This window comes from Rana temporaria, chromosome 4 (genome assembly GCF_905171775.1).
Source record: "Rana temporaria chromosome 4, aRanTem1.1, whole genome shotgun sequence".
Classification (NCBI taxonomy): domain Eukaryota; kingdom Metazoa; phylum Chordata; class Amphibia; order Anura; family Ranidae; genus Rana; species Rana temporaria.
The window spans coordinates 10,691,367-10,759,458 of NC_053492.1; the positions used below are offsets into that span (position 1 = coordinate 10,691,367).

The 68,092-nt window shown below is 46.8% G+C and overlaps 3 protein-coding genes across 3 annotated transcripts; all 3 read right to left on the bottom strand.

Moving 5' to 3' along the window:
• Positions 1–1,136: 1,136 nt before the first annotated feature.
• LOC120935875 (gastrula zinc finger protein XlCGF17.1-like) lies at positions 1,137–4,054 on the bottom strand. The gene is made up of 2 exons (XM_040347911.1): positions 3,949–4,054; positions 1,137–2,297 (listed from the first exon to the last, which is right to left on the bottom strand). Exons 1-2 carry the CDS (start codon positions 4,010–4,012, stop codon positions 1,396–1,398), a joined length of 966 nt encoding a protein of 321 aa, XP_040203845.1. The 5' UTR covers positions 4,013–4,054; the 3' UTR covers positions 1,137–1,395.
• A 23,739-nt stretch (positions 4,055–27,793) lies between these two features.
• Positions 27,794–32,264, bottom strand: LOC120935874 (zinc finger protein OZF-like). Its single transcript, XM_040347910.1, has 3 exons — positions 32,230–32,264; positions 30,912–31,047; positions 27,794–29,295 (listed from the first exon to the last, which is right to left on the bottom strand). Exons 2-3 carry the CDS (start codon positions 31,033–31,035, stop codon positions 28,046–28,048), a joined length of 1,374 nt encoding a protein of 457 aa, XP_040203844.1. The 5' UTR covers positions 31,036–31,047; positions 32,230–32,264; the 3' UTR covers positions 27,794–28,045.
• Positions 32,265–35,058: 2,794 nt separating this feature from the next.
• On the bottom strand, positions 35,059–60,476 carry LOC120935510 (zinc finger protein 205-like). Its single transcript, XM_040347560.1, has 5 exons — positions 60,443–60,476; positions 60,131–60,228; positions 59,851–59,983; positions 51,008–51,606; positions 35,059–35,241 (listed from the first exon to the last, which is right to left on the bottom strand). The coding sequence occupies exons 1-5, from the start codon at positions 60,474–60,476 to the stop codon at positions 35,059–35,061; spliced, it is 1,047 nt and encodes a 348-aa protein (XP_040203494.1).
• Positions 60,477–68,092: the final 7,616 nt, after the last annotated feature.

Genomic DNA, 68,092 nt, shown 5'->3' on the forward strand with positions numbered 1-68,092 from the left:
TAGCTGCATACACTGGAGAGATTCGGTCCGTGCTCAGCTCGTGTCTCCTCTACTCCGCCATTGCTAAGCCACTCCCCGGTAAGTGTGGATCCCGTCTCTCTCATCTTACCTCTCTCCTGACGTCAGTGGGAGTTCTCAGCCCCGCCCACCGACTGTAGCTATCAGGGCTGACGTCAGGAGAGGCGTTAGAGGAGAGAGGCAGGCCGAACCGGACAATCACATAAATGGCATATACAGTTATACACAGACTAAGAAATGCAGGTATCTTTTCTGTTAAGAAAAAGAAATGCAGGTATGAAGCTCCATATATTTTAAAAAGCACATACAGTTGTGGCCACTTAATGGATTATAACTGCATTTATTACAAAACAGGTATTTTAACAGACACGCTCGGTGTGCTCTCCCAGGAGAGGCGGGGCAAGTCTGGATAACGGCACCCGACATCGTTTTTTCGTGTCGCATGCCACGATGCAGCATCGTGAACACCCGAATCGCAATGCATCGATCCAGCAATTAAATTCTGCACCCCCATCATGTACTCAGGGGTATGAATACTCCTGATGAATTACACCTCCTCCTAGGGTCAACAGAAGCTGCTATTTTTTTGAACTGGAGTGATGATGTCACGATTATTGCATTATATTTTTCTCCTTTATTATCTTTATTTAAAAAATATATGCTAAAAGTTTATTGATTCACATAGTTCAGTGTACTGATGGTAGTTTTTAAATAGTATCCCAAAGTTCTTCTTGAAGCTTGGAACCAATTAATATCTTGGGCTTGGTTCATGCAGGTTGGTGTACATACTACAAATAAAAAGGCGCATCCTCACATTTATTAGAGGAACATTAACATGTTGTTGATGTGTTTAATACGACTCTTTCATTCCATCATTCAGGAGTGATAGCCTTAGTATAGAAAAAGATACCATGTCATATCCGACCTTATCCATATAATGGCAATGCAGTATATAAAACCCTCTATACACAACATTTCAAGTCTTATGCCACGTACACATGGTCGGAAATTCGACAGGAAAAACTTGTTTTTTTCTGACGGAATTTTGGCTCAAACTTGTGTTGCATACACACAGTCACACAAATGTTGTCGGAAATTCCGACCGTCAAGAACGCGGTCATGTACAACACTACGACGAGCCGAGAAAAATGAAATTCAATGTTTCCATGATGCGTCAAATTGATTCCCGAGCATGCGCAGGATTTTTGTGCGCCAGAATTGCATACAGACGATTGGACTTTTCATGTCGGAATTTCCGATCGTGTGTATGCGGCATTACACAGATCTCTCCTAAGCACAACGCAAACACAAAGACATCTATTCTTTTTTTCTATGCAGGGCTGACCACATGAGAAATACTGGATTTATAGGATTAGTCTATACTATAGTGAGAAGGAAATAATCTTCTTTATGGGTTCTTTGATGGTCACTTAGATAGGACTTCCGTGTAAAACATTTCCCACACTCAGGGCAGGAATATGGCCTCTCCTGTGAGTGACATGCCTGATGTCTAGTAAGACTAGACTTCTGTGAAAATGATTTTTCACACTCAGGACAGGAATACGGCTTCTCTCCTGTGTGGGTTCTTTGATGTGTAACAAGGTCTGATTTCCAGGGAAAACATTTCCCGCACTCAGGGCAGGAATACGGCTTCTCACCCGTATGCAATCTCTGATGCACAGCGAGGTCTGATTGCTGTAAAAAACTTTTCCCGCACTCACAGGGATATGGTTTCTCCACCGCATGAGACCTCTGATGTGTGGTAAGATGGGCTTTCTGTGTAAAACATTTCCCACACTCTTGACAGGAATATGGCTTCTCACCTGTGTGAGTTCTTTGATGTATAGCAAGGTCTGATTTCCGTGCATAACAGTTTCCGCACTCTGGACAAGAATACGGCTTCTCTCCAGTGTGAGATCTCTGATGTCTTATAAGTTCTGATTTCCGTGTAAAACATTTCCAGCATTCAGAGCAGGAATGAAGCTTTTCCCCCATGTGAGACCTCTGATGTATAGTAAGACTTAATTCAGAGCTAAAACTTTCCCCACATTCAGGACAGGAAAATTCCTCCTCCCCCTGAATTCCGGCACCATCCCTCACAGTATGAAGTTGCTCAGAGTCAGAGGGATTTGATGGTCTATCCACACTGTGAAGTCCTCCATCCATAGCTGAGCTCATTGTCTTTTCTCCTACACAATCTCTTGTGATGTCCTCATCTTCCATTTTACAACCTGGAGATAAAGTAAGATGACCCTTTGAAGGTTTCCCCATGGTGTGTCCTGGAAAAATATAAATACACGATCGATAGTAGTGCTAAAAAAAAAAAACAACACAATTTTTGACAATACCCTTAATTAAAAAAAATGTCCCACCAAGTACATCCATCACGTCGTCTAGCAATGTAGCCCAACAAGACATAAGCATAAAATAGACTCTTTGGGCCAGATTCACGTAGATCAGCGGATCTATAGATCCGCTCGATCTACCTGATTTAAGATCCGCTCCCGCAAGTTTGAGAGGCAAGTGGCTAATTCACAAAACACTTACCTCCAAACTTGCGGCGGCGGATCCTAAATCCCCCGGAGGAATTTAAATTCCGCGGCTAGGGGGAGTGTACTATTTAAATCAGGCGTGTTCCCGCGCCGATTTAAAAGCGCACGCGCCGTCCGGGGAATTTCCCGGCGTGCATTGCTCCCACTGACGTCGCTAGGACGTCAGTGGTTTCGACGCTTACGTAAACGACGTCCATCCGTATTCTAGAACGACTTACGCAAACGACATTAAAAAATTCAAATTCGACGCGGGAACGCCGGCTATACTTAACATTGGCTGCGCCTGATAAAAGCAGGGGTAAGTATACGACGGGAAAGCCGCTACGGAAACGTCGTAAGAAGACTGCGTCGGGTCCGCGTACGTTCGTGAATTTGCGTATCTCGCTGATTTACATATTATTCAAGGTAAATCAGCGGGAACACCCCCGGCGCCATTTTTAAATTGAAAAAAAGATCCGACAGTGTAACACAGTTACACCTGTCAGATCTAAGCCCTATCTATGCGTATCTGATTCTATGAATCAGGCGCATAGATAGGACCAGTGTAAGTCAGAGATACGATGGTGTATCTGTAGATGCACCGTCGTATCTCTTTGTGAATCTGGCCCATTATCAGTATGTTCCTGGCAGGGCTCTGTCACTGTCTTCCATCTCCCTATGCCCTGTGCCATCCAGCAGCTCAAGAGTGGGTAGGATAGCCCAGTAAAGATGGCTGCCGCCTTCTTTCTGGGACCACCGTGGAACGCGCATGCCAGAAGTGACATCAGAAAAGGGCGGTGACACTTTTTTGAGCATGCGTAGTAAGCTCCTTCTTCAAAACATAAAAGGGTTTTGAAGAAGGAGCATAGTACGCATACGCCGAAATGCGTCACCGCTCCCTTTCCTGACGTCACTTCTGGCACGTGCGTTACGCAGTGGTCCCAGAAGAGCGGTGGCCCTCTTGACTGCATTCAACACTTAGAGGCGCCTTCTCTGTCCTTTTCTCTTCATGCTAGAGTTGCTTCTACACTTTGAAGAGCTGCCCTAAGGCCATCCCCAGCTGTGAGAACATTCATCATCCTGACCAGCGCTTCCAAGACCTAGTAGGCCAATTCTTCCTTTATTTTGCTATTATTATAAGTCTGCTCAAAGAAGAGGGTGCAACCCAAGAAAGGAACAATCTGTGTTATCATATTTGTGATACTCTAACAATCCTAATACAGCCAGATGAACCCCAGGGGGTTTATCTGAAAGAAAGTATGTCTAATATGCAGGATGGGTATCAGGAAGAGGAGGAGACTATTATCAACCTCTGACATCACTAACCTCCCGCCCTACTCTGGACCAATCAGTGTGCAGTAACAGAGCAGAGATAACAGAAGAATATATTATGGCTCACCTGTGCTGATCTCTGTAGGAATGTCCTCCTCTTTGACTGTCCTCGTCATTCCAGCCTCCTCCATAGACTGCTGATCATCCCACTCATATGTCTCTTCTTCTTCTGCTTTAACCACAACTTTTATATCTATCAGATCTTCACCCTAAACCAAGAGAACAATGAAATACTGTATATACAACATTTTATATATATATATATATATATATATATATATATACACAAATAAACATGTACGTAAGTATACACACTGCAGTTTTAAAGCCAAATCATGCTCACCTTTGATCCGGCGATGTGCCATCATGGAGCTCCCTGCCCAGCCTCTGACATCTTTGGGCGACCAGCTTCTGGGTCCCAAATGCCATCCACTATGATTGGCTGGGTGGGGATGACATCACTCCCGCACATGCGCAGGAGATCAGTCAGATTGCACAGTGGGCTGCGCCTGCAATCACTACTTTATATATGAACCAACACCAGTGAAACAAGTTCCAATTTGTCCAAAATGAACAGACAACTAATATCCAAAGTGTTTCTTCATGCAACACCTCAATGTCTTTGTATTGTCTAAAAATCCCAGTTTAAATTGCCTATCTTTTTTGATGACGAAACGCGCCGGATTATGGCCTTGCAAACATCGGATGTCAGTCTGTGAGGAAAGAAGCCAGGGAAGTACACCGAGAAGCAGGGCAGCCGGCTTGAGCTCTTGCAGAAAGAGAGGCAATTTAAGTCGGTGAATGTCTGTCTATCAGAGTGGTGGAGGGTCATAGGATTTTATGATTATATAAAGATATTGAGGTGTTGAATAAAGAAGATATTAGTTGTCCGCTTTCGATTGACTTGAACTTTTTCACTGGTATTAGTTCATTCATAAAAATTTGATTGAAGAAATGTGGTTCATCTGCACAGTGTGGACACTTATTTACATAAAATAAATATTTTTTTCTTTTTTCATATACTGTATGTATTTATTTGAATGTATTTGTAGTTTTTGTATGATTTATCACCACAGTGCTGTATTGAAAAGCGATATCACATTTACTGATTTAATAACTGTAAAATATAAGCTTTCAAATTGTGATATCACATACAAAATCCACATAAAGTATTGTCTCTACTATGTTCAAGTTCTAGATGCTCCAACCCACCTACCTGATGATGGTAAGGGATGGTGTGACCTTCCTGTGTGGAATCCCGGGAATACAGAGGACGGGGACATCTCTCTGGTGGGTTCCCATTACTGGATCCATCTGTAGGAAACACACATACTGACTGAATACATTGGGGCAGATCCACATAGAAATAGTGAGATACGCTACGCCGCTGTAACTTACTTTTGTCCGGTTCGAATCCCCAAAGAATTTGCGCCGTAAGTTACGGCGGCGTAGTCCATCTCTGGCGGCAGAATTCAAATCGGCGATTAGGGGGCGTGTTTCATTTAAATGAAGCTCGTCCCCGTGCCGAATGAACTGCGCATGCTCCGTTTCTAAATTTCCCGCCGTGCATTGCGCTAAATGACGTCACAACGACGTCATTTTTTTTAACTTAGACGTGAATTACATCCATCCCGATTCACAGACGACTTACGCAAAAAAAAAATAAAAAAAAAATAAACGCGGGAACGATGGCCATACTTAACATGACAGGTCTAACTATACGCGACGAAATACCAGTTTTAACTATACGCCGGAAAAAGCCGACTAGAGACGCCGGAAAAAAATGCGCCGGCCGCTCGTACGTTCGTGGATCGTCGGAAATAGCTAATTTGCATACCCGACGCGGAAAACGACGTGAACGCCACCCAGCGGACGCTGAAGTATTGCATCTTAGATCCGAAGGCGTACGAGGATGTACACCTGTCGGATCTAACCCAGATGCCGTTGTATCTTGGTTTGAGGATTCAAACCAAAGATACGACGCGGGTAATTTGAAAGTACGCCGGCGTATCAGTAGATACGCCGGCGTACTCGCTCTGTGGATCTGCCCCATTGTTTCTATGTGTTTATCAGATGATGGGGGATCTAGGTGGAGCCTCCGTACTGCTCTCTCCTTTACAATAAAGTCTCCTCTTACCCGGTGATGTGAGGGGCGGCTGATTGTCCATCATGACATCCTTGTAGAGATCCTTGTGTCCTTCTAAATACTCCCACTCCTCCATGGAGAAATAGACAGTGACATCCTGACACCTTATAGGAACCTGACACACACAATGATACAGTCACCATCCAGACACATCCCTTGTCTGTTACTGGATAATGTCCCAGAATTCCCGGCACCGCTCACCTCTCCTGTCAGCAGCTCCATCATCTTCTTGGTGACTTCTAGAATCTTCTCCATGTTGTGTCTCTCAGGTTTTAGGGAGTCACATGGAGGCACTATGATGGTCATATGATCACCAGGCTTCAGAAGAGGAAATCTCTGTATTGAGGAACCAATAGGAATATCATGTTAGAATCCCAGAATCCTCCTCACCTCTCCGGTCAGGTCTGTGTTTTAATAATAGAGATAAGAGTGATGTCATGTGACCTCCCACAATCATCCTCACCTCTCCGGTCAGCAGGTAGATGATCTCCAGGGTGAAGTTTAATATCCTCTTAATCACAAAACTTTGGTGCTTGTCCATCCTCATTGATGTGGTCACATGCAAGTTTATCTGTAGACAGATAGTGGAGAATGCACTGCTTTACATCTAAACAGCTGATTTGTAATTGTACAAATATGAATGGTTGTCATTGGAAATCATGGGGAACGACTTCTCATGCTACTTTCCTTGTGCAGTGTCAATATAGAATAAGAAATACCGCTTCCCTAATGCAATAAATAAATATATTAAAAAAAGAAGAAACCGGCAGCAGTCAAAAACATGAGATATACACATCTAGAAATAACAAATAATATAAAAACTGCGCTAAAAAATTGATGATCGTGATAAAAAATAATAGAATACACCACTCAACCTGTGAAACAACAAATAAGTACAAAAACAGTCCTCAGGGGATCTAAAGGAATGATCCAATAATCCCATAAAAATAGAAAGTCTTTGTAATAAACACCACTGATGAGTAGATGTAAAAAGAGTGATGACACCACCAGCAATCGTGCACCTCCACAGCATAAGTTGTGCGCTTACCAAAAAGCCTGTTATATGGATCACTCCCAGTGGCGGTGCGTCCATAGGGACGCAGGAGCGCCGCCCCCTCTGGCTCGCTCACAGCCAGTAAAATATACAAATTCATACACTGTATGAATCTGTATATTTTCGCCGCTGCCGCCCACTATTCAGCTGACCGGACATTGAGCGCCGGCAGCTGGCTGACTGTGTGGAAGTCCCTGAGGCTGTAGTCGACTTCCTGAAGCTCATCCTCGGGATGTACCGGCCGTGCGTCCGAGGATAAGACTGACAGGCGTCTCAGTCAATCAGGTAACCTTATTGGCTGAAGCGTCATCGAGGGCGGGACGAGGGACATCGAGGGACGTAGAAGCCATAAAAGGTAAGTGCCGGGGGGGGGGGGGGGTACTGGGCACGGTGGCTAGTGGCTACAAGTGGGGGCACAGTGGTGACAATTGGGGGCACAGTGGTGACACAATTGGGGGCACGGTGGCTGTGTTTTGATGGCATGGCACAGTGGCTGCGTTTTGATGGCACAGTGGTTGCGTTTTGATGGCACAGTGGTTGCGTTTTAATGGTACAGTGACTGCATTTGATGGCATGGCACAGTGGTGACAATTGATAGGTACAGTGAGGCTGCAATTGTTTTTTTTGTTTTTTTTCGTTTGCGCCCCCCCCAAAAATTTTGAGCACCAGCCGCCACTGATCACTCCCCGGATCTATATCCAGTTGCAGCTCACAGGGGTAAGGTTGCAGGCAGACCAATAAGGCTCAGGTCTCCAGACAAGTTCAATTACTGAAACTTTTGCATAGAATCTATATGGTCTGTATTGATATGTCCCATCAGCCTGGAAAATCTGTGCTGGTATACTTGACGTGTTTCACGAGTTCAAAACCTTGCTTCCTCAGGAGAAGCACAGAGAATATCAGATATGGTGGATCCCTATTACAGAGATCAGACTTGCTGTGGGATATAACCACCTGTCTGCATATGACTCTCCTAGGTTTTTTCCCAACCAAACACCTCCAAAGATTGAACTCAGGCGGTCGTATCCCACAGCGATATCTGTAAGCTCCCTTTAACAATAAGGTGGCATGCAGATACTGCCCGACCATGTGAATAGTACAACTATTGACCATTGGAAGCTGTCATGTGTAATAGCGGAATGCCTAAACAGCCAATGTTCAGCCTGCACTTGTGTCTGGACCAAGCCTTGCACTCCATAACCTCTACAATGAAGAGAATGTTCCAGCCCTGTATCTGGGGAAATGTTCTGACCCTGAAGGGGTTAATCTAGGTTTCCACACTATATATGTGTGTATCATCATCTGCTGGAGATAAAAGACGTCACAGTGACTATGGAGGAAGAGGACGGACATGACGGGGGTTACTGGGTGTAAATAGAAAATAAGATCTTATTACCTCCTCTGCTGTCACTTCCAACAATGTCTCCTCTCTACTTCCTCCCGACTCACCTCTCACCTGGAACTTCCTGTTCATACCTAATATCACTTCCTGTCTGTACTTGACATCACCTTCTGTCTGTATTCCTTTTTTTTGTTTACAAACTTTTATTGCAAAAGATAAAGAGCGGTACATAGTTGGATATATATAAAAATACAGCATAATTATACAAGTTGCGGTAAGTTCATATCAGAAACAGAAAAATAATATGACACAGCAAAGCAATTGGGGTTAACAGGCTTTTTTTTTTTTTTAAAAGAGATGGGAAAAAACCGTGGGGAATCTTGAAAGAATATTGAGGGAGGCCATGTTAAAAGGAATGTGGTATAATAAAGGGATTAGTTTGTGTTAAAAAAGAGAGGTGAATATTCAGACCAGGGGGACCATTTATTGTTGAAAATGTGCATGGTGTTTTGTAGCGTATGTGAGATTTTTTCCATCAAATTTATCTCGTTAATCCTGTGTTTGAGTGGATTTAGGAGGATTATTTGAGATTTCCATTGAGAGGCAATCAGCCAGTGTATGGCTACACATATTGTATGGATGAGTCTCATATGGCATGTGGAAAGGTCTGTGATGGGGGAGAAAAGTAAACAGTTATGTATTGTAAGGGTGATTGGTTTATCTGAAATTTTGGAGGCGAAGCTTTCAAGCTGTGACCAAACATTCTTGACCTTATCGCAAGACCAGAAAATGTGGGGGAAAGAACCTGATTCATCACATCCTCTAAAGCATGAGGAGGAGATTGAGGGAAAAATGGCGTGGAGTTTGGTCGGGGTATAATACCATCTGATAAATACTTTTAGGGCTGTTTCCTTGATTGCAATAGATTTGGTGCATTTGTGTAAATTGGTTATACAGTTGTCCCAGTTTACTGGGGAGTACGTAAAGTTAAGGTCTTGTTCCCATTTTAGCATATATGATAATTTATTGGGCTCTGTGTTGTTAGACATGATGGAATAAAGTTCTGAGATGAAACCTTTCTTCCTGGGGGAATCGCGACAGAGTTTTTCAAAATGAGAGGGGGATTGGGTGTTTGTGGTTTTGAAGTGAGTTTCGAAAAATTGTTTAATAAGGATGAAATTGTCGAATTCCGAGTCCGGAATCTGATATTTAGCTTTCAGGGTGGAGAAGGGGATGAAGTTCGTACCTATAATAAATTTGTTAAGTGTAGTGAGGTTTTTAGTCTTCCACCATGAAAGGTCTATTGGAGAGTTTTGTTTGAATTTTGGGTCACCTATTCCAAGGAAGGAAGCGTCCTGTCTCAGTAGAAGTGAGATCACCACCTTTTTGGAACTCAGAGGAACAGCAGAAACATTAGTGTGAACAAAGCCTTGTGCTGTGTGTGGCCTAATTCTTATGAAATGTGAATTGTCTTATTCCTTGTTTATACTAACTGGTCCTTTTTCTCCTTGTGTATCTGAACAAAGCATGTAACAGGTCACAAACTACTACCGTCTTTGGGGACCAAAGATTTCAAGTGGGGGGAGTATGTAGCAAGGTGTCACTTTTGAACTACAGTTTGTGCCTAATAGGAACTCAACTCCCTCTGGTGTCAGTTTATGTTATATTTCTGCAATTTGTTTGATTCAGCTATGATGGAAACAATGCATGATGGACATTGTAGTACAGAGAGACAGAGACTCTATTATTGCAGGTGGGAAATAGACTACAATGCCCACAGTGCCACTGTGCTACCAAGGTGCATTGTGCCACGCAAAGCCTGCTGGGATATATAATTTAAGGCTAGGCGAGGCCTTGTTCCAGTCTCTTGGAACGCCATCTCTCAACAGGCAAGAGGCTTTCGGTGAGTGTGCTAGGGCGGAGAAGCCTGGGCCTAAAGTTGCAGAGACCGGATCGCCTGACTGAGGGATCCTTGCCACAGCTTGGCTGATCGGACCAGGTAGAGGAACCGACTTCCACTCCCACTCCACAGCATCCGCAGTCAACTATCCAACGGCACCTTGTGAGCGGCTGCGCGGAGGACCAGGGACCACGAGCTACGGAAAAACTGAGAACCAAGAGGGTCCAGACGGAGCATACCGACGAGGCGAGGCCTCATATGGTGAGAGGGCACCTGCCCACCAACATAACTAACTGTGCTGCAGGAAGGTGACTTCATAGTTTGACTTAAACTTTATGGAAGTTGCCGTGCCACAAATAGGGACACATTGCACCCGGGGGTGACATAGTGCTTTGGAAGGAGCAGCGCCTCTTTTGCCATTACATATTTGAAGTGTTTGTTCCTTTCCTCATATACCTTGTTGGATTACAAATACTCAAGTGCACCAACAAAAGCTAGCAGAAGATTACTTTGAACTTGAAGGAACAATCATTAATTTAGTTTGTTGCTTAAGCTGACGCAACGAGACACGTGTCAGTGGAACTGCCCACTGGAGGGAGCCAAAGAGCTTACAAACTCATATGTGTGATTTAACTGCTTGTATTCACTTGTATTGTCATTTTGCTATTTCAGTGAGCTGGGTGGGGCCTGGTGGAGAGGTACCCCATTACTGGCTTCATTGCATTGGGGGATTCCTCCACTGTGTACTTACTCAGGTCTGACCTCAGGTTGTGTTGACAAGGTTTTTTTGTACAGCCAAATTCTGAACCTGTTATATAACCATATACCATTGACTCTTACAGGGCACTGTTTGAAGTCAAATGTTGCTTGCGTAACTTCTGTTCTATTTTCTTCACCAAGTAAACATCTTTACCCTTGGTTAAACTACATCTTGTGTGGGACTCTGTCTGTTGCTGTTATGGGCAGGTGTCCAGCACCAAGGTAACAGTATTCAATTGCATATATATATATTTATATATATATATGAATATAGTACTGTATGGTATCATTGTGGTTGCCTACTGCCAGTGGGTTCCACAATCACATTATTGTCCAGTTGTGCCAAGAGAGGGTTCGAGCGAAACTTCTGAGGTTGATAGGCAGAGTGTAGGCCCAAAACTAAACCAGCAGCTCCTATGGGTGTAGTGCTACACTCATATTGCGAAACGCTCGTTAACCGCGTTACTCACAATCCGAGGTTCCACTGTACTATGAACACAGCCTTCTCATTTTTTTCCAAGTGTCTTAGATATTACAGGACAGTGAGTGCACAACTGCATCCTGCAGGTTCCAGGACACTGTGCAGAGTGGCAATGAGGTGCTGACTGCTAGAATATTCTGGAAAAGGAAATGCAGTATTGAGAAGTGTTTCTTACTGTGAATACAGTCTTGTATTGTGCATGTACTCTATACAGTATGCTCAAAGATTCATACTACACATGAGGTTCAGGTTCACCACTAGTTGAGCGAACCCGAACTGTAAAGTTCGGGTTCGGTACGGACTTTGGGTTTTTCCCGAATAATTGGAAAAAGTTTGGGTCCGGGTCCGGAGTTCGGGAAAAAAAAATGCGCGGAGGTCCCCGCAAATTCAATAACCAGACCCTTTAGGTCTGGTATGGATATTAAGGGGAACCCCGCCGCCAATTTAAAAAAAAAATGACGTGCGGTTCCCCCTAAATATCCATAACCAGACCCGTTATCCGAGCACGTTGACCTGGCCGGCCGCAGAAAAGAGGGGGGGACAGAGGGCGGGCCTCTCCTGAACCGCACCAGGCCACATGCCCTCAACATTGGGAGGGTGCTTTGGGGTGCCCCCCAAAGCACCTTGTCCCCATGTTGATGGGGACAAGGGTCTCATCCCCACAACCCTTGCCCGGTGGTTGTGGGGGTATGCGGGCGGGAGGCTTATCAGAATCTGGAAGACCCCTTTAACAAAGGGGACCCCCAGATCCTGCCCCCCCCCCCCTGTCTGAAATGGTAATGGGGTACACTGTACCCCTACCATTTCACGAAGGATGTGTAAATTCTTGTAAAAAAAAAACACACACACACCGTAGAATAAAGTCCTTTATTAATAAAAAAAATAAAAATAAAAAAACTCCAGCGGTGATAATCCACTTGTTCCCGGCTTCCTGCTCCAACGTTGTCCTGATACTGCGCGTCACAGGTTGCCGACAGAACACGAACGTCGGTGCGCAGGCGCCGTATAGAGCCGCACCGACGTTCGGGTTTTTTGATGTAACATTTTTTATTGAGGGTGAACCTCCACTTTAATATCCATACCAGACCTGAAGGGTCTGGTTATGGATATTTAGGGGGAACCGCACGTCATTTTTTTTTAAATTGAGGGCGGGGTTCTCCTTAATATCCATACCAGACCTAAAGGGTCTGGTTATTGAATTTGCGGGGACCTCCGCGCATTTTTTTTTTCTAAAAGTCCGTGTCCCATTGACTACAATGGTGTTCAGGGTTCGGGTTCGGGTTCCTGAACCCGAACTTTTTTTTTTAAATTCGGGTTCGGACCCGAACCCGAACATCCAGGTGTCCGCTCAGCTCTATTTGTAACAAAACAAATTGCAAATGTCTAGCATCTATCGCAGCTTACCCTGGCTCAATTGGCTTACCTCTTGCATTTATTATTGTCTTTGCAGGGGCCAATGATGACCAAACTCTTGGTGACTCTGGTTTTTGTGCCTGTTCCCTGGACATTTCCTTAGCCCTTCAGCTCTGTTTGCTGCTTTCCCTCTAGACTTGGATTCTACCTGACGGCTCCACTATTAACACTGAAACAATTACGCAAGAAATTAATTCTGTCTTGACCAGAGACTTCTGTGCAGGGGCGTACCTAGAGCATTTGGCACCCGGGGCGGATCCTATATCTGGCACCCCCCACATTAAAATGTAAAAACACCCCACTGTGCCCCCTGCATACCTCTGCATCCTTCAATATCTTTTTGTCACTACTGTGAACCCCTCTCCACAACTGCACCTCTGGACCCTTTACATTACACAGCCCCCTGCACCCCTTTACATTACACAACACCCTGCCTTTCTGGACCCCTTTACATTACACAGCCCCCTGCACCCCTTTAAATTACACAGCACCCTGCATCTCTGGGCCCCTTTACATTACACAGCACCCTGCACCTCTGGACCCCCTGCATGTTACACAGACCCCCCCTTCAGTGCAGGACCCCTTCAGTGTAGACCCCACTTCAGTGCAGCCCCCTCGTTCAGTGTAGACCCCCCTTCAGTGCAGACCCCCACTTCAGTGCAACCCCGTTCAGTGCAGCCCCCCGTTCAGTGTAAGTCTCCCGTTCAGTGCAGCCCCCTGTTCAGTGCAGCCCCCCTTCAATGCAGACCCCCACTTCAGTGCAGCCCTTGTTCATTGTAGCCCTCCATTCAGTGCCGCCCACCGTTCAGTGTAGCACCCCCTTCAGTGCAGCCCCCTGTTCAGTGTAGCCCCCCCATTCCATACCTCAGATCAGCGTGGCGGCACATGCACAGCAGGTCCCTTCCTCTCCCCCCCGCACACCCCCTCCCCCTGGCATCGCCGATTCGCCACTATAGCTCACCTTGCCTCTCCCTGCCTGTACCGCTGCGGGGCTGCCTAAACCCGCGGCGCTACCACCACTTCATTCGCGGAGGGGGGTGCCGGCCTGACAACCCCCCAGTGTGTGGTACCCGTTGCGGCACATCCCCCACTTAGTACACCTCTGTTTCTGAGCCATAAAAAGGTCCTCAGTTTTAATCCCTTGTCGACCGCTGGACATCGATATACGTCGGCAGAATGGCACGGCTGGGCATATCAACATACCTGTACATTGCCTTTAAGACGCGGCATTGTGGGCGGGTTCCGTGGCTCGATGTCCGCCGGAAGTCCCACGATTGTCTCACGGAGAGAAAGAACGGGGAATTGCTCATGTAAACAAGGATTTCCCCATTCTGCCTAGTGAAAGGACACTGATCACAGCTCCCTGTGATCGGGAGCGGTGATCAGTGTTGTGTCACATGTAGCCCCGCCCCCACACAGTTAGAACGGATCCCTAGGTCACACTTAACCCCTTCAGCACCCCCTACGGGTTAACCTCTTCACTGCCAGTCACATTTACACAGTAATCAATGCATTTTTATAGCACTGATCGCTGTATAAATGTGAATGGTCCCAAAATAGCGACAAAGGTGTCTGATGTGTCCGCCATAATGTCGCAGTCACGATAAAAAAAAGAAAATCGCTGATTGCCACCATTATTAGTAAAAAAAAATATTAATAAAAATGCCATAAAACTATCCCCTATTTTGTAGACACTATGGGCTAGATTCATATAGCCCGCTGTAAGTTTGTGCGGGCGTAGCGTATCTCAGATACGCTACGCCGCCGTAACTTAGTGAGGCTGGGGCTGGATTCACAAAGAACCTGTACCCTAAGTTACGGCGGCGTATCGTAGATCTGCCGGCGTAAGCGCGCCGAATTCAAATTCTGAAGAGGTGGGCGTGTTTTATGTAAATAAAACATGACCTCATGTAAATGACGTCTCTAACGAACGGCGCATGCCTCCAGGAGAAATAGGCGGCAGGTCCCTGCTGATGCAGGACAGAGCCCTAGCAGTGGATAAACAGGATGATGTGGGTGGACGGACACCCCCCCCCCTGGCGCGAGCACCAGGAGAAGTGGGTGACCTCCTAGATGCCCGATAGAACCCAGGCAACGTGGGTGGGCGGATGGACGGACCGTCCACCCCCTCCCCGGCGTGAGCAAAGCACTGCAACGAGGTGCACTGCTCCTCTGAGCTCCGGGCGGCTGACCCCTGAACAATCCCGGATAGCGCCCAGGGAAAAAAGGATGTATGCAGCCCCCCCCCCCGGAGCAAGTACCGGGAGAAGCGGGCGGCAGCCTCCTCCATGTTGAAGGAGCCCTGGGCCACGTGGTTAGGAAGATGGATGGACGCCCCCCCCCCCCCCCCCGGCGTGAGCACCGGGAGGCGTGCGGGCGCTGATGCCCGGCATGAGACCCAGGGATGTGGGCTGGCGAGCGGCCCTCCTTTCCGATGCCCGGCGTTAGCACCGGGAGAAGGGGGCGGGCTGCCACCCGACAATACCAGCAGCCGACCTGCTGCTCCGCCATTAAACCGGAAGTGACGTCACCCAGAAACCCCACCGACACCGGAGAGGGGAGGAGGGATAAATAGCCCTCCGACGACTCCTACAAATACAGGCTAGCCTGCGGCCAGCCTTCCCACATATATATATATATGTAATTTCTATTTGTTTTAAGATCTAGCTGTGAGTAAGCACCTGTAACCACAGTGTGAAATGCGTCAGTGATCTTTTTATTCCTTGCTGTATGGACTGACAACATTAACCACTTGCTTACTGGGCACATATACCCCCTTCCTGCCCAGGCAAAATTTCAGCTGACGGCACTGCGTCGCTTTAACTGACAATAGGGCGGTCGTGTGACGTGGCTCCCAAACAAAATTGACGTCCTTTTTCCCCCATAAATAGAGCTTTCTTTTGGTGGTATTTGATCACCTCTGCGGTTTTTATTTAAAAAAAAAAAAAAATTCTCAGTTTAGGCCGATACGTATTCTTCTACATATTTTTGGTAAAAAAAAAAAACGGAGTTAGGCTTACCGGTAACTCTTTTTCCAGGAGTCTTCCAGGACAGCCATGAGATATAGCTCCTCCCTCCGGGACAGGAAACACATTCACCCCAATTATAAAAGGCGGTCCTCCAGGCCTCTTCCTCAGTATTACCAAGAATTCCTGAAGGCTCTGGAAGACACAAATTACTAACACACCGTCAGTACATACATCCACTTCCAGTTAATAATATAAACACCGGGTGGGAAGCCAGGCTGTCCTAGAAGACTCCTGGAAAAAGAGTTACCGGTAAGCCTAACTCCGGTTTTACCCTTTCGTCTTCCAGGACAGCCATGAGATGATTGGCAAGAAACTTACTTATCAGGGTGGGGCTACTGCTTGGAGGACCCTTCTGCCAAATGCCTGATCCTTCTCAGACATCAAGTCCAGGCGATAGTGCTTGGCGAAAGTAGTATAACTTGACCACGTTGCCGCCTTGCAAATCTCTTCTGGTGAAGCACCGGCCCTCTCTGCCCATGAACTCGAAACAGCTCTAGTTGAGTGTGCCTTAACAAACGGGGCCTGTCTGCCCTGTAACTCATAAGCCTTTCCTATTGCCATCCTGATCCATCTAGCAATGGAAGATTTAGACGCTTTTTGTCCCTTTTTACTTCCCGAAAAATTCACAAAAAGAGAATCAGACTTCCTAAAAATCTTGGAAGCTTCTAAATAAATTAAGAGGCATCTCCTAACATCTAGTGAATTTGGGGGTGCTACCTCAGAGCTTGAGGTGGAACAAAAAGAAGGTAGGAAAATGTCCTGTGTCCTGTGAAATTTGGATACTACCTTTGGGAGAAAACTGGGATCTGTTTTCAAAACAATCCTATCCTCAAAAATCAACAAAAATGGCTCCTTAATGGAAAGAGCCTGAAGCTCACTCACCCGTCTGGCTGAAGTGACTGCCACCAAAAGTACTGTCTTAAGCGTAACCCATTTAAGGATGGATTCCTCCAGAGGTTCAAATGGACTCTCTGACAGTGCCTTGAGCACCAAAGAAAGATCCCAAGAAGGACAGGCTGTTACTCTCGCTGGCCTTGATCTTGACAATGCTTTGAAAAAACTTTTAACAAATGGGTTCTGCTGTAGGGAAACCTGTAGAAAAATACTAAGAGCTGCCACCTGTACTTTTAAGGTGCTAGGGGAGAGCCCTAATTCCACCCCAACTTGCAAGAAGTCTAAGATAGCTGGAATCCCAGGTTGGTCCAAACCCTGTTCTTTCAACCACGAACAAAATCTCTTCCAGTATTTTGCATAAATTGCCCTTGTTACTGGCTTCCTGCACTGCAACAAGGTCTTTATGACCCTTTCAGAGAAACACTGTGCTCTTAATAACTGTTCCTCAGAAACCACGCAGTTAGGCTTAGTCTGTCTACCTGTGGGTGCAGAATTGGACCCTGTGAAATCAAATCCTTCCGGACTGGAAGGTGAAATGGGGGGAGAACACTCAGTTTCTTCAAAATTGCAAACCAGGGTCTCTTTGGGCAAAAAGGTGTGATTAAAATTAGGTCTGTTTCTTCCGTCCGAAATTTTTGAAGTACTGCTGCAATCATCCTCACTGGAGGGAAAGCGTAGCAGATGTTGAACCTCCAAGGACCGGAAAAGGCATCTATCCTTAAGGCCTGGTCTCTTGGGTGTATTGAAAAGAACTGGGTTACCTTCCTGTTCTGTTCGGAAGCAAAAAGATCTACCTCTGGAAGACCCCATATCTGTGTTATCTGAGAGAACACCTCCTCGTTCAGGGACCACTCGTCCTGCCTCAGTGGCTGGCGACTTAAGTAATCTGCCAGAAAATTCTGAGTGCCCTTTAGGTGGACAGCTGTTAGCGAAGACAAGTTGGCTTCCGCCCAGGAGAGGATCCTGCTGGATATCTCCTGAAGAGCAGGACTTCTTGTCCCTCCCTGCTTGTTCAAGTACACGACAGCCGCTGCGTTGTCTGTGCGAACTGCAGGTGCCGTCCTACTATGCTTCTCTGAAACGACTCGATCGTCCTTAGGATCGCTAAGAGCTCCCTTTGGTTTGAAGAGCGACCTGCTTCTGAGGGAGACCAAGCTCCCTGAGCTACTTCCTCTTCCAAGTGGGCTCCCCACCCCCAGGCACTGGCGTCTGTAGTTACTATTCTTTCCACAGGGAAGGTCCAATCTAGACCTTTGCTCAGATTGTGGTGTGTCCGCCACCACCACAGTGTCTTTTTTACTCTGTCCGAGATTAGGATCGGTACTTCTAAGTCCTGGCTTTGACCACTCCAGAGACGAAGCATAAGTTCCTGTAAAGGACGTTGGTGAAACCTTGCCCAAGGAACTGCTGGGAAACAAGATGTCATGAATCCCAGCACCCTCATCACTTCCCTGACCGAAGTCGGCTGATTGGACTGTAACAGGGCTTGATTCACTTTGGCAATCTTCTCTTCGGGGAGATAAATCTTTCTCTCTACCGAAGAGATCTTGTACCCTAGGTACACGACCTCCTGGGATGGAATCAACTGTGACTTGTCCCGGTTGATAATCCATCCGAGTGAGGAGAGAAAATCCTGTGCTATCTGCAGATCCTTCTCTAGCTGTTGAACTGATCCTGCAACAAACAGTAGATCGTCCAGATATGGGATCACAGTGATCGCTTTGTCTCTTAGAGGGGCAAGGGCCTCTGCTAGAACCTTCGTAAAGATTCTCGGAGATGAGGATAGTCCAAAGGGGAGGGCTTGGAACAGGAAGTGTTGGATCCTTGCATCCACCCTTACTGCCACCCTGAGAAATCTTTGGTAATCTGGGTGTATGGGAATATGCAGGTAAGCATCCCTGAGATCCAGGGTTGCCATGTAACACCCTGGGAACAGACATCTTGTTACCGTAAAGATCGACTCCATTCTGAACCTTTTGTACTTCACAAATTTGTTCAGAGGTCGGAGGTTCAGGATCATCCTGAATTTTCCCGATGATTTTCTTACGATAAAGACATGGGAATATACCCCCTGTCCTTGCTCCTCCTGGGGAACCTGAATTAGGACTCTTTGATCCACTAACTCTCCCAGAGACAGGAACAAGGCTTCTGCCTTTGCCCTGTCCCTGGGCGGCTGAGTAACCATAAAGCTCAGGTGAGGCAGTGACGTTAACTCCAGCTTGTACCCGCACTTTATCAGATCTAATATGAACGGGCTTGAGGTTGCCTTGGTCCATTGTGGGAGGAACTGCCCCAACCTTCCTCCCACGGGGACCCAGGCGTCACTGGGCCTTTGGGGTGGATTGAGGAGGATTGAACAGGATTCCTCCTCTTCCACGACCCTTCTGACCTGCCCAATGCTTTTTGGGCTGACCCTCTTTCTTTTGGTTCTGCCAAAAGCCTGATCCCTTGAAGCCTCGAAAAAAAACCTTTCCTTCTGTCTTCTTCTTCTTTTCAGGAAAGGCCTTTTTCCTGTCTTGAGTTCGCTCCAATGCCTCCTGGAGGCCGGCCCCGAACAAGTGGTCTCCTGAAAACGGTAATCCGCATAATTTCAATTTTGAGGCGGCATCGCCAGCCCAAGTCTTCAGCCATACAGATCTTCTGGCTGCATTAACCAGAGCTGCTGACCTGGCCGCTAACCCCACTGATTCCTCTGAGGCATCTGCTAGGAATCCTACTGCTTTAATTAAGAGCGGAAAAGATTTCAGAAGCTCCTGTCTGGAGGTACCAGCTAAAATGTGTGCTTGTAGCTGAGTGAGCCAACACTCCAAATTCCTAGCTACACAAGTAGCCGCGAGGGCTGGCTTTAAACCTATAGAGGAGGCATCCCACGCTCTTTTTAACAACAAATCTCCCCTCTTGTCCATTGGATCCCTAAGGGAACCCAGATCGTCAAAGGCCAGATCAGTCTTTCTTGACACTTTGGCCAAAGGGGCATCCAGCTTAGGAACCTTGTTCCAGGGATGTGATACATCTGCTTCAAACGGGAATCTCCTTTTAAAGCGGAGCTCCACCCTAAATCGAACATAATCTCAATAGTAATAATGCTCATAAACAATGCTTAATTCGATATTTTCATATAAAAAAGTTTTACAGTACCTTATAAGCAAGATAGGCTTCCGGTCTGCAGCCCTCGGGTTTCCGTCGGGTTTTCCATTGTTTCCTGTCCCGCGCTGCGTCTTCTGGGAGCTTACATTCGGCCCTGTTAGAGGAAACATCGCGTGTCACTTCATGCTGCACGAAGTCGCGCGATGTTTCCTCTATGTAAAACAAGGAAGGAGGGCGGTGCAGTGTCATATTCTACAGCGGGCGTTTGATCTACATTACAGGACCGATACCGAGCGGTGGATGCTGGGATTACAGCATCACCGCATCCAGGAAGTCTCTGCTGGTGGGATTCATAATGCCCACAGTGAAGATGGCAACGGCTGACGATAGATGATATAAGTTTTTATTACAGACAGCATCAGATCGGAATGGACCTTGAACACATGAAACGTGAGTTTTATTAAGCTTCAACATTAACTGTTCAACTACCCCCCCCAAAAAAAAACGTTTTGTCATGGGAGATCCGCTTTAAGGCTACCAAAAAAGAACGGTCTTTTCTCAGGTTGTTCCCATTCATGCAGAATAGTATCAATTAAAGATTTATGAACCGGAAAAACCCTGGTTCTGTTAGCATTTCCTTGATACATAAGGTCATGCTTTGAGAGCTGAACCTGTTCTTCTGGGATCTCTAACGTATCATAAATAGCGTTTAGAAGATCCCCAACATCGTCCAATGATAACTTGTATCTAGACACCCTGGAGGAATCCTCTTTCCCTTCTGAATCAGATGCTGAACCTGCCTGGGAGGAAGCAACTGATCTAGGAGTCCTCTCCCTACACTCTTCTTCCTCCTGAACTTGAGGTACAGAAGAAGCATTAGAGGCTCTAGGTAGGGACGAGGAAGGACCCTGCATCTTGTCCATCAGACCTTTAAAAGACTGAAAAGTAGATGTAATCTCATCCTTCACAGATGACAAAATCTGGTGACAAGTGGTTACTGCATTATCTTTAACCAAACTATTGACACACTCGGGACATAACGGCTTTTCCCAATTAGAACTTAGCTTTGTCCCACACACGGCACATTTCTTTCTAGGAGGCTGGTTCTGAGATTTGTCATGGGCCTTTACCTGTTGAAACAAAGCAGACAAAAAGAGACCTCATTATAACCTGGCCAAAACCCTATTCACCACTGTGAAGGTTCCTAGAAAGTGCCTACCCTCCATCATTAGGTTCACCACCAAGGGGGGGTACTTGGGTCTAGTAAGACCCCCGCCCCCCAGAGTAAGCCATGTGCTGTCACCAAGCTTACCTGAGAGGCACCGGAGCCTGTTGAACCTGGATCCAAATGAGCCACTGCTGCCTCCATGGTTCTTAGTGTCCTCCTTCAGCGCTCCGAACACACACACCAGCGCCGGGTTCCCTCACTGCACCTCCGCGCCCTTTTTTGAAACCGGAACGACGTTTCCGGGCGCCCCCTGATGACGCGCTTCCGCCGAGGAATACGACACTTCCCTTCCTTGGAACGCAGGAGCCCCGCCTCCCGCTGGCGAATCCGGAAGAATCCTTCCACCGCACGCGGCCTGCTGGCGTCTCTCGCCTTACCGCTGCCAGGGGATGCTGCAGCCTGGGGGACCGAGCTCCTCCGTCACCCGGGGTCCAACTCTCGCCGAGTCCTGGCGGAGGTGAGTACAGCTACACTCTCTACCCCTAGGGCCAGAGGCGTGCTGTTGGGAAAAGAAAAAAGGTAGGTTCAGCCCTTTACAAAAGAAAAACAAAAACGTTCCCAATGTGCTTCTTCCCATCTGGCAGGAAACACAAAAAACTGAGGAAGAGGCCTGGAGGACCGCCTTTTATAATTGGGGTGAATGTGTTTCCTGTCCCGGAGGGAGGAGCTATATCTCATGGCTGTCCTGGAAGACGAAAGGGTAAAAATCCCAATAAGCGTATAGTGACTGGTTTGCGAAAAAAAAAAACAAAATAGGGGACATAATTATGATTTTTTTTTTACTAGTAATGGCGGCAATCTGCGATTTTTATTGGCGGACACATTGGATACTTTTGATGCATTTTTGGGACCATTCACATTTATATAAATATGCACTGATTACTGTATAAATGTGACTGGCAGGGAAGGGGTTAACACTAGGGGGCGAGGAAGGGGTTAAATGTGTGCCCTGCATAGTGTTTATAACTGTGGGGGAAGGGGACTGACTGGGGGAGGTGACCGATCTGTGTCCCTATGTACAAGGGACACAGCATCGGTCTCCTCTCCCTGACAGGACACACAGAGATTCACGGTCATGCTTAGCTACTGGGCAATCGCGGGTGGTAGGCGGCCATTGCGGCCACCAGGCCCGCGCATCTGGTTCCCAGTAACGCGGCGGGTGCCTGCCCCCTAGTGTCTCTGAAAGACGAGGACGTCATATGACGTCCTCTCAGAACAAGAGAGCTATCGTGCTGCCATCAATTGACGGCGGCCGGTAGTGAGGAGGTTAAAGAATATATTTCATTGGAGTGCGGCCATCTGGATTTTTTCTTTTCAAGGCACCCACCCTATTTGGAGTACATGTAGCCTGGTATAATTCAAAAGTTGGCACCTCCTCTCCCCTTTTCCTGTCCAGCCAGGCTACATGTTTAACCCCTTCTCTCAGCCGCCTCCCAGCCCTTTAAGAACTTCTACAGTGGATTGGTGTGTTCCTTGGCCTTCAAGATGCTGTTTGTTCACTAAGGTTCTCTAACAAACCTCTGAGGGCTTTACAGAACAGCTGTATTTATACTGAGAGTAAATAACACACAGGTGGACTCTATTTACTATTTAAGTGACTTCTGAAGGCAATTAGTTCCACTATATTTTAGTTAGGGTTGTCAGAGTAAAGGAGGGCTGAATATAAATGCACACCACACTTTTCACATATTTATTTGTAAATAAATTTGAAAAACATTTATCATTTTCCTTCACAATTATGCGCCACTTTGTGTTGGTCTATCACATAAAATACATTCAAGTTTTTGGTTGTAACATAACAAAATGTGGAAAATTTCAAGCGGTATGAATACTTTTTCACTGCACTGTGAAGATGCCAGGAGCATTCAGGTCACGTGACCACTGTAAATGGCTGCCACAGCAGTGACATGATTGGAAAGCTCTCGATCACAAGTACGCATTAGGAGCTTTTCGATGCCTACCGTTGACTGTGCTGGGTGCCTGCTCTCAGCAGATTTGTGTTTACATAGGGCTGCATATATGCATGAGGCCGGTAGGAAGAGGTTAAATAAGGGTCAGGGTTTGATTTTGGGATGGACCCTACACTTTTTTCCTCATGGAGTTCATGCTTAACATCTATACTATACAGTTTGGAATTTAAACCCAGTACCTTTTTTTGGGGGATTTTCCCCCCTTACAATCCATACCGGACCTTAATCAAGGATAAGGGTCTGCCATAAAAGTCATTGGGCTAGATTCAGCATTGATTTACGCCGGCGTATCTATAGATACGCCGCGTAAATTCAAAGCTAAACTTTCCACCTTTATTGCAAAAAGTAAAGATCTTATTGGATAAGTGGAATCAGGGCTTCCATAGTTGGATAGGTAGATGCAATATTATTAAGATGAACATACTCCCGAAAATTCTTTACCTATTACAAACACTTCCAATACATATACCAGTAAAGTATCTTAAACAGTGTCAGAGAGTGATTTTTGAGTTTATATGGGCACATAAAAACCCCAGGATACAAAGGAAACAATTAATAAATATTAAGCAGCAGGGAGGACTTGGAGTTCCAGATATACGGAAATACTACTATGCAACACACCTGAATAGGTTAATAGACTGGAACAGACACTCAGAAACAAAGCTATGGGTACAAATTGAACAGGCACAATATAAGATACCCCTCGAAAGAGCACCATGGTGGTTTGCCCCGTCGACGAAAGAAATGAACAAAAATCCGATAGTGGGCAATACGGTGAGGATTTGCGCAACAGTATTACCCATGATAGGTATTGAACCTAGGACCTCTCCACTATACCCAGTGATAGGTAACCCCCTCTTCCCATTGGGATATGAAGACGGAGCATTCCGGCATTTAAGGACCAGAGAGTGTACACAAGTAACGAGGTATATCCAAATGGGGAGATGGGTAACAATAGAGGAACTGATGGAAACAGGAAAAGTATTTCGTCTAAAATTCTGGAGCGCACTTCAGATGGTCCACTTCGAAAGACCCCTCATGAGGTTTGAGAAAATGTGTAATGAAAGAGGAACGCTATCACATACCCTTTCAATAAGCTATGAGTTACTAGTGCAATCAGGAATCCACCCTCCGAAGTGCGTTCAAGAATGGGAGAGAGAACTAGATAAGATATTTAGTCCGGATCAGCGTCAATGTATATATAGGCGAGCACACGAGACATCAATCTGCGTGAGAATACAAGAGACAAATTATAAGATCTTTACGAGATGGTATAGGACACCAGAAAGACTAAATACAATTTTCCCAGAGATAACCAATAAATGCTGGAGGTGCCAGGAAACCAAAGGAACAATGTTACATATATTCTGGGATTGCCCTATGTTGAGGAGTTTTTGGTTAGAGATTAAAAGAGCTCTTCAGCTCTGTTCAAAACATGAGATCCCGGAAGACCCAGAATTCTACCTTCTACACTTAAATCAAATATCAGAAAGAGACTACAGGGAAACAATCATACGCCACATCTTAGATGCTGCAAAGGCCTGTATAACGAAGAAGTGGAAGTCACCAAACCCACCAACAGTGGAGATGTGGATAGGTAGAGTTAAAGAAATAAGTAAATTAGAAGAGTTAGTCCTGACCGCACAATACCAAAAGGAAAAATATTTAAGAACATGGATACCCTGGAAGTCCTATATGGACGCCAGAGGAGAGGTTTAAGGAGGGTTGGGTCGAACAAGATCGGGAAGACCGGGAATGTTAAAGGGGTATGTATATGGGTATTTGGGAAAATACAGGACTGCAGAGAGGGGCTGGGGGAGAGGAAAATTCTGATTCTTATTATTATTTATTTAAAATTTTATTTATTTATTTATTTTTTTTCTTTGTCTTTTTTTTTTGTCTGTGTTTTGTTGTTGTTTTTGTGTTTCTTGGATGCCCTTCCCGGGACTCCGGGGGGGGGGGGAAGATACGAACGAAAGAGGAATATGCCCAATAGGGGATATATAATAATAAGTAGGATTGTGATGGTTGGATTGTATTATTGCTTCTGTATTATGTAATATGTATTGTATTATTTTGCTTTAAAATAAAAAAAGAGATTAATTTAAAAAAAAAAAAAAAAAATTCAAAGCTGCGCCAGCGTATCTACTTTCTGTATTCAGAAAGCAAGATACGCCGACATTAGCCTAAGATCCGCCGTCGTATCTTAGGGTGCATATTTCCGCTGGCCGCTAGGTTTTCGGCGTAGAATATGTAAATGACCTAGATACGTCGATTCACAAATTTACGTACGCCCAGCGCTATTTTTTTACGTCGTTTACGTTAGGCTTTTTCGGCGTAAGGTTGCTCCTGCTATTATGAGGCGTACGCAATGTTAAGTATGGACGTCGTTCCCGCGTCGAATTTTTAATTGTTTACGTCGTTTGCGTAAGTCGTTCGCGAATAGGGCTGGACGTAATTTACGTTCACATCGAAACCAATGACGTCCTTGCGGCGTACTTTGGAGCAATGCACACTGGGAAATTCCACGGACGGCACATGCGCCGTTCGGGAAAAACGTCAATCACGTCGGGTCACCAAGAATTAGCATAAAACACGCCCCCTCATCCTCATTTGAATTACGCGCGCTTACGCCGGCCCCATTTACGCTACGCCGTCGTAACTTAGGAGACAAGGGCCAGATTCATGTAGAATTACCACGGCGTAACGTATCCCGTTTACGTTACTCCGCTGCAAGTTTTCAGCGTAAGTGCTTGATTCACAAAGCACTTACCTGTAAACTTGCGGCGGCGTAGCGTAAAGCCGTCTGGCGCAAGCCCGCCTAATTCAAATGGGGCGTGTACCATTTAAATTAGGCGCGTTCCCGCGCCGAACGTACTGCGCATGCTCCGTTTTGAAATTTCCCGACGTGCTTTGCGCGAAATGACGTCACCCGACGTAATGTTTTGAACGGCGACGTGCGTTACGTACTTTCGTATTCCCGGACGACTTACGCAAAAAAATAAAAATTTGAAATTCGACGCGGGAACGACGGCCATACTTTAACATGGGCTGTCTAATTTTACACCACCTAAATAGCAATCGCAACTTTAGGACGGGAAAAGCCGACTAGCGACGACATAAGAGAATGCGACGAACGTGCGTACCTTCGTGGATCGCCGTAAACAGCTAATTAGCATCCCCGACGCGGAAAACGACGCAAACTTCACCCAGCGGGCGCCGAAGTATTGCATCCTAAGATCCGAAGCCGTACGCCTGTCGGATCTTAACCAAATGCCGTCGTATCTTTGTTTGTGAATTACAAATAAAAATACGACGCGGCAAATTTGAAAGTACGCCGGAGTATCAGCAGATACTCCGGCGTACTTTTTCTGTGAATCTGGCCCCATGTGCTTTGTGAATACAGCACTTGCCTCTCTGACTTACGGCGGCGTAGCGTAAATACGATATGCTGCGCCGCCATAACAATGCGCGCCCCTACCTGAATCTAGCCCCTTGTTTGTTGCAGTGCACAAAACTACAAATGACCGCATGGCAGCCAGCATCCTAGCAACCAATGACATTATTGGATGTTAGAACCCAGGTGTCTTGCATGTACAGCATCCTTGGGTGCTAGGATGCAGGTGACATTTTTTGGTGTTCATTTTTTATGGGGGTCCCACTTTGAATCTAAAGCAGATCCTCATCTAGGATAGGGTCTGGTATGGATGAACGGAATGCCCGTTGGCCGGAAGCCAAATCTATTGACGGGGTTATCAGTCCATATTTACCATCAACTATCAATCATATTTGTAAACATCCAAACTTTAATGTGTTTTCATTATGTTCAAATCTATTTAATCAATACAATAAAATAGATACATTTTAACATATGTTTATGAAATTGGGTTATTGACATTTTAAAAATCTCAGCTCCTGGCGTGAGCATCCTTTTCTTGTAGCTTATTTCCAAGTGATGGAATGTAGGGCCAGATTCACAACCAGCGGGCATAACTCTTTTTTTCCGATTTAAGGTACACTGCCGCAAATTGCCCAAGTTAGTGCCTGATCCACAAAGCACTTACCTGGAAATTTGCGGCGGTGTATCCTAAATCAGTCCGGCGCAAGGCGGGCCAATTCAAATGGGGCGAGTCCCATTTAAATTAGGCGCGCTCCCGCGCCGGACGTACTGCGCATGCTCCTGACGCTATTTTCCCGACGTGCTTTGCGCGAAGTTACGTTGCGCCAAGTTTTGTGAATCGCGACGGGTAAAAAAGAGTTGCGCCGGGAAAAATAAAAGATTTGAAAAAAATTCAAAACCGACGCGGGAACGACGGGTATACTTTTGCATGGTAGAGTACCTTTACACTTTTGTAAAGGTACCCTATCTTTGCGACGGCAAACTAACACTTACGGCGACTTAACGAAGGGAAAAAGCTTTGTGGATCTCCGTAAGTGCTAATTTGCATACCCGATGCTGGTTTACGACGAGAAATGCCCCCAGCGGCGGCCGCGGTACTGCATCCTAAGATCCGACAGTGTAAAAATATTACACCTGTCGGATCTTAGGGATATCTATGCGTAACTGATTCTATGAATCAGCGCCATAGATAGAAACAGGGATACGACGGCGTATGAGCAGATACGCTGTCGTAACCCTTTTGTGAATCTGGCCCGTAGTGCCTATGAGCTGTCCTCTGACCAGTGTTTTTCACAAGAAATTTTGCATAATTTTGCAAAAAAAATAAAATAAATTGCATTTCTACATGTCCATCAGGGCAGTGCCCAGCTTCCCACGCCCTTTGGTTGCCAATCGCTTCCCTTTTAACCTTCAAAATTCTGCTCCCATTGACTTCAGTGGAGTTCGGAACTTTAGAGCTGTTTAGTGAACCTCCCGGGAACTGAAATCAGATCTCTCCCTTTTGTGAGATCTCTGATGTCTAAAAAGTTCTGATTTCCGTGGATAACTTTTTCCGCACTCAAGGCAGGAATATGGCTTTTCCCCTGTGTGACATATTTGGTGTGCAGAAAGACTGGACCTCCAAGAAAAAGATTTTCCACACTCAGGACAGGAATACGGCTTCTCTCCTGTGTGAGTTCTTTGATGATTATCAAGGTCTGACTTCCATGGAAAACATCTGCCACATATGGGGCAGGAATACGGCTTCTCCCCTGTGTGCAATCTCTGATGTATAGCAAGGTCAGATTTCTGTGAAAAGCATTTCCCGCATTCTGGACATGAAAACGGCTTTTCCCCCGTGTGGATTCTCTGATGTCTATAAAGACTGGACTTCTCTGAAAAACATTTCCCGCATTCGGGGCAAGAATGCGGCTTCTCCCCTGTGTGCAATCTCTGGTGCATAACAAGGTCCGATTTCCACGAATAACATTTCCCACACTCAGAGCAGGAAAACGGCTTCTCGCCTGTGTGAATCCTCTGATGTAAGTAAAGATAGGACACCCGTGAAAAACATTTTCCGCACTCAGGACAGGAATATGGTTTTTCACCTGTGTGAGATCTTTGATGTTTAACAAGGTCCGATTTCTGTGAAAAACATTTTCTGCACTGAAGGCAGGAATAGGGCTTCTCCCCCGTGTGAGACCTCAGATGTACAACAAGGGCAGATTTCTGTAAAAAACATTTACCGCACTCAGCACAGGGAAACGGCTTCTCCCCTGTGTGAGATCTCTGATGTCTAACCAGGTCTGATTTCTGTGAAAAACATTTCCCGCACTCATTACAAGAAAATGGCTTCTCCTCCATGTGAGATCGCTGATGCAGAACAAGGTCCGATTTCTGTAAAAAACATTTCCCGCACTCAAGGCAGGAATTTGGCTTTTCCCCCGCGTGAGATCTATAATGTATGAAAAGTTCTGATTTATGAAGAAAACATCTTCCACATTCAGGACAAGAAAAATTCTCCTCCCCCTGAATTCCCACACCATCCCTCACAGTATGAAGTTGCTCAGAGTCAGAGGGATTTGATGGTCTATCTACACTGTGAAGTCCTCCATCCATAGCTGAGCTCATTGTCTTTTCTCCTGCACAATCTCTTGTGATGTCCTCATCTTCCATTTTACAACCCAGAGATAAAGTGAGAAGATCCTTTGAGGGTTCCTCAATGGCGTGTCCTGGAAAAATATAAAAACATGATCAATAGATAAGAGAGGGTTAAATAGTAGGTGAGGTTGAAAAAAGACACAAGTCCAACCTGTGTAAGTTAGTTCACTTAAAGCGGAGGTCCAGTTGGGATTTTTTTTTTAAAGTCAGCAGCTACAAACACTGTAGCTGTGACTTAAAGCGGAGGTTCACCCCTACAATATACTTTTTCCCCTTTTTTAAAATATGATCCGTACTTACGGTTTACGAGATGCATCCTCTCCGTCACTTCCGGGTATGGGCTGCGGAACTGGGCGTTCCTATTTTGATTGACAGTCTTCCGAGAGGCTTCCGATGGTCGCATCCATCGCGTCACGATTTTCCGAAAGAAGCCGAACGTCGGTGCGCAGGCGCAGTATAGAGCCGCACTGACGTTCGGCTTCTTTCGGGCTACTAGTGACGCGATGGATGCGACCGTCGGAAGCCTCTCGGAAGACTGTCAATCAAGAAGGAACACCCGCTCCCGAAGACCCATACCCGGAAGCGACGGAGAAGATGCATCTCGAAAACGGGTAAGTACTGCTCATATTTTAAAACAACTAGCTGATTCCCCTAGACAAAACGAGCAGGAATCTAAGGGGAAAAGGTCACAAAATTAATAAATGGGTGAACTCCCGCTTTAATAAGCACACTTACCTGTCCCGGGTGCCCACAATGTTGGCCGCCCGAGGCCTATCCATCGTCCGGATCATGTGCCGGCGCCGCCATCCTCACTAAGGGAAACAGGCTTCACTGCCCATGTGCGAGTCACGCGGCACTTCGTGAATGGGCGGCTGTCCTCGGGGACACACACAGTTCCCAGAAGACAGCGCGCCTAATTTCCCAGGAGGCAACGCGAGGAGGAGAAGAGATCACCACGGAATAAAAAGTGGCAGATTAGGAAGATCTGCCTAACAATAGCCATTTCTGGTAAGGCCTCTTTTACACGGGGCAGATCAGTAATGATCCGCCTCCGTATGCTCAGCGGGGATCGCTCCATATATCCCTGCTGAGCCGGCGGATGACAGGGCAGTCCCTGTATGTCCGTGTTCATCCGATCCCCTCTGCAGACGGAAGAAAAAATAGGATTTTCTTCCGTCTGCAAAATCGGAAGTTTGCGGAGGCTGACGATTACGGGTGTCAGCGGATGAATATCACATAGGAACCACATAGGAACCAATGTATGTCCCTTTTTCATCCGCAAACGTATGGATGAAAAAGCGGACATACGGTCCACACGTGTGAAAGGGGCCTTAGTATAAAAATTATATTTCTTTCATATTTTTTTGAGCCTTTTTGGCTATTTGTTTTTTCTTTTAGGGTGGACCTCCGCTTTTAAATCAAGATTCTATCTGGCTCAAGTAAATTTAGTGAGCAGATGTTCTCTGTGGATGCCCTAACCAGCTGTGACTTCCCCTCTTTAGCCAAAGGGCCTTTGTTCCTCCTCTCAGATCACTTCTACATTTACACAGCCTTATCAGAAGAGCAGGAACCAATGGGGACTGGGAGGGGCATGCTCTTTACATAACCACAAGTTTAAGCACCGGGTCATGTGATCTCTAAGAATGAAGAGGTAGCAGAGATAACAGAAGAATATATTATGGCTCACCTGTGCTGATCTCTGTAGGAATGTCCTCCTCTTTGAATGTCCTCATCATTCCAGCCTCCTCCGTATATTGCTGATCATCCCTCACATACGTCTCTTCTACTTCACCCTCAACTTTCATATTCATCAGATCTTCACCCTAAACCAACAGAATGGAAGAAAATAACATCTGTAACATAATAAGTATTTATGATGTGAGATCACATAGAAAATATCATCTTGTAGAGTCCACACATCGGGCCAGATTCACGTAGGTTAGCAGATCTTTAAATCCGCGTAACCTATCTGATTTAAGATCCGCCGCCGCAAGTTTTTGAGGCAAGTGGTTAATTCACAAAGCACTTACCTCAAAACTTGCGACGGCGTATCGTAAATCCCCCGGCGGAATTTAAATTCCGCGGCTAGGGGGAGTGTACTATTTAAATCAGGCGCGTCCCCGCGCCGATTGAACTGCGCATGCACCGCCGGCTAAATTTCCCAGCGTGCATTGGTCCAAATTACATCGCTAGGACGTCATTGGTTTCGGCGTGAGCGTAACTTGCGTCCAGCTCTTTTGTGAATCGACTTACGCAAACGACGTAAAAATTCAAAACTCGGCGCGGGAACGACGGCCATACTTAACATTGGCTGCGCCTCATAGACAAAGGGGTAACTATACGCCGGAAAAAGCCGAACGCAAACGACGTAAAAAAAAAGCGCCGGGCGGTCGTTCGTTTCTGAATCGGCGAAACTCCTCATTTGCATATTTGTCGCGTAAAAAAAACGAAACGCCACCTAGCGGCCGGCCTGGAATTGCAGCCTAAGATCCGACGGTGTAACGCAGTTACACCTGTCGGATCTTAGGAATATCTATGCGTAACTGATTCTCTGAATCAGTCGCATAGATACGACCGGCAGAACTCAGAGATACGACAGCGTATCAGGAGATACACCGTCGTATCTCTTTGAGAATCTGGCCCATCATCTCCACATGTCAGAGTGTTCAATCACTTTATGTTCCCGACCCTCAACTCCACCTACCTGATCACGGTGAGGGATGGTGTGACCTTCCTGTGTGGAATCCCGGGAATACAGAGGACGGGGACATCTCTCTGGTGGGTTCCTGGTATTAGGCGACTCCATCATAATGTCCTTGTAGAGGTCCTTGTGTCCTTCAGAAAACTCCTCCATCACTCCATACTCCTCATCCTCTTCTGTATACTCTTCTTTAACAACAATATTATCATCCCCGAGGTTTCCACTCTGAATATATAATAAAACATTCATTGTAACAAACATGCTTTGTATAAATCAGAACTACCAATAATTGTTCCTCATCTACCTGATGATGGTGAGGGATGGTGTGACCTTCCTGTGTGGAATCCCGGGAATACAGAGGACGGGGACATCTCTCTGGTGGGTTTTTGTAGCTCGATGAGTCCACCATGGTGTCCTGGGACAGATCTTTGTTTCCATTTAGCAACTCTAACTCAACGATCACCCCATCCTCCTCTTTAACACCAGCTTTAGAATCTCTTAGGTTTCCACACTGAAGACAGAATAAAAAATGAATAAAAATAATATAAAGTTGTAAAAATGCAGACAACATACAGATTCTTAGCTAGATTCAGGTAGGCTGCCCTAACTTTGCGGCGGCGTAGTGTATCGTGTTTACACTACGCCGCCGTAAGTTAGCGAGGCAAGTACATGATTCACAAAGTACTTGCCTGCTAAGTTACAGTGGCGTGGCGTAAATGCAGCGGGCGCAAGCGCGCCTAATTCAAAACAGGCTGAGGGGGCGTGTTTTATGATAATTTGGTTTGACCCGACGTGATTGACGTTTTTTTGGAACGGCGCATGCGCCGTCCGCCTACATTTCCCAGTGTGCATTGCAGCTAAATACGCCGCACGGTCCTATTGATTTCGACGTGGACGTAAATGACGTAAAACCCTATTCACGGACGACTTACGCAAACAACGAAAATTTTTCTAATTTTGACGCAGGAACGGCGGCCATACTTTAACATTACTATTCCAGCTATTTGATGGAATATCTTTAGGCCTGCTAATGCGTTACGTAAATGGCGTATCTGTACTGCGTCGGCCGGGCGTACGTTCGTGAATAGGCGTATCTAGTGATTTACATATTCTACGCCGACCGCAATGGAAGCGCCACCTAGCAGCCAGCCTAAATATTGCACCCTAAGATAGGACGGCGCAAGCCGTCGTATCTTAGATAGGTTTAAGTGTATCTCTGTTTGAGAATACACTTAAACTTACGACGGCGCAGATTCAGAGTTACATCGGCGTATCTACTGACATGCCGGCCTAACTCTTACTGAATCTAGCTATCTGTCACCATCCAGACACATCCCTTGTCTGTTACTGGATAATGTCCCAGAATTCCCGGCACCGCTCACCTCTCCTGTCAGCAGCTCCATCATCTTCTTGGTGACTTCTAGAATCTTCTCCATGTTGTGTCTCTCAGGTTTTAGGGAGTCACATGGAGGCACTGTGATGGTCATATGATCTCCTGACTTCACAAGAGGAAATCTCTGTATTGGAAAACCAATAGGAATATCATGTTAGAATCCCAGAATCCTCCTCACCTCTCCGGTCAGGTCTGTGTTTTATTAATAGAGAAAAGAGTGATGTCATGTGACCTCCCAGAATCCCCCTCACCTCTCCGGTCAGCAGGTAGATGATCTCCAGGGTGAGGTTTAGTATCTTCTCAGTCATGTGACTCCGGTCCTCCTCCATCCTTGATGTGGTCATGTGATCAATGCGGCTTTCCCTGTAGATGGATAGTGGAGAATGATTGGTTGTACGGGTTGCATGTAATTTGGGTTAAAAATATATTTAAATCACTGGATTCTCAAATTGTTGGTTAATCTTCGTTACCACCGTTAATGACTTGCACATTGCTAATTAGTTTGCCAATAATTATCCTTCATTTATTATCACTGCAAATTACTTGGCGCTGCTTTTACAAAATCTCTGGATTCACAGATTGTTAGTTGATCTTTGTTACCACTGCTGATTACTCGGCACATTGCAAATTTGTTCGCCAATAATTATCCTTCATTTATTTCCACTGCAGAATACTCTGTACTGCCTTTACATTTACTGCATATACAAAATCACTGGATTCACAGATTACTCGGCACATTTCTCATTTGCTTGCCAATAATTATCCTTCATTTAATGCCACTGCTGATTGCTCAGCGCACTGCATTTATAAAAATCCCTGGATTCACAGATTGTTTATTAAATCTTTGTTACCACTGCTGATTGTTGGGTACATTGCTAATTGTTTGCCAATATTTATCCTGCATTTATTACCACTGCAGATTACTCAGCATTTACAACATATCTTATATCATCTTTATATGGATCTCTTCTTATATCGTCTTTATATGGATCTCTTCTTATATCATATTTATATGGATCTCTTCTTATATCATCTTTATATGATCTCTTCTTATATCGTCTTTATATGATCTCTTCTTATATCATCTTTATATGGATCTCTTCTTATATCGTCTTTATATGGATCTCTTCTTATATCATATTTATATGGATCTCTTCTTATATCATCTTTATATGATCTCTTCTATCGTCTTTATATGATCTCTTCTGATATAATCTTTATATGGGTCTCTTCTTATATCGTCTTTATATGATCTCTTCTTATATCATCTTTATATGGATCTCTTCTTATATCGTCTTTATATGATCTCTTCTTATATCATCTTTATATGGATCTCTTCTTATATCGTCTTTATATGATCTCTTCTTATATCATCTTTATATGGGTCTCTTCTTATATCGTCTTTATATGGGTCTCTTCTTATATCATCTTTATATGGGTCTCTTCTTATATCATCTTTATATGGATCTCTTCTTATATCATCTTTATATGATCTCTTCTTATATCATCTTTATATGGGTCTCTTCTTATATCATCTTTATATGGGTCTCTTCTTATATCATCTTTATATGGATCTCTTCTTATATCGTCTTTATATGATCTCTTCTTATATCATCTTTATATGGGTCTCTTCTTATATCGTCTTTATATGGGTCTCTTCTTATATCATCTTTATATGGGTCTCTTCTTATATCATCTTTATATGATCTCTTCATATATCATCTTTATATGGATCTCTTCTTATATCGTCTTTATATGATCTCCTCTTATATCGTCTTTATATGGGTCTCTTCTTATATCATCTTTATATGGGTCTCTTCTTATATCATCTTTATATGGATCTCTTCTTATATCGTCTTTATATGGATCTCTTCTTATATCGTCTTTATATGGATCTCTTCTTATATTGTCTTTATATGATCTCTTCTTATATCATCTTTATATGGGTCTCTTCTTATATCATCTTTATATGATCTCTTCTTATATCGTCTTTATATGGATCTCTTCTTATATCGTCTTTATATGGATCTCTTCTTATATTGTCTTTATATGATCTCTTCTTATATCATCTTTATATGATCTCTTCTTATATCATCTTTATATGGGTCTCTTCTTATATCATCTTTATATGATCTCTTCTTATATCATCTTTATATGATCTCTTCTTATATCATCTTTATATGGGTCTCTTCTTATATCATCTTTATATGGGTCTCTTCTTATATCGTCTTTATATGATCTCTTCTTATTTCGTCTTTATATGGATCTCTTCTTATATCGTCTTTATATGGATCTCTTCTTATATCGTCTTTATATGATCTCTTCTTATATCATCTTTATATGATCTCTTCTTATATCATCTTTATATGATCTCTTCTTATATCGTCTTTATATGATCTCTTCTTATATCATCTTTATACGGGTCTCTTCTTATATAATTTTTATATGATGTCTAGAGGTCGACCGATATATCGGCCGATATTTCACCTTTTTGAAGATATCGGCATCAGCCGATTATTATCAAAAATAGGCCGATTATCTGTCCGCCTGCTCGCTCGATCACCCGCTGCTGACTTTTTTTTCTATTTTTAGTTTAGGAAGTCGGCAGCCGGTAACAGCCAATCGGCGGCCGCCGCTGCCGACATCCTCCACTGTAAAAAAAATGTCCCCTGACGTGCTGCGCACCATTGCCTCTGCCTACAAACCCCAGAATGCAGCGCGGGCCGGTAACTGCCGGCCCGCGCTGCATTCTGGGGTTTGTAGGTAGAGGCAGGGCACGCACCACGTCAGGGGATGTTTTTTTCAGAGTGGAGGATGTCGGTAGCGGCGGCCGCCGATTGGCTGTTACCGGCCCGCTCTGCATTCTGGAGATTGTAGGCAGAGGCGGGGCAGCACGTCAGGGCCAGGGACAAATGGAACTTTATTGTGCTGGGCTAGGAGATGGAACGGAGCCTGAAGCGCTCTGCTGGTGGGCATTGATTAGGTGGCAATGAACATTGGGCTGTACTGGTGGGCACTGATGTGATATGCACTGGTGGGCACTGATGTGATATGCACTGGTGGGCACTGATGTGATATGCACTGGTGGGCACTGATGTGATATGCACTGGTGGGCACTGATGTGATATGCACTGGTGGGCACTGATGTGATATGCACTGGTTGGCACTGATGTGATATGCACTGGTGAGGTGGCACTGATGTGATATGCACTGGTGGGCACTGATGTGGAACTTATGGATACTGATAGGCTGCACCCCACCTCTCCAACCTAAACAATTATCTCCTCCCCACCTCTCCACCCTAGGTTTTTTGAGATGAAGGAAAAAAATAAATAAAAAAAAAAATCGGCCTAAAATATCGGCCGCAAAAATCGGCAACACATATCGGCCATCCCGATTTCCAAATATCGGCATCGGCCAGAGAAAAACACATATCGGTCGACCTCTTATGATCTCTTCTTTTATCATCTTTATATGGATCTCTTCTTATATCATCTTTATATGGGTCTCTTCTTATATCATATTTACATTTACTGCATTTACAAAATCACTTGATCTACAGATTGTTTGTTAAATCTTTCTTAACACCTCGGATTACTCTGCACATTGCTAATTTGTTTGCCAATATTCATCCTTCATTTAATACCACTGCATATTGCTCGCCGCTGCATTTACAAAATCACTGGATTCACAGATTGTTAGTTGATCTTTGTTACCACTGCTGATTGTTCAGTACTTTGCTAATTGTTTGCCAATAATTATCCTTCATTTTAACCACTGCAGATTACTTGGCACAGTATTTACATTTACGATATTTAAAAAAAATCACTGGATTCTCGAATTGTTGGTTAATCTTTGCTACCACAGTTGATTACTCGGCACATTGCTAATTATTGGAACACACTAGTATTTTCTAGCATGGTACAGTTCATTTATGCCTCTCTGCACAGTTAGTTCTTGCTTCCTTGCACCAGTATGCTCCCCGGTGCTGTCCAGCCACAGCCCCTCATCATGTTTCTCCCTGATATGTTCCCATACATTCCCACTGTGTTCCCGGCTGCCTTGTGTACCCAGAGCCCCGGTGCTGCAAGGAACTCTGCATGCTTTCAGTGTCCTCTGTATCCTGCCAGGACCTGTGTGATTGCCTGACAGCCACTTGTTGCTACACCCGTGTAACTCCTTGTCCCCATCCTGCCCCAGCGATCACAAGGATCCTTGCCTGCAACCTGCTTCTCGTGACCTTCTGTGCACCTCCACCCATCCCCGGGGGCTTCTGTATGTTTGGGCACTTCTGCCTGCTTAGACTGTGTTACCCACTGACTGGTGAGGTCTGTGGCCCAGCGCTGCCAAGAACTCTCTCTCCAGCACATTTAGACAGTTCCCAGTAGCTGCCTACTCAGGTGGGCCAGGACCGCAACCTGGACACCGCCTGCAACACAACATCTCCACCTCTAGTGAAGACCAGGTTATAACCTAGACCCGGCCTGCTTAGATTGCATAACCTACAGACTGGTGAGTCCTGAATCTTTCAAGGACTTTCTCCAACACACTTACTTTTAGTTTACAGGAGCTGCCTACTTGGGCGAGCCAGAGGACCACAACCTTCTGCAACATAACATCTCCATCTCTAGGAGGTCTGGTGAAGACCATTTTGTACCTTAGTCCCTTCCTGCTTAGACTGCCTTACCCGCTAACTGGTGAATCCTGCATCCCAGCGCTGCCAAGGACTTTCTCCAACACACCTACTTTTAGTTCAAAGTAGCTGCCTACTCAGGTGAGCCAGAGGACCACAACCTGGATATCTTCTGCAATATAACATCCTTATCTCTAGATATGGTGAAGACCAGGTTGCATCTTAGTCACTGCCTGCTTAGACTGTCTTACCAGCTGACTGGTGAGTCATGTATCCAGGCACTGCCAAGGGCTCTCTCTGGCACACCTACTCTTAGATCCCAGTAGCTGCCTACCTAGGTGAGCTAGAGGACTGCTCCATCTCTAGGAGGCCCGGTGAAGACAAGGCGGTACCTTAGACCAGTGGTTCTCAACCCTGTCCTCAAGTACCCCCAACAGGCCATGTTTGCAGGTTTTCCTTTATCTTGCACAGGTGCTTTAAATCAGAGTCAATGGCTTGGTATTTTGAACAGCTATTTTATCTAAGAGAAATTCCGAAAACCTGGCCTGTTAGGGGTACTTGAGGACAGGGTTAAGAACCACTGCCTTAGACCATGCTCCTTCAGTGCCACGGATTAAAAAAAAAATACTGACAATTTTGAAAAAAAAACAATATTTTTTACTAGGGCTGTTACTGATTACAATTTTCGTGTTCGATTAATCGATTAATTATAACGCACATACAGATTTAACTACTTTTAGCTGATCTCCTTGCATTGCAACTCTGCATTAGTCAGTGGTAAATGTGGTATACACTATATACCAGGGGTTGACAAATTTGCTTGGAATCTAGGAGCCAGCTAAAAAAGTTAGGAGCCACAAAACGCGCCCCGTCCCGACGAGCTTGCGCGCAGAAGCGAACACATACGTGAGCAGCGCCTGCATATGTAAACGGTGTTCAAACCACACATGTGAGGTATCACCGCGATTGGTAGAACGAGAGCAATAATTCTAGCCCTAGACCTCCTCTGTAACTCAAAACATGCAACCTGTAGATTTTTTTAAACGTCGCTTGTAAGACCGCTGCGCAAATACGGCGTGACAGAAAGTATTGCAATGATCGCCATTTTATTCTCTAGGGTGTTAGGATACAAAATATATATAATGTTTGGGGGTTCTAATTAGAGGGAAGAAGATGGCAGTGAAAAATTACATTAGAATTGCTGTTTAAAGCGGATGTGCCATGGGAACAAAATATTAAAAGCCAGCAGCTACAAATACTGCAGCTGCTGACTTTTAATATTAGGACACTTACCTGTCCTGGAGTCCAGCGCCGATCGCAGCAGAGCACGAGCGATCGCTCGTCACTCTGCTGCTCCCCCCGCCATCCACGCTGAGGGAACCAGGAAGTGAAGCGCTGCGGCTTCACTGCCCGGTTCCCTACGGCGCATGCGCGAGACGCGCTGCGCCCGCCGATTGGCTCACACGCTGTGTGCTGGGAGCCGAGTGTTCCCAGCACACAACGGGCGACAGACGGGATGTGACGGAATGCCCGTCTTTTGCCCGTAGCGTGTGGCCGGAAGTGGGTGCAAATACCTGTCTTTAGACAGGTGTCTGCACCCCCCTCCCCCCTGAAAGGTGTCAAATGTGACACCGGAGGGGGGGAGGGTTCCGATCAGCGGGACTCCACTTTAGGGTGGAGAACCGCTTTAACTTGTAATGCTTAACTTGTAATACCAACGGCCACCACCAGATGGCGCCAGCTTACACATCTGGTGGTAATAACTTGTAATACCAACGGCTCACCACCAGATGGCCCCAGCCCCCCTTCCAAGCCAAGTCGCCAGGACCCTATTTCTAGTCACCATGGCGACCTGGCGCCCGGGATTTGTCGAGCCCTGCTATATACAATCACCCGACACTAGTTAGTTTCCACAATCCATGACTTAACTGCACAGTTCACACAAATACGTTTTAAATTCAAACTCTAGCACTGACGTAAGTAATTTTTTCTTATTAAACTTTAAGAAAAACGTAGAAAGTTAATTTAACTTTAATTATAAAACGTATCTAGTATATTTACTGTCAGTCACTTTATAGTAGGCAAGTAGGCATCACTTTAGCCAGTCACACAGACATACCAGATTGTTTACATTTTCTGGAAGCAGACATGATCGCATTTTATTGACAATTTACCCTGAAGAGCTGAACAGTCTTTCGCACGGAACAGATGTTGTCGATACACAAAGAATTATCTGCATAAAACTGCTTAGGACAGGAAAACAATGGTTATTTTTGCCCCCTTCCCTTGATGGAGCCTGATGCATCCTCCTGCTCCACAGATGCAAAGGTACCTCAATCCAATGGGTGAAGTTTGCTCGCATCCAGCAGGGAAAAAGTCTCACTGTCCAGGCTGTCCGGTGACGTCAAGAATTTTGAGCGATCAAAAAAATTAAAGATTAATCGAGGAATTAATCTTTAATTTCCCCAGCCCTATTTTTTACTTTGTGCTATAAAGCATATACAATAAAAATGTCTTCATCAATTTAGATCAATATATATTCTGCTACATATTTTTGGTATAAAAAAATCCCAATACGCGTATATTGATTGGTTTGCGCAAAAGTTACAGCGTCTACAAACTATAGGATAGATTTATGGAGTTTTTATTTATTTTTTACTAGTACTGGTGGCGATCAGTGACTTATAGCGGGACTGCGATATTACGGTGGACTTTTTTTGGGGACCAGTGACACCAATACAGTGATTAGTGCAAAAAAATATGCACTGTCACAGTACTAATGGCACTGGCAGGGAAGGGGTTAACACCAGGGGCAATCAAAGGGTTAAACGTGTTCCTAGGGAGTGCTTACTAACTCTGGGGGAGGTGCTTTAGCAGAAACACAAGATCACTATCTTCCCTTGTCATAGAACGGTGATCTGCCTTGTTTACATAGACAGACTGCCGTTCTGCCTCTCTCGAGAACGATTGGAGGACATCCGCCGGACCCGCTGATTGTCTCCCGCTCTGTGCACCCCAGACCCAGAAGTGAAAAATCACATACCTGTACGTGATTTTGCACAGAGAAGGGGGCCTAATATGTACTGGGTTAGATTCAGGTAGGGCTGCGCACTCTTACGGAGGCGCAGCGTTCCGTTTTTACGCTACGCCTCCGTAAATTACTTGCGCTACGCTTCATTCACGAAGCAATAGCTCCGTAATTTGCGGGGGCGTTCCGTAAAAGTGGCCGGCGTAAGCGGGTGTAATTTAAATGATCCCGTAGGGGGCGTGGATCATTTAAATTAGGCGCGTTCCCGCGCCGAACGCATGCTCCGTCGGGAAACTTTCCCGGCGTGCATTGCGGTAAATGACGTCGCAAGGACGTCATTTGCTTCAACGTGAACGTAAATGGCGTCCATTGCCATTCACGATTCACTTACGCAAACAACGTCATTTTCAAAAATCGCAACGCGGGAACGACGGGTATACTTAGCATTGGCTGCGCCTGCTAATAGCATGAGCAGCCTTACGCAGAAACCGACGAACGCAAACGACGTAAAATTCGAACGCCGGGCGCGCGTACGTTTGTGAATCGGCGTGAGTATGCAATTTGCATACTCTACGCTGACCACTACGGGAACGCCCCCTAGCGGCCATCGTAAGAATGCAGCCTACGATACGACGGCATAAGAGCCTTATGCCAGTCATATCTTAGGCTGCAGTCGGCGTATCGAGCTTTCTGAATACAGAAACTCGATACGCCGGCGCTACTTAGCAATTACGCTGCGTATCTATGGATACGCAGGCGTAATTGCTACCTGAATCTACCCCACTGTATACGTTCGGCAAGCAGTTAAGGTGACATGTTGAGTATCATTTATTTGGGGCAACCTCATCTTTTAGATTTTACCAAACAAAATAGGTTATTTATTGTGTTTGTGTGTTTTAAAATTACCTTTATCGTATATTATTTACTGAAATGTTGCACTTAATAAACCATCCAGTTAATATTATGCACCATAAAGGAATTGGAAACACCACTATTTTATTCCCCAGCATCTCTGCTTTCAGAAAACGTATGTTTGTGGGCTTTTTTACATGTGTGCGTAAATCGCAAAATCGGCTTTGGCAATGAAAGGGTTAATGGGCTCCAGCCAACCCGATGAGCCGTCACGGCTCCACCCTTTTCACAAGAAACTGCTAAGTAATGATGGGCTCAAGCGTATTGGAATCAAACTGGCCAGGACGCCGTCACTGCACACCACCAATCATAGGCAGCGAGGCATTTCCCAACCCGCTGCGGCACAGCGACAGCTTCCTGGCGGGTACCATTCCGAATAGGCCTGAGCCCATCATTACTGCTAAGGTGAGACAGCTCAAAAATGAAGAGAAAGTTCAGTCCCCGTAAGTGGGGGAATGTTCTGACCCTGAGGGGATTTTTCTACATTTCCACACAATATGTGTGTATCATCATCTGCTGGAGATAAGACGTCACAGTGACTATGGAGGAAGAGGACGGACATGACGGGGTTACTGGGTGTAAATAGAAAATAAGATCTTATTACCTCCTCTGCTACAACTTCCAGCAATGTCTTCTCTCTACTTCCTCCCGACTCACTTCTCACCTGGAACTTCCTATTTATACATGACTTCACTTCCTGTCTGTACCTGACATCACTTCCTGTATGTACCTGACATCACTTCCTCTCTACTTTCCATAGAGATGTCTTGGAATATGTAAGATCACTACTTTGTGGAGCTCAGAGGAACTGCAGCCTCGAGAAAGTTTAGCATTTTGGATTTTGGCTACTCCCCCATCATTATTATTATACAGGATTTATATAGCGCCAACATTTTAAGCAGTACTTTACAATATAAAAGAGAGACAGTACATTTACAATGCAATAAAAATAAAATACAAGAGGGTTAAGAGGGCCCTGCTCATAAGAGCTTGCAGTCTTCATCCTGTAGATTCCAACTATGGGGCTTATTTTATCCCACTGACAGCAATGATGTGACTTATTTTATCCCACTGACACCAATGATGGGGCTTATTTTATCCCAATGACACCAACTATGGGTCTTTTTTCATCCCACTGACACCAACGATGGGACTTTTATTTTATCCCAGTGACACCAACAATAGGACTTATTTTATCCCACTGACACCAACAACGGGACTTATTTTATCCCACTGACACCAACAATGGGACTTATTTTATCCCAATGACACCAACTATGGGTCTTTTTTCATCCCACTAACACCAATGATAGGTCCTATTTGTCTCATAAACCAGTGGTCTCCAAACTGCAGCCCAGGGGCCAGATGTGGCCCTTTTCTTGCCTTTATCTGGCCCTTGGGGCACTGTTTTACCAACTGACACCAATGATGGGGCACTATTCCCCCTACAACACCATTAATGGGCCACTATTCTTCCATTGATATCAACACTGGGGCACATTAAAACCAATGTAGGGAACTGATGTCAGGGCATTTCTACGCCCACTGGCCACAGTCCGGCCCCCTAAAGCCCAAAGGAAAGTTTGGAGACCCCTGTCATAGACCATAACAATGGGTCTATTTCATCCCATGGACACCAACGATATGACTTACTTTATCTCAGTGACACCAACAATGGGTCTTATTTCATCCCACGGACACCAACGATGGGGCTTATTTCATCCCACTGATACGAATAATGGGGCTTATGTCATCCCACTGATACCAACAATGTTTTTTTTTCCATCCCACTAACAACAAAGATGGGGCCTATTTTATTCCACCAACACCAATGATGGGTCTTTGTCCCAGTGACACCAATGATGGGTCTTTGTCCCAGTGACACCAATGATGGGTCTTTGTCCCAGTGACACCAATGATGGGTCTTTGTCCCAGTGACACCAATGATGGGTCTTTGTCCCAGTGACACCAATGATGGGTCTTTGTCCCAGTGACACCAATGATGGGTCTTTGTCCCAGTGACACCAATGATGGGTCTTTGTCCCAGTAACACCAATGATGGGTCTTTGTCCCAGTAACACCAATGATGGGTCTTTGTCCCAGTGACACCAATGATGAGTCTTTGTCCCAGTAACACTAATGATGGGTCTTATTTCATCCCACTGACAAAGATGGGACTTAATTTATCTCACTGACAACAATGGTTGACCTTATTTTAGCCCAATGTCAGCAGTGATGTGGAGTATTTTATCTAATTGACACCAATGATGGGACTTCTTTTATTTCATTGATTTGAAAATGGGGCTTATTGTTATCCCATTGACCTTACGGTCTGTAGACACCAATAGGGACTTAAAGCGCAGGTTCCACCAAAAAATTTTTTTTTCAAAAGCCAACGGCTACAAATACTGCAGCTGCTGACTTTTAAAATATGGACACTTACCTGTCCAGCACGCCAGCGATGCTGTCAGCTGAGGACGAGAAATCGATTGTCCCTCGGCTGCACCTGCCGCCAATCTTCGGTTAGGGAATCGGGAAGTGAAGCGTTGCGGCTTCACTGCCCGGTTCCCTACTACGCATGCGCAAGTAGCACACCGAGCCGTCACTGGTCCCAGCTCTCTGCTGGGAACAGTGTGTTTCCCATAAGACAGTGGGGGCTGGAGGTGAATTTGGAAAGCTAATAGGCAAAGGATTGTAAAGGGGCATTAGTAGATGGGCACTGCAATAGGGGGCCATGTACAAATGGAAACAGGCACAAGCTATCTCATTCAGCTGTCATGGCCAGGTCCAGTTAACCCAACCATTCTGTCAAACCCAGGGTAAGCTAGCCTGTCCAAATCTAGCTAACCAACCCAGTGTGCAGGCCCAGGCCAAGCTAGCCCACTCAGCTGTTAAGTAAGATTTTGCTATCAGTATCAGAAGTCACACACACAGGAATCAGGTAAATGCTGTAGACCAAGCAGCAATCAGTCAGCGCTGATGCTCCATTTAAATAGGCAGTCTGGCGCAAGTCCTGGTGTGCACATGCGCATTCTTAGTCGTGCCTGTGGCTGTTCTGCACATTCTTTGTTGGCGCCTGCGCACAGGTATGTGTCTGAAGACAGCAGCTGTACTCCACAGATGTCTCTCCTGACACCCAGTGTTAGACTACCTAGATACCCTGCTTTTACAAAAGATGTATGTAGGCAGGCACACTCTACTTTCTCCACTGTAGGTGGCACTCTTCTGCAGCAGTACAGCAGCTGGAGAGGAAGTCGAGTCAAGAGGAACACAGTCCCTCTACAGTTTTCCTGGGTCACTGGGGAAGCACCCAATTGGATGCTCCAGCCCCATGTGACTCAGGCAGCCATTCTTGGGTCAGGCAGAGCCTATTTAAAGAGGCCCTGCCTGACCCAAAAGAGGGGCTTCTTCAAAAAAAAAGTCAGCAGCTACAAATACTGTAGCTGCTGACTTGTAATATAAGGGCACACACCTGTCCAGGGATCCAGTGATGCCCTCACCCCAACTGATTCTTCAATCGGCTTCAGGTGCAGACGCTGGCATCTCTAGTAAGGGAAACAGGAAGTGAAGCCTTGTGGCTTCACAGCTTGTTTCCTAATGTACCTTGGCAATGCTCCCATAGTCTTTATGGACCAGTGATGTATCCCAGAATAATGTGAGGAAAGGAGGGGGGAAAACATCTGGCTCAGATCTGAGCTGGAAGTGGATACCTGTCAAAACAAGGTAACTGCTTTGCCCTCATCCCCAAAAAGTGCAAAATTTAGCAGTGGAGGGGTGGGTTCAAACAAACAGAGCATCTCCTTTTTGGTGGAGCTTTGCTTTATGGCACTGGCCCCCAGGTATGGCACGCATTTTGCGAGTGGGTAGAGTAGGGGAAGTTCCCCTGTCTTTTAGGGACAGTACTAGCATTATGAAAGAGATTCCTGATGAAAAGGGAAAGTGTAGGGTTGCATCTCTTCTGGACACCTTCCCAATTGTTCACTAGACTAGAGGCCGTATTCTACCCCTCTCAACAGATGCTGTCAGTCCGGCTGGAATTTGCTTCTTCCATGTGGCTGGAAACTGTGAGTGCACCTGGCTGGGTGGCCTTTCCACTGGGTTCGTTGTAAAATGTTACTGTCATAGGCATGTGCACAGGGTGTGCCTGGGCACACCCTAATCACCCCGTGCGGTGCTGATACCCCCTGCCCCCCCACCAGAGAGCCTGCCTGCACAGAAAAAAGGAAAGTAGACGAACAGAACCTTTCATGGCACAGACTTATGATTCGGACCTCGAGCGGAAGAACATTTTAGTGGCCGGACCGCATTGAATTTTCATTCAGTACCCCTGGTTTAGACAAATGTGGGATGGAGACTAGTTACATAAGCTCTTTTAGAGCTTTATAGTTTATATATAGAACAATTTAGACAGTTTGCCATCCTGAACATGATGCTGAGTGTAATTAATGTATTTGTTGTATTACTATCAATGGTAAATAGACATGTGGGGTTCATTTCATTCCGAATTGAAATTCGGACAAGTTTTCTGTTATTCAGAAATTCCGATGTATCCAAATTACAATAGTAAAGGATTTAAACAAATCTGAAATAACAAAACAAAGGGGCAGATCCACAGAGCGAGTACGCCGGTGTATCTACTGATACGCCGGCGTACTTTCAAATTACCCGCGTCGTATCTTTGGTTTGAATCCTCAAACCAAGATACAACGGCATCTGGGTTAGATCCGACAGGTGTACGTCCTCGTACGCCTTCGGATCTAAAATGCAATACTTCGGCGTCCGCTGGGTGGCGTTCACGTCGTTTTCTGCGTCGGGTATGTAAATTAGCTATTTCTGACGATCCACAAACATACGCGCGGCAATCGCATTCTCTTACGTCGTCTCTAGTCTGCTTTTTCCGGCGTATAGTTAAAGCTGATTTTTTGCGGCGTATAGTTAGACTTGCCATGTTAAGTATGGCCGTCGTTCCCGCGTCGACATTTGAATTTTTTTTATTTTTTGCGTAAGTCGTCCGTGAATCGGGATGGACGTAATTCACGTCTATGTTTACAAAAATGATGTCATTGCGACGTCATTTAGCGCAATGCACGGCGGGAAATTTAGAAACGTAGCATGCGCAGTTCATTCGGCGCGGGGACGCGCTTCATTTAAATAAAACACGCCCCCTAATCGCCGATTTGAATTCCGCCGCCAGAGATACACTACGCCGCCGTAACTTACGGCGCAAATTCTTTCTGGATTCGATGCAACAAAAAGTAAGTTACAGTGGCGTAGCGTATCTCTCATACGCTGCGCCGGTGCAGATCTCTGTGAATCTGCCCCAGAATGTTTATTTCAAATTCGAATAATTTTCTAATTGGATTTTCGAAGAGAATAAAATAGAAAATAATGTAAGACAGTAAAATAGAACTGAATACAAAATAAAAGAATAGAAAAAAGAAGAAATTAAAGGGATAAAATATAAATAGAGTAAAACAGAACAAAATAAAAGTGCAAGTCTCTCTCCACCACCCCTGAAGACAACCGTAGTCTCCTTCACATCTTTTTTTTACATGTCTTCCCTGAAGATTGTGTTGTACAATGTCCATGGCCTAAGCTCCCCATCTAAATGCAGTAACCTGTAGCTTGAGATGAAAAGACTTATTACAGTACACACATTTCCGTACTGACTCGTTCCCTCGCCTTCCCACGCATCTACTGTATATAGTCAATGGTACCTTAGCAACTCGCCCCGACCAAATTCAGGTGGCGTGGCGATTTTGCACAGCTCCCTTTTCTTTTTTAACCACTTAAGGACTGAGCCATCTTTAAGATCTGTTTGCAAATTATGATCCGTTGTTTTTTTTTAAAAGAAAATGACTTAATACCCCCAAACATTATGGCCCGGATTCACAGAGAGCAGGCGCCGTAGCGCAAATAATATACGCTACACCGACGCAGCGCAGAGAGGCAAGCACAGAATTCACAAAGCACTTGCTCCCAAAACTGCGCTGGGTTTCCTAGGCGTAAGCTGGCGTAGGTGAAAGTGGGCGTGAGCCATGCAAATGAGGCGTGACCCCATGCAAATGATGGGTTGAGCGCCAGAAAGGTACTAAAAACAAACTGCGCATTCACCGGGACGTGGACACATCCCCGTGCACATGCTCACAAACACGTCGGAACAACTGCCTATGCTACGCCGGATCACTGTGTACGCCGTTAACGTGACCTACGCCTAGCCAGACCCACATCCAACGTAAATTATGCCGGCTTGGGTTCCCTGGTGCAGCCCTTTGCATGGATGCTGCGGAGTTACACCTCCTTTATGGGGCATAAAGCTGGACGTATGACTTTACGCGCACTGCGTCGGGCGCACGTACGTTTGTGAATCGCCGGATTTGCCTCATTTGCATATTTGAATGGCTGATCAATGGGAGCGTAAATGTGCGACCACCCTACGCCGGCGTAAGTAAGTTACGTCGGCAGGCTGAAGCCTTTTTTTAGGCACATCTCTGTTTGTGGGTCAGGCGCACAGATACGACGGCGCACATTTATACTTACATCGGCGTATCTTGAGATACGTCGGCGCAAGTGCTTTGTGAATCCGGGCCTATATATTTATTTTTTTTCAGACACCCTAGAGCAGTGTTCATCAACCCTGTCATCAGGACCCACTAGGCCAGGTTTTATGTATTACCTTGGGGAGATGCAGACTAGAATACTGCAATCACTGAGCAGCAAATATCACCTATGATGTATTTTAGTTATATTGCAAACCTGGCCTGTTAGTGGGCCCTGAGGACAGGGTTGATGACCACTGCCCTAGAAAATAAAATGGCGGTCTTTGCAATATTTTATGTCACACCGTATTTGCGCAGCGGTCTTACAAGCGCATTTTTTGGGGAAACAATGAAACAATAAGACAACAGTAAATTTTGGCTAATTTTGTGAAAGATAAAGTTACGCAGAGTAAATTGATACCCAACATGTCACGCTTCAAAATTGAGCCTGCTCGTGAAATGGCGACAAACATTGACCCGCAGCAGAGACTACTTTCGTTTAAAAAGAACACTGCCCGCCGTATCAGTAAATACTGGGGTTATGGCAGCTATCTGCTGCCATAATCCCAGTATTCTACATCAAAGTACCGATGTACAGCTACATAGTTTTGCGGTAAGTGGTTACAATCCTGCTTATAATCCATATCAGGCCCTCACCTACCCTGTTTCCCCGAAAATAAAACCTACCCCTAAAATAAGACCTAGCGTACTTTTCCAGGAGGACTGCAATTTAAGCCCTACCCCGAAAATAAGCCCTAGTTTAAAATCCTATAACCCACTCTATTGCAGTAGTACACAATGTACAATGTGTGTGTTTCTGTAACAGAAATGCAGGGAAGAGAGCTCCGGCAGGTCACAAAAGCGCAGAGCGGTGCTATAATGAAGGTATTTGGCACAATTATTTTACAGAAATACACACATTGTACATTATATACTACAGTAATAGAGTGGATTACAAGATTTTACAAGCATTTTAACTAAGTTCACACTGGGGATTCCTAACAGGCAGGTCGAGAGAGGGGAAGAGAAGACAGCACATTACATGGTAAGACCTACCCCAAAAATAAGCCCTACTGTGTCTTTTGTTGCCAAAATTAATACAAGACCCGGGCTTATTTTCGGGGAAACACGGTAGGATAAGCATCTGGTATGGATGAAGGGAATACCCTTTGTTTACAAAAATAGGAAAGCTGACCAGGAAATGTCATTTAGCAGCCAGAAATGTAAATGCTTTTCTTTTCTTTGTAATTGTCACTTTTCTTGTTTACATCATACACACGCCACTACACGGGCAGATTTAAGGCATCTCCCAAGCTAATTTAAAGGAATTATGCATTTTTAACATTTGACTTTAAGTATTATTACAAGAACTGGGCTCAGATCAACATTCAGAGCTTATGCGCAAGTATAGTGAACCTCCCGTGAATAGTAAAATATTTCCCTCTTGCTTCTACCCGATGAAAGCTCTCTAATGTCTAATAAAGTCTGGTTTCTGTAAAAAATAAAAAATTTCCTACACTCAGGACAGAAAAATTACTTCTTTCTTCTGTGAGATCTCTGATGCTTAAGAAATCTTGACTTCTGTGTAAAACCTTTTCCACATTCAGTGCAGGAATGTGACATCTCCCCCGTGTGCAATATCTGATGTGAAACAAGGTTTCTTTTCTGTAGAAAACATTTTCCACACTCAGGACAGGAGTACGACTTTTCCCCAGTGTGAGATCTCCGATGTTTACGCAGGTTTGATTTGTCCAAAAAACATTTCCCACATACAGGGCAAAAATATGGCTTCTTCCCTGTGTGAGATCTCTGATGTATAACAAGATCTGATTTCTGTAAAAAACATTTGCCACACTCAGGGCAGGAATTTCGTTTCTCCCCTGTGTGAGATCTCTGATGTTTATGAAGATTTAATTCCTGTGTAAAACATTTCCCACATTCAGAACATGAATATGGCTTCTCCCCTGTGTGAGATCTCTGATGTTTAACAAGTTTTGATTTTGATGCAAAACATTTCCCACATTCAGGGCAAGAATGTGGTTTCTTACCTGTGTGAGATCTGCAATGTACGAAAAGTTCTGATTTATCAGGAAAACATTTCCCGCACTCAGGGCAAGAATTTGGCTTCTCCCTAGCTTGCAATCGCTGATGCCTACAAAGGCCTGATTTCTGTGAGGAACATTTTCTGCACTCAGGACAGGAATATGGCTTTACTCCAGTGTGAGATCTCTTATGTTGAACAAAGGTTGATTTAACTGAAAAACAATCCCCGCACTCAGGGCAAAAATACAGCTTTTGGCCTGTGTGCAATCTCTGATGTGAAACAAGGTCTGATTTATGCAAATAACCTTTCCCGCACTGAGGGCAGAAATATGGCTTCTCCCCTGTGTGAGATCTCTGATGTCTAACTAGTTTTGATTTAGTTTTAAAACATTTGCCACATTCAGGGCAGGAATGCGGCTTCTCCCCCGTGTGAGATCTCTGATGTTTAACAAGTTTTAATTTTTTTGCAAAACATTTCCCACATTCAGGGCAGGAATACGGCTTCTCCCCAGTGTGAGATCTCTGATGTATAACAAGTTTTGATTTTGTTGTAAAACATTTCCCACATTCAGGGCAGCAATGCGGCTTTTCCCCCGTGTGAGATCTCTGATGCCCAACAAGTTTTAATTTTGTAGTAAACCATTTCCCACATTCAGGGCAGGAATACGGCTTCTCCCCTGTGTGAAATCTTTGATGTCTAACAAGTTTTGACTTAGTTGTAAAACATTTCCCACACTCAGGGCAGGAATACGGCTTCTCCCCTGTGTGAAATCTTTGATGTCTAGCAAGTTTTGATTTTGTTGTAAAACATTTCTTACATTTAGGGCAGGAATGTGGCATCTCACCCATGTGAGATCTCTGATGTACTGAAAGATTTAACTCAGAGCTAAAACTTTCCCCACATTCAGGACAGGAGAATTTCTCCTTCCCCTGAATTCCGGCACCATCCCTCACAGTACGAGGTTGCTCAGAGTCAGAGGGATTTGATGGTCTATCCACACTGTGAAGTTCCCCATCCATAGCTGAGCTCATTGTTGTTTCTCCTGCACAATCTCTTGTAACGTCCTCATCTTCCATTTCACAAACTGGAGATAAAGTAAGATCATCCTTTGAGGGTCTCTTGATGGCGTGTCCTGGAAAAATATAAATAGGTACAAGAAGGTTAGCTCTTTAGGTTAAGATTCCATCTGGATCGGGTAAGTGTGAGGCCTCGTACACACGACAGAGTTTCTCGGCAGAATTCGGCGAAAAACTCGGTCAGAGCCGGATTCTGCTGAGAAACTCTGTCGTCTGTACACTTTTGGCCCAATGGAGCCGCCGAGGAACTCGTCGAGAAAATAGAGAACATGTTCTCTATTTTCTCGTTGTTCTATGGGAGAAGGCGGCCCGCCGAGCTCCTCGGCGGCTTCATCCCTGTACTCGACGAGGAACTCGACGTGTTTGGCACGTCAAGTTCCTCGGCCGTGTGTACGGGGCCTGAGTGAGCAGATATTCTCTGTGGCTGTCCTAATTAGTTGCAAATTCCCCTCTTCGGGCCTTTGGTCCTCCTCCCAGATCACTTCTAAATTGAGAAAGCCTTGTTAGAAGAGCAGAAACCAATTAGGACTGGGGGCAGAGTCGGCCCTACCATGGGACCTGATGGGACCATGGTTCCAGGCGGCATTTAAGAGGGGCGGCAGAAGTTGTCAGGAGTAGACTACTCGGACTCCGTAGTAGCCGCCCAGAATCCTAGATCAGTAAGCAGGGGCAGAGCAGAGCGAATGCTGGTCGGCGTGCGCTGCCTCCTGCACTGGTTGCCAGAATAGCTTGCCGACTGGCGCCTAGCAACCAGTGACATCAGAGGACCTGGCCACCCCAGCATTCGGAGCCTCAGCCTCCGTGCCAAAAAGTCGCTCCGCCCACCTCCTTCATCTTCCAGCGTGACATCTGTCAGCCCGTGACAGTGTGAGCCAAGCCTGAGCCAGGGGTGGATCAGAGGGGGGGGGGGGATGCAGACCCCCCCCCCATCAGCCCTTGCTGACAGGCTCTGTAAAGGGAGAAACCCGCAGCTGCGGGGGATTTCCACCCCTCCTTCTCCACTTTGACCGAGCAGCTGGGAAACTAAGAAGAGAGGATTATGGGATGGATAGCCCATGATACTAGCAGGCCTAGGATGCAGCCCTGCAGCCCCCAACATGCCGAGCGGGAGAAGGAGAGAGGCAGACTGTGAGAACTTGAGAAGAGAAGAGGAACCATGAGGCTGTCGGGTGGAGGGAGCCTAGGCAAGGTAAGAACTTAACTGAGGGGGGGTGCAGGCTTCCATAGAGGTACAGGACTTTATCACTGGCTGCTCCCACTCTGTCCTCCCCCCCCACCTGGCTGCTCCCACTCTGTCCTCCCCCCACCTGGCTGCTCCCACTCTGTCCTCCCCCCCACCTGGCTGCTCCCACTCTGTCCTCCCCCCCACCTGGCTGCTCCCACTCTGTCCTCCCCCCCCCCACCTGGCTGCTCCCACTCTGTCCTCCCCCCCCCCCCACCTGGCTGCTCCCACTCTGTCCTCCCCCCCACCTGGCTGCTCCCACTCTGTCCTCCCCCCCACCTGACTGCTCCCACTCTTTCCTCCCCCCCCCACCTGGCTGCTCCCACTCTGTCCCCCCCCCACCTGGCTGCTCCCACTCTGTCCTCCCCCCCACCTGGCTGCTCCCACTCTGTCCTCCCCCCCACCTGGCTGCTCCCACTCTGTCCTCCCCCCCACCTGGCTGCTCCCACTCTGCCCCCCCCCCACATGGCTGCTCCCACTCTGTCCCCCCCCCCACATGGCTGCTCCCACTCTGCCCCCTACCACCTGGCTGCTCCCACTCTGTCCTCCCCCCCACCTGGCTGCTCCCACTCTGTCCTCCCCCCCACCTGACTGCTACCACTCTGTCCTCCCCCCCACCTGGCTACTCCCACTCTATCCTCCCCCCCCACCCGGCTGCTCCCACTCTGTCCTCCTCCCCCACCCGGCTGCTCCCACTCTGTCCTCCACTCCACTCGGCTGCTCCCACTCTGTCCTCCACTCCACCCGGCTGCTCCCACTCTGTCCTCCCCTCCACCCGGCTGCTCCCACTCTGTCCTCCCCTCCACTCCACCCGGCTACTCCCACTCTATCCTCCCCTCCACCCGGCTGCTCCCACTCTGTCCTCCCCTCCACTCCACCCGGCTGCTCCCACTCTGTCCTCCCCTCCACTCCACCCGGCTGCTCCCACTCTGTCCTCCCCTCCACTCCACCCGGCTGCTCCCACTCTGTCCTCCACTCCACCCGGCTGCTCCCACTCTGTCCTCCACTCCACTCCACCCGGCTGCTCCCACTCTGTCCTCCCCTCCACCCGGCTGCTCCCACTCTGTCCTCCCCTCCACCCGGCTGCTCCCACTCTGTCCTCCCCTCCACCCGGCTGCTCCCACTCTGTCCTCCCCTCCACTCCACCCGGCTGCTCCCACTCTGTCCTCCACTCCACCCGGCTGCTCCCACTCTGTCCTCCCCTCCACTCCACCCGGCTGCTCCCACTCTGTCCTCCCCTCCACTCCACCCGGCTGCTCCCACTCTGTCCTCCCCTCCACTCCACCCGGCTGCTCCCACTCTGTCCTCCACTCGACTCCACTCCACCCGGCTGCTCCCACTCTGTCCTCCACTCCACCCGGCTGCTCCCACTCTGTCCTCCACTCCACTCCACCCGGCTGCTCCCACTCTGTCCTCCACTCCACTCCACCCGGCTGCTCCCACTCTGACCTCCCCTCCACCCGGCTGCTCCCACTCTGTCCTCCCCTCCACCCGGCTGCTCCCACTCTGTCCTCCCCTCCACCCGGCTGCTCCCACTCTGTCCTCCCCTCCACTCGGCTGCTCCCACTCTGTCCTCCCCTCCACTCCACCCGGCTGCTCCCACTCTGTCCTCCCCTCCACTCCACCCGGCTGCTCCCACTCTGTCCTCCCCTCCACTCCACCCGGCTGCTCCCACTCTGTCCTCCCCTCCACTCCACCCGGCTGCTCCCACTCTGTCCTCCACTCCACCCGGCTGCTCCCACTCTGTCCTCCCCTCCACCCGGCTGCTCCCACTCTGTCCTCCACTCCAGTCCACCCGGCTGCTCCCACTCTGTCCTCCACTCCACTCCACCCGGCTGCTCCCACTCTGACCTCCCCTCCACCCGGCTGCTCCCACTCTGTCCTCCCCTCCACCCGGCTGCTCCCACTCTGTCCTCCCCTCCACCCGGCTGCTCCCACTCTGTCCTCCCCTCCACTCGGCTGCTCCCACTCTGTCCTCCCCTCCACTCCACCCGGCTGCTCCCACTCTGTCCTCCCCTCCACTCCACCCGGCTGCTCCCACTCTGTCCTCCCCTCCACTCCACCCGGCTGCTCCCACTCTGTCCTCCCCTCCACTCCACCCGGCTGCTCCCACTCTGTCCTCCACTCCACCCGGCTGCTCCCACTCTGTCCTCCCCTCCACCCGGCTGCTCCCACTCTGTCCTCCCCTCCACCCGGCTGCTCCCACTCTGTCCTCCCCTCCACCCGGCTGCTCCCACTCTGTCCTCCCCTCCACCCGGCTGCTCCCACTCTGTCCTCCCCTCCACCCGGCTGCTCCCACTCTGTCCTCCCCTCCACCCGGCTGCTCCCACTCTGTCCTCCCCTCCACCCGGCTGCTCCCACTCTGTCCTCCCCTCCACCCGGCTGCTCCCACTCTGTCCTCCCCTCCACCCGGCTGCTCCCACTCTGTCCTCCCCTCCACCCGGCTGCTCCCACTCTGTCCTCCCCTCCACCCGGCTGCTCCCACTCTGTCCTCCCCTCCACCCGGCTGCTCCCACTCTGTCCTCCCCTCCACCCGGCTGCTCCCACTCTGTCCTCCCCTTCACCCGGCTGCTCCCACTCTGACCTCCCCTCCACCCGGCTGCTCCCACTCTGTCCTCCCCTCCACCCGGCTGCTCCCACTCTGTCCTCCCCTCCACCCGGCTGCTCCCACTCTACCCGGCTGCTCCCACTCTGTCCTCCCCTCCACCCGGCTGCTCCCACTCTGTCCTCCCCTCCACCCGACTGCTCCCACTCTTTTTTTTTTGGGGGGGGGGGCAGCATTTCATTCTTGGTACCAGGCAGGACAATGTCTTGGGCCGGCACTGACTGGGGGGGGGGGGTGCATGCTCTTCACACAACCACTGGGTCATGTAATTCCTGATAAACAAGAGGTTCAAAATTTAGACTTGTAAAAGACAAGTGACAATATGACAGAAAAAAAGGGGAGGGGTGGCACACCTAAGTGTAGTATTAAAACATGGTATTTAATTCATAAAGATTAAGAAAGCTTACAGGATGTAAGGTAATTAACGCTTGTAAAAGAATGTCATCATCCTTGGGGGCTGCCACCATTTTGGAGGTCCATTAGAGAGTGTGGATGGCTGTTGGAGGAGGAGCTGGGACGCCTGGAACTATGCAAAGCGGCGTGAACCGCATGGGAGGAAATGACATCACAGGAAGAGGCGTGGACCCGGATCATGAGAAGGATGTAATGACTGTGCAGGCTACGCGTTCGGAGCACACAGCTCCTTCTACTGGCCTGCAGTACCGAGGAGGTTACCAGCTTAAATGCACATACTGTATGCGTGATTGTCCGCGGCCGTGGAACTACAATGGTCAGCGGACCCTGGACATCATTTAAACATATTAAAAACAATGCATATCACATGGAATGATAAAATATAGAACAGTAGACAGCCAAATTATCAAATTGAACAGCAGTGCGTCCATAAGGGGCGCACGGGTGCCACCCCCTCTCTCCTGCCACCCTTCTATCACCATAAACGGATTCATGCATTGCATGAATCTATCTATGGTCGCGGCTGCCACCCCCTATTCAGGTTCCTGGCCACTTTTCGGGGGGCCGGGAGCCTGAATCACAGTGGCGGGGTATTTTTTGAAGGACCTGATTAGAGCACCTGATTAGAGTCATATAGGCAGATTCAAGTAGACCTGCCTAAACTTGCGGCGGCGTAGCTTAGCCTGTTTAGGCTACGCCGCCGTAAGTTAGCTAGGCAAGTACATGATTCTCAATGTACTTGCCTGCTAATATACGGCGGCGTAGCCTAAAGTGGGCGGGCGTAAGGGCGCCAAATTCAAATGTGTTGGAGGGGGGCGTGTTTGATGGTAATGAGGCTTGACCTCACGTTTTTAACGTTTTTTTTAACTGCGCATGCGACGTAAATCCTGATTTGCGGACGACTTACGCAAACGACGTAAAAAATTTGAATCTCGCAGCGGGAATGGCGGCCATACTTTAACATTACACCTAATAGGTGGAATAACTTAAAGCGGGAGTTCACCCATTTATTAAATTTTTTTTTTTCTCCCCTTAGATTCCTGCTTGTTCGGTCTAGGGGAATCGGCTATTTGTATTAAAATATGAGCAGTACTTACCCGTTTTCGAGATGCATCTTCTTCCGTCGCTTCCGGGTATGGGTCTTCGGGAGCGGGCGTTCCTTCTTGATTGACAGTCTTCCGAGAGGCTTCCGACGGTCGCATCCATCGCGTCACTCGTAGCCGAAAGAAGCCGAACGTCGGTGCGGCTCTATACTGCGCCTGCGCACCGACGTTCGGCTTCTTTCGGAAAATCGTGACGCGATGGATGCGACCGTCGGAAGCCTCTCGGAAGACTGTCAATCAAAATAGGAACGCCCATTCCCGCAGCCCATACCCGGAAGCGACGGAGAGGATGCATCTCGTAAACGGGTAAGTACTGCACATATTTTAAAACAAATAGCCGATTCCCCTAGAGAAAACGAGCAGGAATCTAAGGCTAAAAAGTGCCCTCTAAGGGTGAACCCCCGCTTTAAGGCCTGCTAATGCCTTACGGAAACGGCGTAAATCGACTGCGGCGGCCGGGCGTACGTTCGTGAATTGGCGTATCAACTCATTTACATATTCTACGCCGACCGCAATGGAAACGCCACCTAGCGGCCATCCAAAATATTGCAATCTAAGATAGGACGGCGCAAGCCGTCGTATCTTAGATATGTTTAAGCGTATCTCTCTTTGAGCATACGCTTAAACATAAGTCGGCATAGATTCTGAGTTAGGTCGACTTATCTACTGATAAGTTGGCCTAACTCTACCTGAATCTACCTAATAGGCATCCAAAAAGGTGAACAGCGGGCGCCATGCTGGGCGCTCTCAGTTCACACAGCATTGTGTTAGGAAAGCGAATGAATATTTGCTTTCCTAACACTGAACCGCCTCTCAGGCAATCAGGTGCTTGGCTCTGCAACCCTTCACCTGATTGGCTGAAACGAAAGGCGCTGTGATTGGACGCCATCAGGGGTCCAATCATAGCAGAGGACGGGAGAAGACATTGAGGAGCGTGGAGGACACCGCCGCAACACGCTGCCCCACCGAGACAGGCAAGTGCTGGGAGGGCGGGGATGCACACTGGCAGCAATTGATGGGCACAGTAGCGGCAATTGATGGGTATTAATTTTCAGTTTTGTACATGACCCATTACCCACATTCTCTGGCCTCTCTAGTTAGTGCAGCTTTTTCAGAGGGTGTTATTTCCAAAGCTGAACTATCCTTCATCAAGAGAGGTTTTTATAGGATGCCATATTTCTACGATCTGCCCAAAGTCCACAAGAACCATCACAACCCACCAGGATGACCTATAGTGGAGAGCGTCACTAAGGGTTTTTCCATGTATGTTGACAAGTTCCTCCAACCTCTAGACCAGAACCTACCATCATATATCAGAGATGGTACACATCTTCTAGGAGATGTTCCAACCCTATGTTTGGAAGCCCACATACAGGTCACGTCCCTCTACACCTCTATACCCCATGAGGTAGATCTCAGGGCCTTAGAACACTTTTTAGCTGGGGGCCCCCTGGTCAACCCAGGACAGGCCCACTTCATTTTAGAGGCCACATAGTTCTGCCTCAAGTACAACTACTTTGAGTTTGACGGTAAATACTATCTACAGTCTAACGTCACAGCTATGGGGGCAAATTTTGAAATGGATTCTCCCACCTGAGCTGTGGATCTCTGCAGCTCCTCCAGAGTTACCATGGGCCTCTTGGCTGCTTCTCTGATGAATGCTCTCCTTGCCCGGCCTGTCAGTTTATGTGGACGGCCATGTCTTGGTAGGTATGCAGTTGTGCAATACTCTTTCCATTTTCAGATGATGGAATGAAAGGAGCTCTGTTCGAGGCCTGTTCTGAATGGAACCTGTCCTGTTAAACCGCTGTATGGTCTTGGCCACTGTGCTGCAGCTCAGTTTCAGGGTCTTGGCAATCATCTTATAGCCTAGGCCATCTTTATGAAGAGCAGCAATTTTTTTTTTCAGATCCTCAGAGAGTTCTTTGCCATGAGGTGCCATGTTGAACTTCCAGTGACCAATACGAGAGAGTGAGAGCGATAACACCAAATTTAACACACCTGCTCCCCATTCACACCTGGGACCTTGTAACAATAACGAGTTACATGACATCGGGGAGGGAAAATTGCTAATTTTGACCAATTTGGAAATTTTCACTTTTGTTACCAGCGGTTTAGAAATTAATGGCTGTGTGTTGAGTTATTTTGAGGGGATAGCAAATTGACACTGTTATACAAGCTGTACACTCACTACACAACATTGTAGCAAAGTGTAAATTCTTCAGTGTTGTCACATAAAAAGATAGAATAAAATATTTACAAAAATGTGAGGGGTGTACTTGTGAGCTACTGTATATGCAGCACTATTAAGCAGCACTAATGGGTATTAATATACAGCACTGATGGGTACTCATAGGCGGCACTGGAGGGAACTTATAGGCAGCACTTATCAGGAGGCACTGGCATCACTTATGGGCATTGATTGGCATCCCTGGTGGTCATCGGTGGGCATCTTGGGGGGGGGGCTGCACTTATAATCAATCAGTGCAGACCCCCCCCCATCAGGAGAGCAGCCGATCAGCCCTCCTCTATTCGCGATTGTCTATGCGAGTGGAGGAAAAGCCAATACATGGCTTTTTCTGTTTACACCGTGATCAGCTGTGATTGGACACAGCTGATCACGTGGTAAAGAGCCTCTTCAAATGGAGATGGCATGTATCAGACTGATACACTACTGATCACCGTGCTGAACGCCCCACAATCGTGGCTTATCCTGCTAGACGTCATATGACGCCCAGTCAGGATAACAGAACCATTTTCCGCCTGTCATTTTGCTATATGGTGGGCGGGAAGTGGTTAAAAGATCTAAATTGGAGTATCTTGGTTGATGTAGCTATTGTCAAGGACTCTTCCTGCATCTTGAAAGCATGAGAAGTTTCCTAAAATGTTCCGTGGGTCATGTATTTTTATACAATTTATAATTTTAATGCTATGACAAGACTATATTATGGCTCACCTGCGCTGATCTCTGTAAGAGTGCCCGCCTCTATCAATGTCGTCATTCCACCCTCCTCCATATATTGCTGATCATCCCTCAAATACGTCTCTTCTTCTTCAACCTCAACTTTCATGTCCATCAGACCTTCACCCTATACCAACAGAAAATAACATCTGTAAAACAGAAGTATTTATGATGTGAGATCACATAGAAAATATCATCTTGTAGAATCCACACATCGTCTCCACATGTCAGAGTGTTCAATCACTTTATGTTCCCGACCCTCAACTCCACCTACCTGATGAGGGTGAGGGATGGTGTGACCTTCCTGTGTGGAATTCCGGGGATACAGAGGAAGGGGGCCTCTCGGTGGTGGGTTCCCATCACTGAAACCATCTGTAGGAAACGCACACAATGACTGAATACATTGTTTCTATGTGTTTATCAGATGATGGGGGATCTAGGTGGACTCTGCGTACTTCTCTCTCCTTTACAATAATGTGCACCACCCTACAGTTTGGGCCCCAATGTTAGCTGGCAATACAGAGGATGGGGGATCTAGGTGGAGCCTCCGTACTGCTCTCTCCTTTACAATAAAGTCTCCTCTTACCCGGTGATGTGAGGGGCGGCTGATTGTCCATCATGACGTCCTTGTAGAGATCCTTGTGTCCTTCTAAATACTCCCACTCCTCCATGGAGAAATAGACAGTGACATCCTGACACCTTATAGGAACCTGACACACACAATGATACAGTCACCATCCAGACACATCCCTTGTCTGTTACTGGATAATGTCCCACAATTCCCAGCACCGCTCACCTCTCCTGTCAGCAGCTCCATCATCTTCTTGGTGACTTCTAGAATCTTCTCCATGTTGTGTCTCTCAGGGTTTAGGGAGTCACATGGAGGCACTGTGATGGTCATATGATCTCCAGACTTCATAAGAGGAAATCTCTGTATTGGAAAACCAATAGGAATGTCAGGTTAGAATCCCAGAATCCTCCTCACCTCTCCGGTCAGGCCTGTGTTTTATTAATAGAGATACAAGTGATGTCATGTGACCTCCCAGAATCCTCACCTCTCCAGTCAGCAGGTAGATGATCTCCAGTGTGAGTTTTAGGATCCTCTCAGTCATGTGACTCCGGTCCTCCTCCATCCTCATTGATGTGGTCATGTGATCTGTGCAGTTTTCACCTGTAGACAAATAGTGAAGAATTATCTGGATTGTATTGGTTATGCTATTTTAGGATGGTGATAATAAGGTGCCATATGGAGGCCCCAATATCACCAGCAAGGTGTTTGTAAAAGTGAATAGTCTTTATTGGTCTTTCAAAACATAAACACAAATAACTTTCTTCAGCAAAAGTAAAGCAACAAATTCACAATCTCAGCATAATGAAAACCATACAACATGGCTCACCACCAGGCTGTTGGTCCCACACTGGGGTTTAGGGCTCCCACTTGTTTCAGGGTACAAGAAAAGCTGCAGGAGTTCAGCAAAACCAGGGTCCCAGTCTCTAGAGAGGTCACTCCCTTACAGATGCTTGCTGCTTTTGAAGCCTTCCCTTGCATGTGGCTTAAACCTTTCAGGACCAGAGTCCACAGGTTTGGAGGTTCTTGAATCCCAAAGTACTTCAACCCTTCAAAATTTTGGGTTCCTAATATGGAGTTACAAATCCTCTCTTTTCCAATCAAACTCCACGGCAACTCCTCATCATGCATAGGTGAGAAGCCCTGAGTATTCAACAATGGCCCATGTGATGCATTTGCCTATATGTCTCAGTTTAACTCTCCCTGCTAGCCATGTGTGTAGAGGTAGAAAGGAATTTCATGTGTGATTCATTCCTCTAACAGGTTATTGAAGTGCTAATGTCCCCTCACTATTCTAAACGTTAATTGCTCTAGTGTGTTGTGTGGAAAAGCCCTGTGTTTACTGGTTACTGTAATTAGATAAGTGGCTCATGTTAATTATGCTGATTGCTTAATTGTGGTAATTATCTCTCTATATGCTGGGTCGAGCTGTCTAGTTAATGTATTCAGTACAACTAGTAATTAGCGTCACTGATCTCATTGTCTAAAGAAATGTGTCTGATCAGGTTAAACATAGCGGAGCCGAACCGGCTAGATACTGATTAGTTCAAAGAAATATCCTTATTTCAAAGGATCTGTATTGAAGACCCCCCACTGTGTGAGGGGGGGCGGAGATTGTCATTGTAACAGTTGTAACCACATATAAGCTCTGTGTTATACCATTAAAAGTCTCTCTTGTTCCAGCATTAAGCCTTGGCATGTGTGGCTTATTATGGCGATTCCAGGAGGGGATGTTCTTGTATGGGGAGAAGGGAATGCTTGACGGGGATATCATTCTAATACCGTCACAAATGGTTGGCAGCAGCGGGATTTTCCCTTCTATTCCCCTTTACATCCGGATTCCAAGCAGACACTGGAAGAACTACTGGAAGTTTGTGGAAGGATTGCTAGCAACAAAACCAAGCGGGTCATCATAGCAGAATTAATGGAGCGAGACCAGGAGGACGGGATTGCAGCAACGCCAGCAGTACAAGAGATGGAGACACCAGTGATTCAGGAGGAGGAATCACCAGCCAACAAAGTAATGAGAGAGAAGCTAGCATGGTTCGGTCCGAACCCAACGGCAGATGTGGTGCTGAAAGTGATGGACCTGTTAGCAAAGGCAGAACTACAGAAGGCTAAACAAATAAGAGACGCAGAACTACAGAAGGATAAACAAATAAGAGATGCAGAGCTACAGTTAAAACTGGCAGCAGTCCAACAAGCAGCCGCACATCCTCCAAACAGTGAGTACAGCACAGCAGACGCAAGGAAGATTCCGTTTAGCGCTTTTAAAGCTTTTGATGAAAAGGACTGTGAGATTGATAACTACCTGGCAGATTTTGAGCGACAATGTAACCTGCACCGAATAGCTAGAGGAGAGTGGGTTGCAATATTGTCAGGCAAACTGTCAGGCAAAGCTTCTGATGCTTTCCGGACCGTGCCAGATCAGGATATCCATAGCTACGCCCGGGTTAAAGAAGTGCTCCTGGCTCGTTATGCAGTAACCCCAGAGTCCCACCGACAGAAGTTCAGGGACTCACGCAAAACCACGGAAGACTCTTACGCGGAATGGGCATGCCAGTTATCCCTGTCGGCCTCTAACTGGGTTAACAGCAGCCAGGCCACCACCGCAGAGGACATTTTGCAACTAATGCTCCTGGAGCAATTTTACAATCACATCCAGACGGACGTCAAAGACTGGGTGAGAGATCGCAGGCCCATGACTCTACCAGAGGCCGCGAAATTGGCGGATGAATATGCGGATACTCGCAAGACGAAACAGGTCACACCACAGGTTCAACCTCCACGACCAACGGCGCCCTCACACCCACCAGCCGCTAGATACCAACCTCCTAACAGACCGATGACATCTAGCCCTCGCTATCCACGCCAGGAGGACAACGAACAACGCTGCTTCCGGTGCAAACAGCTGGGTCACTTCAAGCAGAATTGCCCCATGAACAACAACAACACCAGGTCAAATTGGTCTCAACCTGGGTACCGCCCACCAGCAGCAGCCCATTGTGTAGACTCGGCTTGGGATCCCCAGGAGCTGGGTCAGGAAGAACCATTGGGCACCCCTTACGAAGCCCTCACGGTACAATCTGTTATTACGGACAACAGGGAACACCATTGTCAGCTGGTCATGGGCGACAGCCATGAGCCGGAGGGAGCTGGGCAGAAAGAGGCACCGCCAGCCACCCTCCAAGAAGAAGAGGTCCTGGAAGCCGTATAACCAGCTGACCTGGGAGAAGAAGCGACTGGTCGAGAGGGAGTCGCAGCGGGCGTCCCAGATGCGGGCCGAGATGTTCACCAAGGGCCCACCGGTGGCCCCTTACACCACCACCCAGTTCCTGATGATGAAGGACCACGTGGAGAGCCTGCAGGACATGAGCAAGCAGGATCTGATCCGTGAGTACATAGAGCTGGAGGATATATGCATAAGGCGCATGGAGGAGGAGAACAACCACCTGAGGTCACAGCGGGCTGACCCCCCAGGCTCCATGAACTGGAGATGGAGCTGGAGAAGCTCAAAGAGGAGAACCGGCGGCTGCGGAGGGAGCAGAGGGTGGCTGACCCAAGGGTGCACTGATCCCCCCCCCCGAACTCTGAGCACCAGTGCTACAGCATTTCAACAAATATAACTTTTTCTTTTTATGAATCTCCTGTGATTGTCACTTCAGAGCCATAACCTGCCCCCTCCCATAGCGGGACACCTAGATGGCGGCGCACAGACCCATTCGCCGTCTTCACACTGACTTCTGGTGACTCTGCAGATCGCACAAAGACTTGGGGACTGACCGGCGTGTGATCTGACGACCCGGTGGCATACCTGAGTCGGAAGCAGTTGCCAAGGGAGGTCAGTTACGCCAAACGGAGTTAACCTCGGACTAAAAGCTCTGAACCCGTCAACCCTACTGGACCAGGGAAGGTCCAACCGGGTTTGCCGGAGCAGGGAGAAAAAGGGGGGCCATTGTGATGCATTTGCCTATATGTCTCAGTTTAACTCTCCCTGCTAGCCATGTGTGTAGAGGTAGAAAGGAATTTCATGTGTGATTCATTCCTCTAACAGGTTATTGAAGTGCTAATGTCCCCTCACTATTCTAAACGTTAATTGCTCTAGTGTGTTGTGTGGAAAAGCCCTGTGTTTACTGGTTACTGTGATTAGATAAGTGGCTCATGTTAATTATGCTGATTGCTTCATTGTGGTAATTATCTCTCTATATGCGGGGTCGAGCTGTCTAGTTAATGTATTCAGTACAACTAGTAATTAGCGTCACTGATCTCATTGTCTAAAGAAATGTGTCTGATCAGGTTAAACATAGCGGAGCCGAACCGGCTAGATACTGATTAGTTCAAAGAATAATCCTTATTTCAAAGGATCTGTATTGAAGACCCCCCACTGTGTGAGGGGGGGGCGGAGATTGTCATAGTTGTAACCACATATAAGTGTTATACCATTAAAAGTCTCTCTTGTTCCAGCATTAAGCCTTGGCATGTGTTGCTTATTATGGCGATTCCAGGAGGGGATGTTCTTGTATGGGGAGAAGGGAATGCTTGACGGGGATATCATTCTAATACCGTCAAAGCCCAGATTCAAGAAGCAATTGCGCCTGTGTAACCATAGGTTACACAGCACAATTGCTTACTTGCCCCGGCGTTACGAATGCTCCTGATTCAGGAACATCGTTACGCCGACTGCAGTCTAAAATCTGCGTGGCATAAGGCTCTTATGCCACGCATATCTTAGGCTGCATTCTAGCGATGACCGCTAGGGGGCGCTCCCATTGTGCTCAGTGTATAGTATGCAAATTGCATACTAACACAGATTCACAACGTTGCGCGAGCCCTGCGTACGCAATTTACGTACGTCGGGTTTCGCGTAAGGTTGCACATCCTAATAGCACGCGCAGCCAATGCTAAAGGATACCCGTCGTTCCCGCGTCGCGATATTTGAAATCTACGTCGTTTGCGTAAGTGATTCGTGAACGGCGCTGGACATTCACGTTCACTTTGAAGCAAATGACGTCCTTGCAACGTCATTTGCCGCAATGCACGTCGGGAAAGTTTCCCGACGGAGCATGCGCTCTACGCTCGGCGCGGGAGCGCGCCTAATTTAGATGATTCCCGCCCCCTACGGGATTATTTACATTAGGCGCCCTTACGCAGGGCAAGTTTACACAGCGCACACGCAATTTACGGAGCTACTGCTCCGTGAATCGCGGGTAGCGCAGTAAATTTGCGGGGGCGCAGGGCAAAAACGCTGCCCTGCGCCTCCGCAAATAAGGGGCAAATCTACCTGAATTCGGGCCAATGTCTTAAAACTGTCCCCTAAAGGGACCACAATCCAAATAGTGGGGAAACATATCTGCCGTCCAGGACCCATACCTGGCAGCTGTACAAAGGGGTTAAAAGGCAGGCTGTCCCTAGCAGTAATTGGTACATGTATATGTAGTTACTTCAGATTTACTTCCCAAGTCTATAAATGCAGTCCAGATACTTATTGGCTGCAAATCCCAGCAGAGGAGGAGGCCTGTACACACAGCGACTCCAAACTGTCTACTGACAACGGTCATTGCGCTAAACATCAGAGGAGTTCTGTTTCATCCCCCATAATGTTCAGCGAACTGAAACCAATTCCTTTTGAAAGTATGTATTATGGCCTACACACTTGTAGGGGGGTTCCAATGGCAGCATCATTCCATGCGGGCACCTGAGAAGCCCTGCACTTTGTGCCAGTTTCCCATGGACACCTACTTTAGGAGGCATTAACACGTTCAGGCTGAAGGCTCTAATATGATTATTAGTAGATGCCCCAGTTGAAGTCCAGTTGGACGAAACGCGTCGGGCTTGGTACACCTGCTCCCCATATTGCTTTTATCTTTTTTATGCTACAGTGATCACTTTTATGTATATTTGGTTTTATTACAATAAAACCTTATCCTCTTTTACCTGCACCATCCGGAGCATTGTTTTTTTTCTTTCTCCTGCATGACCTGCTTGGATACTACGTTTTTCATACTCCACGATTGTGCCCACCCTCCTCTGAGTGGATACCACTTTTACACCACCGATTGTCGCTTTGGAGTAAGCAGACTTTGGGGCAGATCCACAAAAGAATTACGCCGGCGTATCTATTGATACGCCGGCGTAATTTTAAATTTCCCACGTCGTATCTTTGCTTTGTATCTACAAAACAAGATACGACGGCATCTGGGATCGATCCGACAGGCGTACGTCTTAGTACGCCATTGGATCTTAGATGCAATTTTTCGGCGGCCGCTAGGTGGCGTTTCCACCGAATTCCACGTCAAGTATGCAAATTAGATAGTTACGGCGATCCACGCACGTACGCGTTTTTTTACGTCGTTTGCGTTCGGCTTTTTCCGGCGTATAGTTAAAGCTGCTGTTATGAGGCGTACTCAATGTTAAGTATGGCCGGCGTTCCCGCGTACAATTTTGAATTTTTTACGTCGTTTGCGCAAGTCGTTCGCGAATAGGGATTTGAATTCCGCTCCCCTTAGGCCGCCAAAGACACACAAAGCCGCCGTAACTTACGGCGCAAATTCTTTGTGGATTCGAAATAAAAAAAATAAGTTGCGGCGGCGTAGTGTATCTTAGATACGCTGCGCCCGGCGGAAGATTACGCGCAGGTACGTGGATCTGCCCCTCTCTGTCTTTGCCTTTGAATCTGAGTCTGAGCGAATTCACCCACGGTGAAGTTCCAGTCCACGACTACAGCCATTCATCTGGATATCCTGGGCCAGATTCACGTTGATCAGCGGATCTATAGATCCGCTCGATCTACGTGATTTAAGATCCGCTCCCGCAAGTTTGAGAGGAAAGTGGCTAATTCACAAACCACTTACCTCCAAACTTGCGGCGGCGGATCCTAAATCCCCCGGCGGAATTCAAATTCCGTGGCTAGGGGGAGTGTACTATTTAAATCAGGCGCGTTCCCGCGCCGATTTAAATGCGCATGCGCCGTCCGCGAAATTTCCCGGCGTGCATTGCTCCCACTGACGTCGCTAGGACGTCAGTGGTTTCGACGCTTATGTAAACGACGTCCGTCCGTATTCGAGAACGACTTACGCAAACGACGTTAAAAAATTCAAATTCGACGCGGGAACGCCGGCTATACTTAACATTGGCTGCGCCTGATAAAAGAAGGGGTAAGTATACGCCGGGAAAGCCGCTACGGAAACGTCGTAAGAAGACTGCGTCGGGTCCGAGTACGTTCGTGAATTTGCGTATCTCGCTGATTTACATATTATTTATCGTAAATCAGCGGGAACGCCCCCGGCGCCATTTTTAAATGGAAAAAAAGATCCGACAGTGTAACACTGTCAGATCTTAGCCCTATCTATGCGTATCTGATTCTATGAATCAGGCGCATAGATATGACCAGTGTAAGTCAGAGATACGATGGTGTATCTGTAGATACACCGTCGTATCTCTTTGTGAATCTAGCCCCCTGTGTGGAGTCTACCACCAGGCCCTCGTCCAGCTGAGCAGATTCGAGTGGAGTCCTTCCATGCGCTTATGATCTGTTGTCGCTGACAAGCAGATCCACGTTATCCGGTAAGAGTATTCCATCTACTCCTGTTTTATCGTGCAGAATGTCCCCTCCATGACGATGATGTGGTCATATGCTTTCTACTGATGGACTTTGTTTTTTCTGTGTTT

Coding starts and splice junctions, on each gene's coding strand:
- LOC120935874 (XM_040347910.1), bottom strand. CDS start 31,035: ATGAATATGAAAGTTGAGGGTGAAGTAGAAGAGACGTATGTGAGGGAT. Junction 29,296..30,911: donor TCCTACAGAGATCAGCACAG/GTGAGCCATAAT, acceptor ATATTTTTCCAG/GACACGCCATTGAGGAACCC.
- LOC120935510 (XM_040347560.1), bottom strand. CDS start 60,476: ATGATGGACAATCAGCCGCCCCTCACATCACCGG. Junction 60,229..60,442: donor GCCGCCCCTCACATCACCGG/GTAAGAGGAGAC, acceptor CGTTTCCTACAG/ATGGTTTCAGTGATGGGAAC. Junction 51,607..59,850: donor TCTTACAGAGATCAGCGCAG/GTGAGCCATAAT, acceptor ATATTTTTCCAG/GACACGCCATCAAGAGACCC.
- LOC120935875 (XM_040347911.1), bottom strand. CDS start 4,012: ATGGAGGAGGCTGGAATGACGAGGACAGTCAAAGAGGAGGACATTCCT. Junction 2,298..3,948: donor TCCTACAGAGATCAGCACAG/GTGAGCCATAAT, acceptor ATATTTTTCCAG/GACACACCATGGGGAAACCT.